At 36.9% G+C, this 59,921-nt stretch overlaps 8 protein-coding genes across 17 annotated transcripts; 2 read left to right on the forward strand and 6 right to left on the reverse strand.

The window, feature by feature from the left end:
- The first annotated feature begins 290 nt into the window (after positions 1–290).
- Positions 291–3,939, forward strand: Rbpn-5 (Rab GTPase-binding effector protein rabaptin-5). 2 transcript variants are annotated; one of them, XM_070297681.1, is made up of 9 exons: positions 291–770; positions 1,039–1,146; positions 1,231–1,676; positions 1,849–2,345; positions 2,512–2,793; positions 2,891–3,110; positions 3,284–3,394; positions 3,467–3,691; positions 3,781–3,939. In XM_070297681.1, exons 1-8 carry the CDS (start codon positions 725–727, stop codon positions 3,632–3,634), a joined length of 1,878 nt encoding a protein of 625 aa, XP_070153782.1. In that variant the 5' UTR covers positions 291–724; the 3' UTR covers positions 3,635–3,691; positions 3,781–3,939. The 2 variants fall into 2 exon arrangements, with proteins under 2 accessions (XP_070153782.1, XP_070153783.1); XM_070297682.1 differs by having other exon boundaries at positions 1,231–1,664.
- Positions 3,940–5,217: 1,278 nt separating this feature from the next.
- Positions 5,218–10,587, reverse strand: Pat1 (Protein interacting with APP tail-1). Its single transcript, XM_070297700.1, has 9 exons — positions 10,414–10,587; positions 9,918–10,031; positions 9,536–9,786; positions 9,264–9,443; positions 8,923–9,178; positions 8,718–8,842; positions 8,355–8,634; positions 8,098–8,263; positions 5,218–7,997 (listed from the first exon to the last, which is right to left on the reverse strand). Exons 1-9 carry the CDS (start codon positions 10,555–10,557, stop codon positions 7,768–7,770), a joined length of 1,746 nt encoding a protein of 581 aa, XP_070153801.1. The 5' UTR covers positions 10,558–10,587; the 3' UTR covers positions 5,218–7,767.
- A 278-nt stretch (positions 10,588–10,865) lies between these two features.
- Positions 10,866–12,965, reverse strand: LOC138933934 (U5 small nuclear ribonucleoprotein 40 kDa protein). Of its 2 annotated transcripts, XR_011447060.1 has the most exons (7): positions 12,764–12,965; positions 12,513–12,642; positions 12,118–12,431; positions 11,747–12,019; positions 11,475–11,640; positions 11,003–11,332; positions 10,892–10,931 (listed from the first exon to the last, which is right to left on the reverse strand). XR_011447060.1 is itself a non-coding variant. In XM_070297199.1 (6 exons), the coding sequence occupies exons 1-6, from the start codon at positions 12,875–12,877 to the stop codon at positions 11,280–11,282; spliced, it is 1,050 nt and encodes a 349-aa protein (XP_070153300.1). In that variant the 5' UTR covers positions 12,878–12,965; the 3' UTR covers positions 10,866–11,279. The 2 variants fall into 2 exon arrangements, 1 of the variants encoding a protein (XP_070153300.1); XM_070297199.1 differs by having other exon boundaries at positions 10,866–11,332.
- A 712-nt stretch (positions 12,966–13,677) lies between these two features.
- On the forward strand, positions 13,678–17,186 carry Pig-a (phosphatidylinositol glycan anchor biosynthesis class A). 2 transcript variants are annotated; one of them, XM_070298030.1, is made up of 7 exons: positions 13,678–14,107; positions 14,253–14,409; positions 14,489–14,668; positions 14,732–14,966; positions 15,101–15,371; positions 15,530–15,890; positions 16,085–17,186. In XM_070298030.1, exons 1-7 carry the CDS (start codon positions 14,070–14,072, stop codon positions 16,154–16,156), a joined length of 1,314 nt encoding a protein of 437 aa, XP_070154131.1. In that variant the 5' UTR covers positions 13,678–14,069; the 3' UTR covers positions 16,157–17,186. The 2 variants fall into 2 exon arrangements, with proteins under 2 accessions (XP_070154131.1, XP_070154130.1); XM_070298029.1 differs by having other exon boundaries at positions 15,074–15,371; positions 16,085–17,184.
- On the reverse strand, positions 16,339–26,400 carry LOC138934368 (GRB10-interacting GYF protein 2). Of its 4 annotated transcripts, none has more exons than XM_070298025.1 (16): positions 26,344–26,400; positions 25,420–25,464; positions 25,114–25,330; positions 24,233–24,406; positions 23,798–23,999; positions 23,482–23,695; positions 22,418–23,405; positions 21,700–22,062; positions 21,315–21,626; positions 21,114–21,206; positions 20,614–21,047; positions 20,324–20,522; positions 20,046–20,246; positions 19,520–19,940; positions 19,226–19,455; positions 16,339–18,998 (listed from the first exon to the last, which is right to left on the reverse strand). In XM_070298025.1, the coding sequence occupies exons 2-16, from the start codon at positions 25,449–25,451 to the stop codon at positions 18,873–18,875; spliced, it is 4,206 nt and encodes a 1,401-aa protein (XP_070154126.1). In that variant the 5' UTR covers positions 25,452–25,464; positions 26,344–26,400; the 3' UTR covers positions 16,339–18,872. The 4 variants fall into 4 exon arrangements, with proteins under 4 accessions (XP_070154126.1, XP_070154125.1, XP_070154122.1 ...); XM_070298024.1 differs by having other exon boundaries at positions 16,340–18,998; positions 19,520–19,946; XM_070298021.1 differs by having other exon boundaries at positions 16,340–18,998; positions 19,520–19,946; positions 20,040–20,246.
- A 780-nt stretch (positions 26,401–27,180) lies between these two features.
- Positions 27,181–30,572, reverse strand: Skp2 (S-phase kinase-associated protein 2). Of its 3 annotated transcripts, XM_070298028.1 has the most exons (7): positions 29,902–30,169; positions 29,413–29,462; positions 29,025–29,330; positions 28,669–28,954; positions 28,150–28,586; positions 27,882–28,009; positions 27,181–27,796 (listed from the first exon to the last, which is right to left on the reverse strand). In XM_070298028.1, exons 2-7 carry the CDS (start codon positions 29,451–29,453, stop codon positions 27,447–27,449), a joined length of 1,548 nt encoding a protein of 515 aa, XP_070154129.1. In that variant the 5' UTR covers positions 29,454–29,462; positions 29,902–30,169; the 3' UTR covers positions 27,181–27,446. The 3 variants fall into 3 exon arrangements, with proteins under 3 accessions (XP_070154129.1, XP_070154127.1, XP_070154128.1); XM_070298026.1 differs by lacking the exons at positions 29,413–29,462; positions 29,902–30,169 and adding an exon at positions 30,389–30,572; XM_070298027.1 differs by lacking the exon at positions 29,902–30,169 and having other exon boundaries at positions 29,413–29,538.
- A 1,070-nt stretch (positions 30,573–31,642) lies between these two features.
- LOC138934090 (uncharacterized) lies at positions 31,643–39,151 on the reverse strand. The gene is made up of 3 exons (XM_070297525.1): positions 32,956–39,151; positions 31,940–32,084; positions 31,643–31,858 (listed from the first exon to the last, which is right to left on the reverse strand). Exons 1-3 carry the CDS (start codon positions 33,089–33,091, stop codon positions 31,723–31,725), a joined length of 417 nt encoding a protein of 138 aa, XP_070153626.1. The 5' UTR covers positions 33,092–39,151; the 3' UTR covers positions 31,643–31,722.
- On the reverse strand, positions 39,145–54,165 carry LOC138934089 (MAP kinase-interacting serine/threonine-protein kinase 1). 2 transcript variants are annotated; one of them, XM_070297524.1, is made up of 6 exons: positions 53,123–54,165; positions 45,998–46,132; positions 42,975–43,331; positions 42,302–42,872; positions 41,971–42,209; positions 39,145–41,889 (listed from the first exon to the last, which is right to left on the reverse strand). In XM_070297524.1, the coding sequence occupies exons 1-6, from the start codon at positions 53,175–53,177 to the stop codon at positions 41,753–41,755; spliced, it is 1,494 nt and encodes a 497-aa protein (XP_070153625.1). In that variant the 5' UTR covers positions 53,178–54,165; the 3' UTR covers positions 39,145–41,752. The 2 variants fall into 2 exon arrangements, with proteins under 2 accessions (XP_070153625.1, XP_070153624.1); XM_070297523.1 differs by having other exon boundaries at positions 39,145–42,209; positions 53,123–54,164.
- Positions 54,166–59,921: the final 5,756 nt, after the last annotated feature.

Below are 59,921 nucleotides of genomic sequence, written 5' to 3' on the forward strand. Positions count from 1 at the left end.
ACTGTGATTGGTTGATTTGCTTACGGGCTTACGATTACGACAAAAATTTTTTCACGCGCAATAGCCTTTAGGGTGAGAGGGAATCGACGAGCGAGTGACATGGAGTAATATCGTGATCCATTCTGCACTTTCTCGCGTTTCTGATGTCTAAAGCCTGTATCAGACTATGCATTGAGATTGAAATTTGACCAATCAGGACAAGGAAATTTTAGTTCCTTTTATCCTGATTGGTCAAATTTCAATCTTTAATATGTAGTCTGATACGGGCTTAAAGGAAGATGAGTGTACTGTATTCGCGCCTCGAAGAAAAGAAGACGGAGGATCGCGAATAGCGAAAGTGTAACTTGAAAGTTGAAAGGAACAAGTCTACAAGATTATAAGCGATACAATCACTTTATGTGATACATCGCTAGAACGAATTGTGAAATCGGGCGAGGTTGGATTTTGCTTCGCAATTTTTTCGCACGCGTAAATTCGACGAAACGTAATTGCCAAATTTCGTTACGTCTTGGCATTAGGCTCGTGTGCTCGGTAACGTGACAAGTGTCGTTGATGAGCCAGTAGAGATCTCGACGAGGAATCCGATTCCTCAGCGGCATGTCGGCGCCGTCGTTGAAGGATCATCAGTCATCCCGGCGGAATTTCGAGATATGCTTCCCGACGAATTCACGGCAGTGACCTATCCTAACAAGATTGCGTCTACCCGGTGCTGAGTGATCGAACGATGGAGCACCAGGACCAAAATCAAATGGTCAAATCGAACGGAGACGGTAGGTCACGCGATTGCTTTTATTTGGATTTGTTTGTCCCCTATGCCCTTCTTTAGATTTTGTTGTCTCAATCAACGGTACATCTCGCTCATGTGGAAAAAAAGTGTAGAGACAAAAAATTTAAACGCGCTACATTACGTTTGGTATGCGAGAAGAAGGAATCGCATTAGTTTGATGAAGATTTCGCGATATTACTATTCATTTGTTAATAATCAGATCTTTTAAGACAAGATTAATATCATTAAGAGAATTAACTGTTATGATTTAGAGGATCTACAGGCGAAGATTCATAGATTGGAGTCGGAAAATATTAAAATGCGAGAGGAATTTAATGTACAAAGAGCCAAAATGAAGGAATTGTTCCTTCAAAAAGAAGGTATGTAGCGCGCATATAACTTAAGTACTGGATAAACAATTTTGCAATAATTATGCTGAAAATTGCAATCGATAAATTTTGTAGAGGACTTAAAACGAAGATTGGAAGAGAACATGGGCCTGCAAAAGGAGAATCTAAGACTAAAAAATGAACTGGACGAAACTAAAAGTCAACTAGTCGTTGCAGATCTCAAGATACAAAATGATATACTGGTGGAGAAAAGGAAAGCTGAAGAAGAGATAGCATCTTTACAACAGGTTATTCATGAAACAGTGGAAGAATCTTCTTGTTCAAGGAAGCAGCTTGTCAGTGAAGTATCCAAGTTACAGTTAGCTCTTTCCAAGCTTCAAGAAGAAAATGCGCTATTGAAAACGCAATTGCCGCGCGATCCACCAACGGATGGACCACAAATCTCATTGTCTACAGTAACTAAAACATTAGCTAGAAAAGTGGCTTCGCAGTTAGGTGCGGATTCTTTATCTCTAGGACCTGATAATTTAGAAGAAAGCATGCGGAAGGTAAAAAAATATGTACGTAAATCTAAAACAGCATGAAACATTAAATCCTTTTCATATAATAAAATTTACATATATTATACAAAGAAATATACTATATTATGTACCAAGATTATCACCTACATTTTTAGGAATAATAATGATTGTGTCATATATTAAGATAAATAAAAATTATGTAATTTTGTAGGCACAAGAAGATGCAGAGGTTTTACGTTCGTTGGTTGTACCGCTTGAAGAAGAAATAAAAGCTTTAAAAGAAAAATTAAGATCAACCGACGATGAATTACAAAAATCTAAAGACATTTTATTAAAAAGACGGCAGCAGGAGCCTGGTTCCTTTGAGCCATCATGTGATATGTGCGCAAACTATGAAGCACAATTAGTCAAAGTAGAAGCGATTGCCAAGGATTTGGAGAAGCAGTTGTTGGATTCTCAACGTATGCTACAAGCTCAAAGGGAGGACTTAGCTAAAGAAGTTGAATTTCGAAAAGAAATGGAAGGAAAGTGGAATGAGAAGAAGGAGGAACACAAAATCAAAGTTGCAGAGCTCACGGTTACCTCGCAGACGACGCAACAAAATTTATTAGAGTTAAAGAAAACTTTTGAACAAATTCAGAGAAGTGTAACAGAGGAGCTTTGTAAATTGACACGAGGTAGAGAAGAAGTACAGAGACATCTCACTGCGTAAGATAATTTCTTTGTGATCAATTTAATTTTATATATAGCAATATTTTATAACTAAATTAAGATCTATCTATAAAAATAAATATCTATCTATAAAAATAAATATATACTATTGATAAAGCTATATATACTATTGATTATCCGAAATCTAATTGCATATTTGCAGACTTCAAACAGAAAATGAGAATCTGGTGGGTAAACAAAGCAAACATTCGCAACAGCTTCAAAGTGAAAGTATCAACATGCCAAATACTGTTGAGGAATTGCAATTTAGCCTTTTAAGAATGCGCGAAGATTTAATTACAGCCAAAGTAGCTCAAGAAGTGGCACAAGAGAAGGAAGAAACACTGCGATACGAAGTCACTCTTCTGAGAGAACAAATGGAGCAGGAGAATAGAGTTAAAGAACAAGATAATTCTATGTTAAAGAATGAAATAAGTGGATTAAGGTGAGATTCTCTATTGAACGATGATAAAAGTATTGATTACAATTACTTAATATTACAATCATCAGTATAAAACTTTATCACGGCGAATGATTTGTAGAGTGCAATTAGATAAATACATAAGAGATCATCATATACTTGCTGATAGAGAAAAGAAACTTGATCAGTTAGAAAAACAGCTACAGGAAACCGAGAAAGAGAAGAAAGATGCAGAATCGACTGTAACTGAACTACAACAGAGAGTTAAGAGTTTGCAGCAAGAACTGGATACTAGTGAGGCAGTGCAAAAAGACTTTGTGAGATTATCACAGTCATTGCAGGTAAAAAAAATAATGTAAACAGAGAAATAAGAGGCATTCAAAATTGACGAAGAAGAATTTGTAATAAGCTATTTTTGAGTTGTAAACTCTGTTATATATGTAAAATAGAGAAAGAGAGACTTCAATTACAATGTATTATTTATAATACATGTATTATTTTGACACACACACAGGTACAACTGGAAAGGATTAGACAGGCAGGTAGTGAAGTAAGATGGCAACATGAAGAGGATGTTGAAGAATGTCCTACTTGTCATACAACATTTTCAGTCACAAGGAAAAAGGTACATTATAGAAATTAGATAGCATCGCTTAATATCCTGTATAATGGAATTGAGATTTTACGTCATTCGCAGATGCATTGTCGTCACTGTGGCCATATATTTTGCCAATCTTGCCTCTCGCATGTCGTGAATAGCGGACCGCAACAAAGACCATCCAGAGTCTGTGATGTTTGTCATACTTTATTAGTGCAAGATACTGCACCATACTTTAGTCAAGAAGCTCCGCATACACCTGACTAAATGTTCTGAAACTACAGGATTTTAACGTCGTTCCATGAGATGTGCAATATCAGTCTGGTAATTTAGTATTCACTGAAATTGATATGTCTCAAGAATGTATCGATTATTAAATACCGCCTAACAATAACTCTCTTCTGTTTTTATAGAGAGTTAGAAAGGTTCATAGTGTAAAAATATGGGGTTTAGATAAGAAATTCCTATTACCTGAGAACCGAAGTGATACAGCAAATATCGTGTAAATATAAAAAGTTATGTACTATCTAAATAGTTACTGTAATTTAAACAAATTAAAGCTTTTGAATGTATATGAGTTATCCAGAAAAATATCGTGAGTATTTATATATTATATTAGTTTGTATTTATTTTAATTCTAGATATCTCAGACATTTATATAATCGACAAGTCTTTCCTTGGAATAGATAACTATTTTATTTTACAGAATTTTCTCTTTTTCTGACATAGAAAATTGTTCTGATTTTACTAATTTTATTATACTTAATTTTATGTACACATTTATTTTTTTTCCTCTAATATAACAAATCAAATTTATAAATATATAATATAAAACGAAATAATTCATTGAATTTAATAATTGATGAAATAATAATTGCAAAATAGTATTTACAAATAATTATTTAATTTGTTACTTTATGATTGTTAACTAATTAAATAATTTCATTAACGACAATATAGGTCCTGTGAGAACTTAAGGTGCATTTGCACATCTAATTAGATGCTCGTAGATCAATCTAGATTTGACTACAATGTTGTTAAATAAATTACATGATATCAAATGCATTTTAAATTCTTACTAATCGTATTATTTGTATTATATTGTTGTTACCCATTGAACATCGGAAAACTTTTATCATTTTTGTTTAATTATATATTTACAATGGATGAACGGTATCGTCTCATCACTTGATATGTACCAAATGTGCCTGAAGATTTTCAAGATTGACATAATTCAAGTTTGGAAAAAGTACTTGTAGATAATTTTCTGTGCAAACTCGAAGAATTCTTGTTTTCGAGATATTCAATTAATTCGAGGATACGCGCGTGTCCATATAATTTTTAATTAATAATATTTATTATATTTATAATAAGAACATAATATTTGATATATAAAGAAATATAAGATGTTATATAGGATATTTTTAAATTTTAGATATAAAGAAAGAATTTTTGACAAAATGGGAAAGTAACATTTCAAATGACAAAAAATATTTGCTCACCAAATTGTTCATCGAGAGTTTCAAGAGCTTTAATATATCTATCTTTTTAATTATATTGTCATTAACACATAGGTGCATGTATATATTTATTATTTCAAGATATGCATGAAAATCTACAAATATTGTAATCTTTCAAACTAAACAATGAATTGAAAAAATTATATATGCATTCGATAAACAAGTATAAATGAAAGATGTTTTATATGAGAAACCTAAGCAACTCTTTTTAAAATAGAAACTTATCTACAAATAGCGAATCGCATAAAATATAAAATATATATATAAATATAAGAGATTAACAGATTGAAAATCTTTATTAAAATAATATGTGCAGAATTATTTATAACAATCGCCACGATTTTAGAATCATTTCCAATAGTTTGACAAAAAAAATTATAAGGAAAGAATTATATATAATAAGCATCAAGTGTGGTATTAATAATGAAAGTTAAAAGTACTTAACAAATTTTTTTAAATATAAAATCTCAATTGTGTTTCTTCACCTCTTGAAATAATATTGTATAACTTTCTTTCTCTCTCTCTCTCTCTCTCTCTCTCATAATTATGCAAAAAGCATCAAAATATAAATCTAATGCATATGCATAATGCTATTTGATAAAATTCTGTCTATTCTTTTACAAAGAAAATTTATTTATGTCAAATATTAAACTACTAATCAATACAGAATCCGAGAAATGTATTACGCGAAGAAACTTTTATTAATACAGTAAACAGTATCGGTAAGTAATATAATTTATATCATGTACGTGATGTATGTACGATGAAAATTTTTACTCTATTTTTGTGCATTTTATAGAGAATTATCTTTTTTAATTATTTGTAGAGAAAATTTTTCTAGTATATTTGATTTTATTCATATATTTGTTTCTCTTTAATGCATGAAATAATCAAGTCATTGCTAACTCTAATTATAATTACTGACAACATATAAGTAGAAGCCTGAGGCTTATATAATGCTGAGAAAATAATCTGAATTTGTATAGTACTAATCAAGTCACGCAACTACGCCTCTTATACTCTTATATGTATATTCTATATTGTATCACTGAATATTTCAGAGCATCTTTATACTATGCTCTATCTAATTATGTAAGAGTTTACACAAATATTCAAAACTTATCTAAAATATCTCAATGAATTTTCAACATAATATAAATCTGCAAAAATACTTGTAGACTTTAATTGACGTAAATTCGAAGAGAATTCTTTATCTCAAGATATCTTTATATAATTCGAATAACGTGCGCGTCCAATTTTTATTTATATTATGATATTTAGGAACGAAATATATTTGATACAAAAATTATAGGATATATATATATAGGATGTGTATATTTTTAAATTCATATATCAAATTCTACAAAGAAAGTAACATTTCAAACAACAAAACATTCGTTCACCAAATTGTTTATCAAGAATTTTAAGAACTTTAATACCTATCTTTTTAATTACATTGTTACAATTAACACAAGCGCATGTATGTGTTGATTATCATTGTTATTTAAGATTTATGCAATGTATGAAAATTTACAATTATTGTAATCTTGAAATAAGCAATGAGTTGAACAAATTATAAATGCGTTCTGTAAGCGAGCGTAACAAAAAAATATTTTATATGAAAAACCTGAGTAAAAAGAACTTGAAAAATAGAATTATCAAACAAAATAGCAAATTTAAAGTGTAATACACACACACACATACACATATATATACATCAATCTAATATAAATGTTTCAATCAAATTAACATAAATGACTTATTATCATACTTTAAACATCTTATTCTTATATTTATATTTTTTTTATTACATCATTAATTTGCTATTCAGTAATTTCTTAGAGCAACTCTGCTGGATTTTATTTAAAAAATTAAGTTTATTACCAAGAATTTTCTCTAAATAAATTGAAACAAAGGATCCAAGCATATCAACAGGTTTCCAGTAAAATGCTTAAAAGTTTGATAGATTGCTTAGAGATCGAGTAAATTTTTGTATCCAGATTAAAGAATGGTATTTTGAACATCAATCTTTAGAAGATAAACATTGCATTAATAGAACTATTTTGCAACATTAAAATTAAAATAATTTCTAAATTAATTTCCGGCAGAAATATCCCAATATTTTTTTATAAAGAACGAAAACCTGTGTCAAATATGTTTAAAAAACATGGAGTTCCATTTTAAAAAAATGGTATAATTGCACTTTGTAGTTACATGCACATAAATGCATAAAAATAATGCACAAAGTTAGAACAACTAAAAACTTTAATTGTGCCTTATATATCTTTTTTTCCTTATATTTCAAATCTTTTTGCTATGTCAGATTTCCGTGGGACTTTCTGTATATATACATAAAGACATATGAATAAGATTATAATAGATTGAAAAATTTATATTAAAATGATATATATATATATATGTGTGTATATATATATATATAAAATATCTAAAAAGGATGTACATATTTTGATGTACAAGAATCTCCAATACATTGAAATAAACATAGATAAACTGAATCTAATTTGAAGCCAGAGATAATTAAACTCATAATAAAATAAAACCCATATCGTCATTAATACAAATAATTTACACAAACAAATTTACATAAATTAACAATTTTTTCAACATTGTATTAATTAAGTTTAATATCATGTTGATAATAACTGTTCTTAATGCGATATTGACTATATGCATGTGTATTATAAAATATCGACACGAGACAGACAGTTAATTTAATCATACGACCAGATCAGTGATAAATCTCCCTAATGTAAGTAATTTCTACTTTGGCCCAATGTTTTATAAACGCAACAAAGACCAACAATTCGCTCGATGACATACAATGACATAAGATTTGAATTAGACACACTTATTGATATATCACATAGAAAAGAACACATTGATTATGTTTGCGATCGGTTGTGGACGTTTCTGTACATCGATTGGTGGATCTTCAGATTGAGCATGTTTGTCTCTAAGTTCCTTCCAATGATTTAACGTATCTGTGTATTCCAATATTTTCTCGTATTCATCTAATTTATTGTACACATGTAAGAGTCCTCGATAATCGTATTCTAAGCCACTGTAACTTTTCCCGAATAACTTTAAACCTGTGGATCAAAACATGATTCATCACATAAAATATCATGCATAGTATTTTGCATTCCAATCATTTAAAAGTAGTTTCAAATTACATATAGTTATACTTACTGATTGCAATGCTACGATAATAAAGCTTCTCGGCGTCTCTGTACCGGTTCATGTGGAAATTATACAATGAAGCTAAATGCCCTATGCTTAAACCTACTTCATAGTCTTCAGGACCTAATAACTCTTCTTTGATACGAATCGCTTTTAGATGCATTGCTTCCGCTTCCTATAGCATGTTGAATATGTAATAACAAAATAATTAAATATCTATACACATGTGCATCTTCATATTTTATAAAAATATATTATCACAATACCTCAAATTTTCTCATACTCTGATACAAGCGTCCCAAGTTTCCATAATGCTTCGCCGTTTGTACATTTCTCTCGCCAAATGCAGTTTTGGCTAAATGTAAAGCGGATAAATGAAGACATTCTGATTTGAGTAACAAGTTTTGTTCGGACAACGGTGTAGATGCATTATCTATAGCGATCTCTTCGAGGATAAGTGCCTTCACTCGTTTAGCACTCGCGAGCATCAAATGATAGGGAGGTAAGAGTTTCTCCATAATATCTATAGCTATTCCAGCATGATCACTGTGAAATAAAATTGAATAGAAATAAATATTGCATTATCAAATGTAATATATAAATTAAACGTAATTCCAATTAAGTACTACCTTGCTTCATCAAACTTGCCAGAACTATATTCGTATACATAGAGAGCATAAGCTAAGTCTTCATGCGCCAAAGCAACATGGAGATTAGTCTTGCCGAAAATCGCTCTTCTAATATCTAACGCAGTCTGAAAAAAGATGGGAATGTTTTTTTTCCGAAAAATTTCCGATTATGAAGATTCATGAAAGATTATTCAGAAATAAATACCTTATAGACGGATACACTATTGATGATGCTATCATAGTTTAGTAAGTAGAATCCATAATCGATGAGAACGTCGCTATATTTTGGATGATCCGTATCAAAAATCTCTCTAGCGAGATAAACAGCTTCTCTAATCAGTAAACCAGCCTTCTGGAACTCGCGTTTAACTACGCAAGATTTCGCCGCTTGTCTTAGAACATCGATAATGACCCGTGCGGGAAGCGACGGTTTTAAATGCTTTAAGGCTTCTATGCTCCACCTAACAAAATAATAGGCATCAATATAAAATGTGTCAAAAAGATAAAAGTTACACAAGACAAGAATACTGTTAATTAAGAGTATACCTGTAAGCTTGATCATATTCACTGCGTATGAAAAATAATACACTGAATTCTGCAAAGAGTGCAGCATGATTACTGTTATTGTACTGCGCATTTTTTAATTGTTCTATCATTTCTATGGCAAGTTGATGAGTCTCTGCAGCCCCATCAAAAGCACAGTATGCCGCTTGTGCATGTAACAGCCTAAAGATATAATTATTTTAATAATTGTAAATATTATTTAAAGTATATTCTTTCTATATATATAAAATATAAAAAGAAAATCGTTCTCTTACTTGTGACAGCAATCTAATGTTCTACACCAATCTTCAGGAGTTTGATTGTTAGCAATACACAGTTCCTTGCATGCCAATAGTACTTCTTCGCTTTCCGAATACCAGCCAGCATCACTAAGAAATCCACCAAGTCTCAACCCCAGATTTATAGTCTTATCTTGTGCAGCAGGATTCTCCCTTACTTGAAAACAGTGCACGTTGTAACTGATGGCTAAATTCTTTCCCACTCTTATTCCGTGATACATCGGAGCCTTCAAAACCGGAAAAAAATGTAAACAAATAAAATAAAATATTAAATATCCTTTAGAGAAAAAATATTAAAAAATACATGACAGATAGCGATTAGTCTTGAAAATCGGTAGTCTGATACGATCAAAATCACCTGAAAAATTTGTAGAAGGTGTATTCGACGATTGGTGACCTTGAGCATCTTGGAGAAAGTCTCCAGATCGCTCAATTCCGCTCCCAATATGCATAATCTCCTCTCTCTATACAGCTGAAACACAGATTGAACCCATCAGAAACAAGGGACAACAAACGGCGATAAGTCGATCGATTATGAGATGAAACGGAATTCTCCTTAATTTTTAGAAATCGCGTTCCTCGCAAACACGTCTTGCACGCGTCGCAAACGTCAAATCAAAGTCAACAGCTGAGCTCGAGGATGATTCGTAACGCAAACGGTAAGTGATCGCGCGTCGCGAATCTATCACCAGTGTAAACACACGTGACTTCGAGGTGAAAAATCGTCATTCCCTCGGAGAGAACGAGGCACGTAAAAACAAACCACATCGTGCACACGATGACAATTGTATGTACATACTGGATGTACGATAGGTCGGTGGCCGCTACTGTCCCGCTGACAGCTTGATGTTTACCTGATAGTAAAGATCGAACCGCACGTTCTTGGGCAGATCGGCGAGATGCGGCTTGTAACTCCGAAACCTGTCCGCTACTGCGGACACGCACAATTCGTACAGGCTCTTGGAGGAAAACAACCGTGACTCGCTTCCATCGGCCATTTTCGCGAACGGCCTTTGATTGATTACCAACACAATCTCGCTATGTGCATGCGTGCATGTGACAGGATGTATGTGTGATCTTACAGGACGTCTTTGCCTACCGAGCGCACTCGTACGTGTCTCGCGTGGTTAGAGATGTCGCACCGCTGCTTTCGAACCAGCGCAATGTTTGATACTTTTAAAGCACATACATGAAATTTTAATATATTTTTTTCCCATTTAACGATATATATGATAAAAAGAAAATATCTGTTATGTTAATTTTGTTTATTATACACGTTTAAACTATAATTTTATATTTGTGTTAAAAAACACTAATCAGATTTTCCTGCCTTATCTTTACAACAAATATTGATGTTTATATAATAAACCACCTGCAAACGCAAAATATTAATAAATTTTGTTACTGTTACCTGTGAATTATATTATCCAATTAATGATTTACATTTTCTATTCCTTTCCAAATTTATGATGAACATCGCTTATTGTTATATGACCTTTATATTACTGCATTACTGCACATGTACTGAAATGTTCAATTGATATCACTGCTTCAGATATGAACCTGGTCGCGTATACAGCATTCGTTTATGTATTTATATTAAAGCAAATTCTCTTCATTTCAGATGAAATAGGACATATATACTAAGGGGGAAAGAAAATCAAACTGAGCGAGAAAAGAATTGCAATTCAGTGTCCACTTAAAAACAATTCTAATATTATTAGGTCTCGATTTCGCCCAAGTAAATTTGTTTGTCGCTAGATCCCGAGCACACTGAAAAAGTATGATTGTGATGTTATATGCATGTGCAAATTAATTAATAAAAAAAAATATATATATATTTTATACATTTTCCTATGATAAATGTTCTCTATATATGAAAATAAGAGAATGTTTATTATAAATTATTCCATACCTATAGGTTCCTTTGGATGGAAATCAATGTCGTTTACAGATCCGTTGTGTCCTGGCAATTTGTACAATATTCTACGACTCGTAGTATCCCAGATATAGTGAAATCGGTCTGACGATCCAGCCGAGACCTTGCTGCCATCCGGCGACCAGGCGCATCTCAAAAGATTCTAAAAATGATATTTTCAACTTATTGACTTTTATAGTATAAATGTTTTTCTTCTTTAAATATTTATTGCATAATGTTTTCTTCTTTGTATTAGGAAAAGAACATACCTTTTCAAAGTTATGTTGATGCCCGGACAATATTTTTACGCAGCGTTCATAGGGCGCGAATGGTCGTACATCCCAAATCTTTAGCATGTTATCCATAGCATTGGAGAGTATATATGATCCATCAGGACTGAGACTCAATCCGGTAATTGTGTCGGTGTGCCCCTTTAATTTGTAAAGCACTGCATTCTTTCGAAGGTCCCATACTTTTACATCATTATCGATACCACCACTGATTACTTGCTCCGCCGTATCGTTGAACGTTACCGCAGTAACCTACAATTGTATCGATAAAATTTTGAGTATATATATATATATATACATATAATAATTATCTAAATACTAAATGCATTATTAAGGTATAAGTAGGACACCTGATACGTGTTGTTCAATGTATGGCATTGACCCCGCTTCCTGGGATCCCAGATACGTATCGTGCTATCGTCGCTACCCGAGCAGAGTAGCGTGGGTCCTCTTCTCGCGCCTGAGACAGAATTTACAAACGAAGTGTGGCCCTTCAACTTTTTGATTCGTGATCCAGCCACTATGTCCCACAAACCTAGTGTCATGTCGGTGCTAGCTGTGTACAAATGGTTGCCATCTGGACTAAAGTGTAATTCCATCACTGCTCCACTGTGTCCGGTCATAATGCCGATATTCTCACATTCTCCATAAACATTCCAGATAACTGCAAGTTACAAACGATTATTTTATTAAACGAGGCATGCAGAATTTATAGAGTTAATGAACGACTTGACTAAAGACGTACAGATTTGTCGATCAAATCCCGTGGATGCCAGATACTGTCCTTCCGGATGAAATTCCAGGGAAAAGATGTCTCCTTGGTGTCCCTCGAGCAACATTATCATCGACATCAAGGAGGACGTTCGCGGTGGACCCTTGAAAATTTTATCATATAAATTTTATATTTTCTAAAAAGAAAACAATAACACAACATCCTGCTTTCTCGAACTAATGCTAAAACTCTGTCGAAAATAACGATGCAAGGTTATAACTTACGCTTTGCACGACCGCCTTTTCTCTGCTACTAAAGACAACTTCATTCTTAGTACGTTTCGAGGCGGGGACCAACGCCAGAATATCATCACCCTTTCTTTTATCCAGAATCGGCATTATTAAAATATCAATTCAATTTCATAAACACAACACCTACGCGTTTATTTACCTGACGCTATATAAGTATGTAATGTAGACAAATGTTCTCAAAGACCATAGATATATAGATATATAGACATATAAATTATATACTATGTCCAGGACGCTTTTATTGCGCATGCGCAAACAATGAAATCCAAAATATATTTTTTATATCGATACAACATTACATTTCGAAATTGCAAATCTAAAGAAAATATTTACAGAAAAGTATCTAAAGAAAACATTACAGTTATTTAATATATATATATCTCGATTTTTTAAATTGATTTTCACAACATTTTCAGATTATTTCTAGGAATAAAAGATCTAAAGCCCGTATCAGACTACGCATTGAAGATTGAGATTCAAGATTCAAGATTGAAATTTGACCAATCAGAATAAGGAAATTTTAGTCCGTTTTGTTCTGATTAGTCAAATTCTAATCTTTAATCTTCAATCTTCAATTTTTAATGCATAATTTGATACGGGCTTAAGAATGGTCTTTTTCTTATACATTACTAAAAAGATGTTTCTAATGATACGGTCCGTTTGACACTACGAAAGTTCCGAATTCTTTGATTGTCCAATCAGAACGAGAAGAATAAAAATCTCTTTGCTTTAATTGGTCAGGCGATTGGTCAGGCGGTTCGAAACTTTCGTCAAAAGTGCCAAATGGAACGCGATTTGAGAAAACGATACTGATAGGGAAAATTGTATACTTAAAAGGCACATGTGCAATTAATTTAAATATTCTCAATTTTGCAATTGTCATTGTCAAGTTCCACGTACATACATACATCTGATGAATTTACAATAAAGATACATAATATTGAAGACGATCCTTATTATTTTCATAAAAATACTCTAAAGAACCGGGGAAGAATTCGGTGATTGGATTATTCCATTTCACCTGACGCATCAAATCTCGCGCGAATTAAATTCGAGTGTTCCTTGTGTTGGGAGTTGGGAGGGTTAATGCTTCTCATTAAAAGAATGCATTTCTTATTATTATCAGTAAATCTAATCATAAACTAAATAAAAATGTATGATATGATTAACATGATACACGAAGATAAACCGACTGTAATTAGATAATATGAAATAGAGAAAGGGCGAGCTGTCAAACTGGGAATTTGCTATCGTCGGATTAAATCAGCATGAATCATGTATGGGTATGAAGATGAGCGGTGTAAAACATAAGATATGGTTCGTATATGATTTATATGTTATCTCTTTATTATATATAATAATAAAATACACATGCTACCACTATAGTTCTGTCGTATGTTATTTATAAAAATACATCTCTGAATTAGTATATAGTATCAAACATTCATTAATTTTTTTCCAGCATGGTCTCGGATTTCTTTTATCCAAATATGGGCGGCGTCGAGGAGCACATCTTCAATTTGTCCCAATGTCTGCTGGAGCATGGACACAAAGTGGTGATACTCACACACTCCTATGGGGACAGAGTAGGCGTGCGATACATGACAAATGGACTGAAAGTACGTCTTGTAATTTTCTCATTCTATTAGCTGTTCTTGTTTTAATCAATTGTATCTTTAATGTTTGCTTTTATTTAAGGTATATTATATCCCAGTCAAGGTTTTCTACAATCAATGCGTTCTTCCGACGATGATATGCTCTCTCCCGCTTATTAGATACATCTTTGTAAGAGAAGAGATACAAATAATACATGGACATTCTGCGTTCTCTGCTCTAGCACATGAGGGAATGTTGATTGGCAGATTAATGGGACTGAAAGTAAGTTTCGGTGACTATACTAGCAGTGGCTTTCAGAGATAGCTACTAACGCTATGTTTGCAGACAGTTTTCACAGATCATTCACTTTTCGGTTTTGCGGACGCGTCGGCTATTCTAACAAACAAATTTCTCGAGATATCGTTAGTTGATTGTGATCATTGCATATGTGTGTCCCATATCGGAAAGGAAAATACAGTATTACGTGCCAAAGTGAAGAAGGAGAAAGTATCGGTTATCCCAAATGCCGTTGACACCGCGCTGTTTACGCCTGACGTCAGTAAACGAAACAACGATTTTAGTAAGCTTAATAATTCGAGATCCTGTTTTACACATTACATTATATTACATTTATTATGTTAGAAACGCATTATTTTTTAATTACCATAATGTAACTGTCAATTTCAGTTACCATAGTAATAGTATCGCGATTAGTGTATAGGAAGGGCGTCGATCTTCTAGCCTATATAATACCCAAGATTTGTTTACGTCATAAAAATGTACAATTTTTAATTGGCGGGGATGGGCCAAAGAGGTGGCTCATAGAGGAAGTAAGGGAGAGAAATCTACTGCAGCACCGAGTCACCTTGCTGGGCAGTTTGGAGCACTCTCAAGTCAAACATGTTTTAAATAAGGGTCACATCTTTCTCAATACGAGTCTGACAGAGGCTTATTGCATGGCTATCGTAGAAGCAGCTTCTTGCGGGTAAACATTCCATTTTCCTTTCTTGTTACGTGGTCTGTAAAATTATTCATCTTACATTTTTTTTAACTTCAGAATTTTTCCAATAAATAGTTTTTTCATCCTTCTCTATGCTAATAGAATTTTGCTAAGCGACGAATGTGATTAATATTGTTTTATAGTTTGCAAGTAGTGTCGACGAAGGTCGGAGGGATTCCGGAAGTTTTGCCACCGGATCTGATTTATCTCGTCGAACCGACTGTACCATCGTTAATCGAAGGTTTGGAGATGGCTATAGCAGACTATAAAAGAGGCAATGTCAGATGTCCCTTGGAGATGCACAAGAGAATAGGCTTATATTACAATTGGTTCAACATCACGAAACGTACAGAGATAGTGTATAATTTGGTGAAACGCGAAGCTAAAAGAAATCTAGGACAGCAATTGGCGAGTCAGCTGCAAAGTGGTGTATTAGCCTATCTGCTTGTGGTGTCCTTGTGCTTTATAATACTACAAGTTCTAGAATTTTTTGTTCCTAGAAAGGTAAAATATTCGAGATTATACGCCTAACTTATGCGATATTTTCATATTTTGCTAATTTATATACATTTTTCGCTTTATTACTGGCTTATATATTTCATTTTTGCTCTTTGTATCGTCTTGTATATGTGCAATATATATCTAAGATATTTAAAGTTCCTCTTCATATTTATAATTATAAATAATTAAATTTTTAGTATATCGATATTGCGCGGGACTATAACGAGATTCACGTTATGCCATCCAACGGGAAAGGAAAAAATGATTAACAGTCATAAAAACGTGAAATGTAAACGTCTCAATGTGTTCAAGTATTTTATATAGTCTTTATATAACTTTGGAAACATTCCAAAACTCACATTTCCTGCAGAAATTATTGTTATATCGTGTGAAGAACAACAATCGAGTATTGCATTTATCGAGAAATTTAAAAAAAAATACAAATATATTTATGTAAATTGTAAAGATATGTGCAAAATAATGATATGCAAAACAAGGAGAAAGTACAAATATCGTGATTTACTTGTATGTAAAATTATTACAACTGACAGGACTGTTTATAACAATTTTATTTATTATATTTCCTGCCGTTTTTTGTAATTTCTGTGTATCACTCCAAAACAAATATAATAGCGCATGATGTTCAACATCCGATGTCAGTTTGTTTATGAAAATAATACTTTATCCGTTAAATGTGTGAATTTCTTTTTTTATTATGATATATGTGACATCTCGTATGAATCAATGCATAACACGTATAACAATTTGTAACGATATCCAACGCCGCTCGCACTCCACATACACATATAGTTACATATGCTTAAGAAAGATATTTATTGCGTCATTAGCATTACAAAATATCGTCGTGTATGTAATATGGATAGTTCGTGCTTACGTTTTAAAACAATTCGCGCTAATCTTTAAGCAGTTATTTGTAGCAATATGTGTGGAGTAGAAAGGTTAATTCGTGTTCGTGTTAATTCACCGACTGCGCGTTAATACAATTGATAGTTTTCGCGAATATTTTTTTCTCCTTCCATAAGAAGCGATAAAGAAACTTTATCTCTTTCTTGAATTAGAAATCTGCCGTACTTTCGTTCAGCTAACAGCCATCCTCTGCGCATACAAAGTATACAAGTATATGAAATGTATATATATCGACTTGTAAGAAAAAAGAAAGAATTACATTCATACTTTTAAATAAAATTTCGATACGTTTTATCATATATTCGAATATTTTATGAAGTCCGCGATTCATAACAAATTAAAATTTATGTAAAACAATAAGAAAATCAAATTAAAAATATTTATTTTAATTACGTTGTACGTTAAATACAATAATAGAATATTGATACAATACTATTTTTAATTATTGTTTTCGTCTGTTTGTTTAATTATCACCGCGCGTATACTCTGTACATTAATCTATTTATACATAAATCTTTCATATGCAAGGATCTATGATCTTCTCCCATTTTGTATGATCTTAGATAAGAGAAGATCAATGAACCTTAGTTAACAAGCATCATAATATTACGAATGGTCAGATTTGTGTCACATTACACGCTTATCCAATATCGCATCTATCGATGCATATTAGATACAATGAAACGAATATCCTTAAAAAGTGCTAAAAAGGTTCCCCTTTATGGATCTTTAACTACGACACTTACAACAGAGCTATAAAATAAAACTTTACAAAAAAGTACTCCGTCTCTCTGATCATATGTTGTTTTATCATTTAAGTCTTCCCGTGTAAGTTTTTCGAGTCTTTTCAAATTTTTACTATTAGATCGATTACAAGAAGACTACAAAGAAAGAGTAAGATCCACACATGCAATTATCAATGATGTTACATTTCATCTACACTGTCGAGATTGTGTGGAATTAATAATACAAATATCGACTTTAAATCGCTATTGCTCTGTTTCTACTGCGGAACCAAAAGTTTCTAATCAAGAATGCTATGTTGAATTGCTAGTTTTATTTCATAATAGTACCCCTAATATCAAGAAAGAGTATGTTGAATCTCTCTTTCTTTCTCCTTCGCTGCTCATTCGTTGTTGCAAAGAGTAACGCGAATCTCCGTTCTATTATTAATATCTGCGTATGCAACTACTGTTGTATGTACATGAAATTCTGCTTAGAGTATCGTTATTATGATTGCGATATATTATAACAGCGAAAAAAGTATTATTAAAAAAGTGAAGGAAGATATTTTTCCGTGCTCGAGATGCATGGATTAAATCATTCGTAAAATCTATTGTATAAATAATACGAAGCGCGCGAATCTTTTTTTTTCTCCACGAATATATTTGCGATAAAGCGAGAAATCCATAGGATTCAATGAGAACAAATACTGACGCACCGCATTTATATTCAGTACTTAAGATGATGGTTTTGCGATCTCATATACGAGCACATTCTAATACATGTATGTGTATCTGTGTGCTGTGTGTATATATATATATATATATATATATATATATTCTTTCTCCTGTCGAATACCTTTACATACACATATTGCTATTGACTGCCACAGAGCTTGTTATATCTTTTCTTTCCCGTTTTCTTTTCTTATCTTGGTTTAGGGATTTAAATGATGATGATGTGATGATGATGAAATGTTATAAAAGTTTCCAACTTTAATTGTCGCGCATACATACATAGGAAAAAGTAAGTCCGTCCTCTTTCTTTCTGAAATATTCATCTTTGAGTAATATGTACAATGGAGCTTTTTCCGTTTAATATAATAAGAAAATAATGCCACGCTCAGCCACGATCCTAAAACTATCGTCGACGATTGAAAGACGATCGAGTTCCTCCTTGGATCGTAAAATGTTTGTATGCTTCAAGAAGTTACCCGTAGCGGGATTCTTCTTAGCAGCACCAGTTTGGCATATACAATAAATAAATAACGAATCGTTTGTAATATGTAAAGCGAGAGCGTCACATCATTTTCACGAGGTAAATTGGCGAAACAGTTCAGACTCCTTCACCGTAATCGCGATCACCTACGTTGATACGATCAGGGGCCGCGGTCACGCTGAAGCCAAGGATCCTGTTGTCCACCTTGAACATCTTTCCCTTCTTTGGTTTCTTGGATTTTCCCTGAATGAAGAAAAAAACATATATCTAACAAGTTTTGCACGATGTGATTCCATCCTTATATTTGAGATATTAACTTTTTCTTATGACATAAATAATATGAAGATAATCTGTGAAAAAAATATCTACTCTAATAGATATCGAAATTAAATGATTTAAGTCAATAATATCTTAATATCATTGTATATGGAGAAATATGGTTGTCCAACATTAACGAAAATAACGCGTACCTTAACTTCTTGAAATTCTGCAGAGGCATTCGGATTAACGGCCGGTGCTGGCTTGCACAGATCGTCCGCTTGGGCCTGAGGACGCTGCGCTGATCGCCATTTACTTCGCTTCTCTAAGAATTGCTTGGCAAATTCTGTGCTCTGCTTAGTGTCGCCAAGATAAACGCGGACGTATTCTTTCACCTCATAAGCCGATTCTATGTCCCGCAGGAATCCAACGAATGTAGGGACTGCAAATGCATGTGGTATAGTAGAAAATCAATATGAGTGATGAACTTGACGCATTATACTTACTGTCCACAGATGCCTGTATACCGCTCAACGCTTTATTACACCATTGCGTAAACTCATCGGTCTTGGCAGTGTTCTGTTCAAATAGTTTCTTCACTAATTCCTCCTCCCTCTTATTTTTGCTCTTGGACGCCTTATTGTTATTATTTTGTTGTAGTTGTTGCTGCTGCTGTTGCTGATTAGGAGTGCTGGATTTTGCCGTCGCAGTTTGTTTAACAGCTGATTGCTTCACAGTCGCGGACGACTTGATGGGTGCAGGATCGTCCCAGAAGCCACTATTACCAGTATTAATGGACCACGCTTGACTATTCGACGAGCTCGAATTGGCCCAATTCAAGCATTGCGATGCCGTACCCCATATTCCGGCATTCTGCAGCATACTCGTTGATTCCTTTTGACCGGCCTTTTCCTGCCGTTCCCTTTCCTGTTGCTGGGAAAGGAATATTCCGATTTCTTATCGCATGATCTCTTTTACCGGGACAATATTTCATTGTCGCTGGTGTACTCAGGAAGCAATAAGTACCTTTACCTTAGCGATGCGTTCTTGCTCCTCCTGCTGGATTTGCGCGAGACTTTTCACTTGAAGCGGTTTATTGGAAGCAGTAGCTTTTTCCGCCCATTTAAATTGTAATCGTTTGGACGAATCGGTTGCCGATGCCTCTTGCGCCGCTTCTATTGCCTTTTGCTGCGCCAATTGTTGTTGCATCAGTTGTTGAAGCCGTTGCTCTTCCTGTAAGATAATAAAACAATAAAGATATCAGTAGATGTGTATACATTATCCGCGTAATAAATGTAAAATGTGTTTACCGCTTTTTTCTCTCTTTCGAATCTTTGAATCTCAGCGAGCGAGGTAGTGTGAGCAGCAGGAGCCATCGCACGCGGTGTCTGAGCCCACGGAGCTTTATTTCGCTCTTGAAGCTTGCGCAGCGCCTCAGCTTCTCTTCGCCGTTGTTCCGAGCGACGTTGTTCCTCCGCTTCCATTTGCCGTCGCAATTCCGCTTCTTTCCTGTAAAATTTACAAACGTAAGTTTCATTCAAATGTGTTCGATTGTTGTTCATTTTGTTTGTTAGCTTTGCATAATTTCACATCGACACACCTAAGTCTTTCTTCTTCCTTCTTTTGCTCTTCCTCCACCAACATCTTTCTTTTCTCTTCCTCTTTCTTCAGTCTTTCTTCCTGTTTTTTAAGCTCTTCTCGCTTTCTTCTCTCCTCTTCCTGTTTTCTCTTCAAATTCTCCTCTTCCTGCTTTCTCTTCTCTTCGCGCTTTTTCTCCTCTTCTTTACGTTTTTTTTCCTCCCTTTTCTTCTGCTCTTCCTCTTGCTTGCGTTTTTCTTCCTCTTTTCGTTTTTTCTCCTCTTCCTTTTTCTTTCTCTCCTCCTCTTTACGCTTCGCCTCTTCGACTTGTCTAGCTTGTTCCTCTTCCTTTTGCTTCCTCTTGGCGTTCTCCTTCTCTGCTTGACGCTGTAATTCTTCTTGTTTCTTTAACTCTTCCTTTTTCTTGTCTTCTTGTAACTTAAGATTCTGTTCTTCCTAAAAAGAGAAAATAATACAGATTAAATTTTCTATATCAATCAAAATCGGACAAAATCAAGTTACCAGTATTTGCTGCTCGGTTTTCATATCTTTAGCATGTAGATCCCATAGAGAACCAGGTAATTGTCCAGGTGGCATTGCGGGGATGGGCCCAACCTAGAAGATGGTATGATATTGATGAATAAACAAGATTGAATCGAATTTTAAGAGAAAAGAAAATCGATTTTTGTATCCCTGTACAAACTTGAATAAGATGCAACGCACCTGCGCTAACCAATTCTGCGCATTAAATTGGGGAGTTATTTGCGGCGGAGGTTGTGGCCAGACAGTATCCATATGAGGCGCCTGTGGATGGCCATTCGTGTTGACGTTGAGTTGACGTAGCAGAGATTTTATTGGGTTGTCCTCTTGTGTTGGCGTGGGAGTCGGAGCGATATTTGGTTGCTGCATGGCAGGCATATTTTGTATACCGCCCATCTGTTGGATCAGTTGTTGTAGTGGATCTATTGCAGCTGGATGGGACGATGCAGCTGCATGCGGATTTGTCGCTAGATGTGTTTCGGGTTGCGTCTTTGCCTGCGCGAAGAATAATATCGTACTTGTGTATCATGTCTGTGTAAAACTGATCGAATTAACCTAGATGTATTACCTGCTGCATCTGAGTGAAAAGTTGCATGACAGGATTAGCCGTTTGAGACGCAAGATGAGGCACAAACGGGTTCGTTGCTATCGGAACTTCCGGGATCTCTTGCATTCCGTCCTGTATAACATATTGTAGAATCAGTTGATTCTGTTCCACTGGACTCAGCGTCGTCCAATGCTCCGATTGAGACAATTTCGCTATCGCCGATGTTCTCATCTGCCTGAGCAGCATTTGCTGATTGTGCATCATCTGCATTTGCTGATATGTCATCAACAATAACGGATCTTCTATTCCTGTTTTTGGTATAGCACCGGCGCCCAGCCCTGCTGGTATAGTAGTAGGAACTGGGGGGATCACTTGTTCCGACAACTATGAGTATAAATTTATTTGATATTATCAAAGAATATATATCTAACAATAACTACGAAAGAAATTGCAGAAAGAAATGCAAGATAAAAACGATATAGATAAAAAGATAAAAAAGATATAATTTTATTTTCGAGATCTTTGGATATTCCTTTATATCGCAACTTTGAATATTATAGATAATTACAAATAATATTTATTTTCCTTTTACTTCTTTTTCTCAAATTATTCAATTCAAAGCTATTTATACTACACATCCAAGTTCTTGATTAATAAAATAATTAAATAAAAGTCTAATATAAAAATTTAAAAAGAATGCATAAAGTATTGTATAAATAAAATAAATATGATAACCTACCTTCAAAGGGGGTATTGGTAGACCAGGCGTGAAAGGTACTCTTCCGCACAATTTAATCAAATCACCAAGCGTGGTGTACCTTTCATCACAGGTTCTTCTCACCAACAATCCCGTAGTGAAGTAACCGGCTTTGCACCACTCGGCCATTTCGCTAGCTAAAAACGGTCCCTGAACTTCACCCTGCGGATCACGGTAAAACCATTTTTCCTGATTACCCGTGGCGGAAACCGCGGAAGGTTGATTACTGCCGATTGCCGACGGGACACCGGTAGCGATCGTTTTTTCTTTGTGGCTCTCCTCATCCGCCATTAATTTGGCTACCAATGCATCGGCCTCTTCTTTCATTCTATCCAAGTCATCCTCCGGTCTCTGTCTGATGTTAGCAGTTCCCGGATTATGTACGAGCTTCGATTGCTCCAAAATTGTCTGAACCTGTCGATTGGTTGCGGTAGCAGTTATTTGTGGCTCTTTTTTAACTTCCTGTGTCTGCGTGTTCTCTTTATCATGAACTCCACTCGAAGGTTCGCCAGATTTCTCGCTGGTCTCGACTTTATTCATATTCGCGGATCCGATGACAGTTTTCTTCTGCAAAAGATCCGAAGATGTCGTTAAAGTCTTCGCGGGAATGCTCTCGATCGTCGATGCAACCGAAGGTTTGGCGGAAGGCGAGTTGCATCTCTTCTCTTTCTCTGTAGAATTATCTTTATCCTCGACTGAATCCAATGGTTTCGATCGTTCCTTACTTAGTGTGGTACCGACTGTATTACGCGTATGGCGATTCAACGATTGGACAGAACCCGTTCCGAAAGTCAATGTCTTGTTATTAGATTTCACTATGTTAGAAGTATTGCCTTCCGAGACGCGTCGAGTTCTGCCTTGTTGGGAAGCACCCGCCACACCATCTTCATCATCGTCCGAATACATTCCACCATGGAATGCGCCGGAAGCATCGAAACTGCCGCCGCTTTCGCTCGGATTTTCCGTTGCCCTGAAATATCAAATTTAAAATAAAAATAAAAAGAGATCTGTACACAAATACCATGATAATAAAAGTTAATATTAACCATTCGGGTAGATTGTCATGATTATCATGATGATTCGATTCCCAAGCGCGAGCGGTACGAGGTGGTGGATGATGACCCGAATCGTGGGAAGGTCTGTGGTTTCCCCGATGTTCCCATCTTCCTGGGCCACTACCTCTGCTCTCTTCCCCATCAGCGTCGTTTCGATCCAGTCTATCCCGATCTATACTGCCACCCTCGCGCCAACTACTTCTTCCTAAAATAAATATCTCGTTTTATTACATAAACATATATATATATATATAACAATAATACAAAATCTCTTCTTAAATATATGAAGCGATGCATGCGTATTTACCCCACTTGCGCCAACCATCATCGTCCTCTCCCCCTCCGCGATGACGCCTCCAATTACTTTCCATAAGCGAGCTACCGCTAGTCCCACGACTTAGCTCTTTTCTCGGACTAGTCGAGCCGTTCCATTCTCCTGGATCTGAAGCACCGTTTCTCTCTGGCCAACCGCGTTCGCTTTGGGACCTATCAAATGGCCTATTTCTTCCCTATAAATAAGATCTTTGAGCTTTTTCCATCCTATGTTAACTTATTGATTTTTTATACCTAATTATGATTTTCTAATCAACAAGTACGTATATTATCTTTTATTTTTGTAAAATTTAAAACATTGGAAAAAAGCAATAGATACAAAAATAATATTAAGTAAAGAAAAAAAAATATATATCGATACATATCGAAGAAAAAAAATCATCTAATAAGAAAAAGAGAAATTATGTACCTGGAATGATTGGCCCTCGATTCGTATCCCATCACCGGAATCGTCCCCGAAACCAACCCCGCGTGAATAATGAGACGAATATAAACCTCCTCTTCCAATCCTACCACGTCCACGATCCACACTGCTGCCTCTCCCACGGTTACCAATATTAGTTATCCCTCCATTCCACATACGCTAAAAAATGCATTTATATTTGAACGTTACATTATAAATAACAAAAAGAAAGAGAATTTTCTTTCAAACAAATATTCTTATTTTCATTTTTTATAATTTTAAGATAGTAACACAAAAAAAGATAGCCCTGGATATAACAAACATTATGTAAAAATAAAGGCCAAAACTATTTATTTCTTCCCAATAATATTGATAAAAGCAGCAAGAAACATATTTATGCAAAAAAACATGAAAAACAGAATAAATATCTATTGAAAAAAATCTGTATTCTACTTCTCATTGATACTTTTACTACATTTTTTGTGAACTTATACATTAATATTATTAATGTTAATGTACTTATTAATATTATTTAATATTAATGTACTTATATCTATATATATGTATAATGAAAAAAAAAAAAAAAAAAATTTAATCAAATAACTATTGTCAAAACACAAACAAGCAAATTGTTTAATGGAAAGAAGAATTAAGATAAGAGAGCTCCAATATTATATTTTTAAATAGTTCATAATATAGAATGGAGTAAAGGGAAGGGAAATGAGAAATAAAAATATATAATAATAGAATAACATAATTTGACAGCTTCCTTCTTTCTATTATTACCAAGAATAAATCAAACTTAGCTGTTACCTTGCACGATAAAAATATAAATCATATAATATAGAATGTATTGTAATATTAATATACAATATGTGTCTAATTACCGTTTCATCCTCTGTCATCTGTACAAGAGCCAATGGAAGTTGAGTCTTCTCTACATACAGCGCTGCAAAAGTTGTCAACAGCTCTGGAGGTTTATTATTGCGATCAAAAAGGGCCAACATCTCCTCCCGACCATATCTATGCTCTGCCAATTGATACCGAGGTGTACTCAATGATGTGGTTCCTCCACCACCTCCACTACTTCCACCAGAGCGCAACCTATATATGAGATATAAATATAATCACATTATTATAAACACAAATACAAACAACGAATTAACTTTTCACTAGTAATATGAGTTACGTACCATTCTGGACCAAATTTCATGGAATCCGTCATGATGTACTATTTTCTATAAAAAGTATCAAATATATAAGACCATTAAAATGTAATAAAGCATATCTAGCCATAAATATATTGTTCTACAAAGCTAAGTATTATAAAAGGTATCTTACAAAAATATCGAATATGCAAGGTTCTGTTGCATAACATAAGACTTCAAGATGTTTTTTTTTTTCACCGAATATCCGATATCCGATATCACGAATTTATATAAATCTTTGTAGGGCCAGATTGATTCTAACAGAACACGCGGAAAATAAGATCGGAGTAATGCGATTTTCTTCGATGGATCAAAGGTGGATAAAGAAGATTCGTCGTCCATCGCGGAGGAAAACTTTGTCATCTGTTACATCCAAGTACACGCGATACAGGATGACATAAAGAAACAGCTGTAGCGATCTCGCGTAATCAAGGCGTACCGATCAACCCGTACATGTTGCTCGACGGGATATTGCGATCGGCGATCGTGAACTTTGATAGAAAAACAGATAAAGGAGCGACAGAATTTCAGAGAACGAGGAAAGTTCTGTAGAGTGACACAAAGTACAGCAGCGCGCGGAGCTCGTCAATTATGCGCGGCTTCGGAAGATCCTCGAAGATTCTCGCGACGATGGTATGCGTCTCGAGGAAAGCTTGTCGCGAGACAATACGCGATCTCCTCATAATCGCGATACGTTTTTCGCAGGTGCGAGCGAGCGAGAGCGATTTCCACGATCCAAGGTGGCAACATTAACCCAACTTTTTTTGGCTGTGCGAACATTGGGGAAGATCGATGTGCGCGATGAACCGCGATCGAGACAAAATCACGGGAAAAAAACGATCGCTGATCAGGGTGTCCGACAGCCGCGGATGGGCACGATAGCGACGTTTGGGTCTTCGGGAGAGATACCTTAGCTGAGCTTCGAAATCACTGAGAACAGCGATACAACACACCAATATGGCTGAAGTTTTTTTTTTTTTTTTTTTTTATGGAGCGCATGCGAGAGTTTCGCGTGGTGTTAGTGATAGTGATGACACGTTTGCAAGAGAGGCACGAAAAATCACTAGACCGATGACATAAAAACATAGGTGGTTGGGCGCGTTCCACTCAACAACCGCAATGCTCGTAGTATCATTTCATCCTTGTTCACCGAAAGTTAAACAAAGACAGACGATGCTCGCGAGCATTGCGGTCGTTAAGTGGAATGCGCCTGTTGTATACGCATAACTAATCAACTTTTGGTTGATCGCTGCCTCCTCCTAATTGGTTCACCCAGTAAAAAAAAAAAAAAAGCATTAATCGCCGTGATAATAATTGCAACGTATGCAAACGGCACACTTCTAGAAGAAATAACTGATATATAAACTAGTATTTTAGATACAAGGATATACATAAATGAAAAGAACAAAACTATGAGAGATCGATTATGCCATGTTATGATAATCTCTTTGAACAAAGAGCAATGTGTAACCCAATGTGTATAATTTTTTACTTAATAGGTATTAGATTAGGTATATGTAAATTAGAAACGTTTCTTATAACATATTTATCCAGCCACACTTAATAATTTTCTAAGATCTTTACTTGTAAAAATCAATATATAGCAAAACAATAATTGTTGACAAAATTCAATAAATCACGATCAGAAGCTTTCTGTAAATAAGACGGTCTCGCACAGCCGTGATTCTATATCTTAAATATCAAAAGTACACACACAAAATGTTATGCTAAGAATATTATATATATACATAAAGCTTCTAAGAATACCTGAGCAACAGTTCAATATTAAACTTTTAGAAAGGAACACATTATTAACCTTAAATGTTTATATATATCTTACTCAAAAAAAGAAAAAAAAAGGATTGAAAATACCTCTCAAAATTAAATTAATTTTATCAATACAGTATTCAGTCTGTTTGCAAAAAGATACAGTATTATAGATCGATTTTCCTTTGGTAAAATCTGTTTCTTGATTTATTATGAATTGATGAAAATATTGTCTATATTTGAATTTAATCTCTAACTCGGAGACCCCAAATACTGGTTCTTCGAATACCGACCGTTGGTCGTGCGACAGAACTGTAGAGGTATTTGTTGATTTCCGGCACTTCACGGCAATTGGCTTGTAATGACTTGAGCACAGAGTCCGACATCAAGCCGAAAACGTCTAAATATAATAAGTACGGCAGATGAGCTAATCTTATATATGCAGACTGCGGAATGCTGTAACAACGGCTCAATGATAAGTGTTCCAGTCTTGAAAAATTTAATAAATTATGAACAGTGTGGATTGTAAGCATGGCACAATCACTCAAGTCTAATTCTATAATATCTGGACATCTTCTTGACAAATTTTTCACATCTGAAATTAAAAAGAAAAAAAATATTTTTTTAAATATATGTTTGTGTGTGAAAGGAGATAAATGATACGATTCATTCATACTTACTATCATCAGTCATTGTTTTTCTACAGCCCGCTAGATTCAAGCGTATAATGGATGACGGCAGTGTTTTACAAAGTAAAGTCATACATTCGCTATCCAAGGAACACCATGCCATATTAAGGACAATTAAGCTGAAATATAATTTATCAATCATGTATATATTGATTGAAAAACAATGTGTACATATATATATATATATATATATATATATATATATATATATATAGAGAGAGAGAGAGAGAGAGAGAGAGAGAGAAATAAGTAATCTTACTTTTTGAGCTTCGTTAAATCCATGATACATCCAATGTTCATATTCTTGCACATTGTAAGATTCAAAACTTCTAATTCAATGTTTTGACTAATGGCTTTACAACAGTCTCTGTTCACTATACAATTTTCCAGTGATAACTTTTTCAGATATTTACATTTAGATAATAATGCAGCTAAACCAATTGGCGAGATAACTGCCATGGATAAATCCAAATATTGTAATTTACTAATGTAAGAGTTGTTGAAAACTTCACTGCCCTCACAAAAGATAGGATCCGCGATCTCTGCTTGCGCCAATCTTAGAATTTGTACCCCTCGAGGCAATATATGACCTAATGTGCCCTTACTTAAAACCTTACTACTTAGATCTAATCTAGTCCATAATGCTTCGTCGCGAGCTATTTGACACCAACGTTTGCATACAAACATAGAACGTACCTGCATGGAAGAAATAAATAATATGTACAATTATGGGTTAAATATGTATGTACAATATTCCAGATTATAAATACTTTTTTACCAAACATTTTTTAGGTAACCATTTTAATATCATCAAAATTATTTCATCCGATAACTTGTTAAACTTGTCTTCTCCTTCGATGGAAGGTTTCCTTTTTTTCCTAAATAGACAAAAATTATCTAAACAAGTTTGCTCATTCTTATCGGCAGAAGCATTCATTTTTTCTTTAGTTAAGTTTGCTTTTAAATCCCCAAAATAATCAGCTTCCATTCTCGAAGAATAGCCAGATTCATTTTCTACGCCACCAAAAATAGCTAACTCATCCAAATCACATAAATCTTGCATCCTGTAAGAATAATTCAAGTGAAAAATAAATAAAAAGACACGAGTTAAGATAGTTTCCTTTTCTTACACACCTTTCTGCATTAACAGTTTCTGAACTAGAAATTGTATAAACTTCTTCTTGATATTCAAAGCCGTCAGTTTCATCTATCGGTGATTTTTTGTTATTAACTAAATTCGCTGGTAAAATTATACAGTCTCCAGATGTTTTTTCACAGTTCACTATACCATCTTCCAACATACTAACTCCCATATCTTCTAGGATTTCAGGTTCTATGAGACTGGCATTTCCAGAGTATGACCATCTTGTATTTTGAGACTCGCTGTTGACAGTACTGTTTAAATTGTTATTGCACCCGTCGTCCAAGCGTAATCGCTTGCTGCAAACATAGAAGATTCATTTCAGTGTAACATATACACATTGCCTTATTTATAAGTTGATTACAAATAAATTATATGAACCTGCTCCACCAGGGTGATGATAAAGAAGAATCTTTATTCATGACTATTTTCTACAAATATATATATGTATATATATGAATTCTTATATTTGCCAAATTTTAATATTAAATTCTCACAGCAAACTTTTAAAAAACTGGACAGGTACTGTGAATAAAAAAAGGAGATATCCTTGGGTCTTGCAAGCTATATTAGATATTAATCATAGAGATCGCAACGTGATATATTCATCGCATAAAAAAAATCGCCTGTACTTCTTACAGATTTATATAATTCAATTGTATTTTCTTTTATGAAAGACATCTTTTCACTAAAAATAATAACATCTATACATAACAGCAAATATATAAATTTCATGAACATATCATAATTCACACAATCACAAACAAAGGAGGAACAAACAACAAAAAAATGATATTCTATGTAGATTAATCTTTGCTCCAAGTTCACGTCTACCGAATACGCGTGATGTGTCGTTATTTATTTTCGTACAGAACTTGTTTGAGATATTCAATTTCACACCAGCATGTAAATTTCTTCAAATAATTAAAACTAATCACTAATGAAAACACAAGAGAAAACTCTGAAGTAACAACTGCAAGCGTGGCAATTTCTCGATAGCGTCAATTCTCAGCCATAATATCGTTATATCGAGTTATATTACGCTCGAAAACACAACAAAGCAGCAACGATCGATCGTGCTTTCGATGCTATTTGTGGCGTCCCTTATGGTGTAAGGGTCAGATCAGGTCAGAAAAATAAAAATGTATTTCTGGGAGAGGAAGGAAGAGAGAGAGAGAGAGAGAGAGAGAGAGAGAAAGAGAAAGAGCTCTGATGCTTTCAATTTAACCTGTGGCAACTAGCGAACACGCGCGGGTGGGCACCTGTCTGAGATTTCCCCTTCCTCCCCCTACCCTCCTCTTCCTCACGAAAAGCAACAGGATGAGAGAAGTTTTCGCAGAATGAAAATTTCCCTCACCTCTCAGGCGGCGAGAATTCCTCCGATTTCGACAAGCTGGCCTCTGCGTGGAGTCGCGTGTGCCCAACCACAGCGGAGTTCATCGTCTTTTTCTCTACAAATCGTTTCCCGCGGACCACTGGCGATACGATCGTTCACTAACGGCTGCCGGTAGCGCACAACAGCGGGCGGACGGATCCGAGAATACCGGGATATGCCGCGATCGCTCCGGCCCGCGGCCTCTGGTGACGACTGGCAGGTTAACGAGCCGGCGCGGCGAATTGCGGCCGCCGATTGGTCGGCCGCGAAACGGCGGGAACGCCGCGATATATCGAAGCGATAAAAACGCGCGCTCGCGCCTGCGCGATGCGTGACAGGGCGCCCTCTTTGGCGCGAAACGGCCGTGGTTACGCGCGCTTTCCTTTGTCGCGACTTCACACTCGACGACTCCAGATAAATTTCATATCATTTATTATTACTATTATCAGATATTAATATATATCTTATCACGTACGCGACGTTTTGCCAACTTGTCAATGTGCGCTTATTTGAAGGAAGAGGTACCTGTTTTAACTATAATTTAGATCTTTTTTTCCTTTGTGTTTTCTAACCATATTTCGAGCGTGTGTTAATTTGATACTTTAACAATATTTTCTTGTTGTCCTTTCTTCAATGATTCACGAGATACGACTTGGAAAGAAAGATGATGAACTCCAACGAAAAGGCCAACTTGCCGAAATCGGATTCTCACCGCCGAAAGATGAGAGAAATTTTCATCCCGCGGTTATTGTATATATTCGATCGTAATTTTCCTTTCTCTTTTATTATTAGCTTTTATACAAATATTTGAGGCTTTTATTTTATAAATTATTTGTTAAGAAATATATAACATATTTGACGTATGTACTATATAAAGAGACATTTTTCCTTTAATAAATAAATGAATAAAAGATCGGTTCTTTCTCGATATTATTCATATTATTCTTGAAAAAAACGTTCGTATTATTATCTTAAATTGATCAGATAACGATATTTTCATTATATATGTGTATAATAATCACGTGAAATGTGAAATATTGTAGTAAGAGAAAACAGCGCGCAAGAATTGAAATGGGTAAAGATAGACAAAATATGGAGATCCATCTGTAAAATCGAATATTCTTTTTCTAAAATATGCAGAATTAAAATGTCTATCCTGATGTAATAAACTTGTTGAGAGAAAGAAAGATCCTAAAAGTACAAAGATTATTATAATAATCAGTATATATTCCGATTTAGACTATTATCACTGAAATACAATTATTATACGTCAATACCATGATGAATATTTTATAATATCGATTTATACCCTGCGTTCATTGTTTACGACTTTTCAAATTTCGATCCTCGGCGTAAATTTTCATCTGGAAACTCACCAGGTCTGACGTTCTCTTATGAAAATTAAATCGCGTTTCCTTCGGTTGTATCCCTTTATCGTGCCACCAACCGTAACTGGAAATTGTCGAAATTAATCGTTAGAGCGATGAATGACTAAAAAATAGATGGGATAAATTGTCGAAAAATAAAAATTACGTGTGACTGGTTAACAATGGTGATTGGTAAAGATTCCTCGGATTTCTATCCTGTTCAGCAGCGATTCTCTCAATCGTATCGCTTACGTCTGCATTCCGAGTGTCCTCGAGTTCCCTCGAGTAGAATTTCGGCGTCACAAAGTCCGCTGTAATTTATTTGTACCTCGCGTGCGCATTTATTCAGGTTGTATTATAAATATTTGTATGCTCGATTCACGGGAATCGAAATCAAAATGCGACTTTATTATAAACAAATGTTATTAGAGAGAGAGAGAGAGAGAGAGAGAGAGAGAGAGAGAGAGTTGTGTGACGGATAAATATATTTATAATTTACATGTAAACGAGGAAATTCCTCTTTCAATTTCTCTATCATCTTTTTTGTATATAATATATCATGATTTATAATATTATATATATCAGCAGACGAATTAAAAATATAGAGATTTAATATCGTTTTGTACGTATAATAAAGGAAAGTTATTAATTAAAAGGGAGAAAAAAAAGTTGATTTACTAAGAAGACAATAAATTAATTTACGCCTCTTTTTAACCGTACAAAAAATTATTAAATTAAAAAACTTATTCGCAAATATGCATAACCGATTTATGAGTTTAAATCTTCCATATACATGTAATACGATATAATTTCTTCTTCGTGAAATATGCTCGTATGCTCTTTTTAAGAGTATATTTTGAACCTTCTTTCTTATTTGACAAGTCGATTAAAATCACGTAATCTCATACCTACGAAGACTCGTTGTAAATTAACTTCGTAATGAGAACTTCTTTATGTGGGAGTTTCATTAATTTTCAATAAGCAGCTCTGTGTGTGTTAGATTTAATATGAAAGCTTCATAAATTTCTATTACTGACATATGTCATTTGAAATCAGTACATCACAAAAAATCACCGGATCTTTCTAATCGCGGATTCTTCGACCGAATTACAATTCGTTTTTTTGTTTTTTTTTCCCCTCTCCATATTCATAGGACGTATCTTTAACGATTTTGTGACATACCGTTTGTTTTCGATATGCAAGTGTTGGATCTTCCGGTTTGCTGATTTTTCGAGAAACACAGTTTAAACGGTGGCCTCTCCAATTTCCTTGACGTTACCGGTCTCGAGTCGTACGAATTTGTTTGCCGTTCGGACATATTTTTTGGAAATACGATGACGAACTTCCGTCCCGATTGTCCGCCCTAACAATACACCACTGAGTGTCTCCGCCTAGGAGTTAAGGCTATCGAGGACGTGCGTGCTGCGACGTATGGGAGTCCCCTATTTGATCGATATTGCCTGCGAAATAACATTGTTGGAAATAAGAAAACGCGGGTGACAAAGCGTCTTCGTCTCGAGAAGAAACACGAGAATCGTGTTGCGCGCTTATAATTTTATATCAAGCTAACGTTTTCGCGCTATATTTCTGACAGCTGTAAATAAAATCCTCTATAAAGAGTGAAGAATAATACGCTACGAGAAAATGAACGAATATTATAGATTTCTCTATTATAGATTAGGAAAATTTCAAGAAATATAACGATTTTTCATATTTGCCTCTCTCTTTATTTTTTTCGGTTTTTCCCATTAATAATTCATATATTCCAGTAAAGTATATGGCTAATAATGGTTAAATCTGACGCACCAATGTTACAAATATCTCGACTCTTTCGTTTTCCTCTTATCGATCTTAATACCTGTCCTCACCTCTTATCGTCGTTAACATCCGCGCGCTATCTCTGTTCACGCCTCTATTTGCCGATTTTAAACGTCTACGTTTCAATGAATAAAATTTTTGAGAAGAGAAGAGGCGGCTGTTCTCTATGTTTCTTTTTTTTCTTTCGCACGGGAAAACGAAAATCTCTCTCTCTCTCTCTCTCTCTTTCTCGATAAAATTTTGGTCTTGCTCACGTGCTCTCTCTGTCTCACACACATACTCTCAGTCTCTCTTGTACTTGTCGTTCGTTTTCTCGTATAATACAAAAGAAATATTTCTCTCAGCATCCTCGTATTGACTCGCAATTATCGTAGGACGTTACAGTCGTTACGTTTCTTTACGTACAATCTGTACGCGGTAATCACGTCTAATCAAACTCGCTTCGCAACTTCGTAACGCTCCATAAATTCTCGGAAATCGGCCATTGATATAACGTTAATTCACGTACATCGCCAAGTACCATGATCACCTCTCTCTCAAGTCCCTCGTACTTTGTTTAGTATCGAAGAATTAAGATCGATTACATCACTACTTCGGTAGCGGTGAGAGATGGTACAGTGATACGAGAAAGCTCGCGATATGACGTACATTACATGATGATGTCTTACTACGGACATGCTACTGATACATGACGATAACTCCGTTGTTGCGTAATCGAAGAGTATATGTAGCAATTGGAGGATCACACCGTGCGATTCTCTCACTCTTTCTCTTTTTCATAGAATAGTTTCAAGATTTATTAACAACAAATCTCGTTAATCTCGAAACCATGTAACTGCAATTAAACATCGGAAAAGGTCAACAAGGTAGATTCTTACGCGATCGCTGGTTGTTAATTGATATAGAGGACGAATTTCCTTACGATTTTATCACGGAGAGCATCTCGAGTCCTTATAGAAAAATATTTGAAATCTCGTCAAGGATACCGGAGAAGGATTTTAAGGTTCGCTTCCTGATCATTTTGTCATATAATGGAAAGCGTGTTGCGCGATCGGCAGTGTTTCTTCCGGAGAAGGATTATGTATCTTCCCTCACCGATTTTTTTTTTTTTTTTTTGTTCCTTATGATTAGCCGTATTTAAATTGTATATCCAATTAGTATCCCCAAAGCTATAATATTTTTCTATAGGATGTAACTGATCTGAAAATATCCTTCAGCTTTCAATGGCTCTTTTCGTTGTCGACTGAGGCTAGTGAAATGCGACTCTTTATTTAGTCCAAGAAGAGGATAAATCGGCATCGTTTCCGAGGAACAACAAAAGGATGGATCAATAACTAGAAATCCGTCGGATATATAATAATCGAATCTTCGTATCTTTAATAAATCGGCGAACTCTGGGGCAATATATCTCTCTATTCTTTCTAATGATTGGCCTAAAATCAAGCAATCAATTTAAAGTATAAGAACCGAGTTTACGGAATTTCGACTAATTAAAAATAGGAAAATGCCCTAAGAATAAAGAGCTCAGGATACGTCGATTCGACTCTATATATCCGTCCAGTCACTTTCGCCGATGTACAGAGTGTTCTATAAAAAGTGTAAAAAGTATTGATATAATTTCTCGGGATAATTATAGTCGTACCTCTGTATTTTTGGCCCATCGGATCTCAAAGACTTTTTCTCTATTACTCTTAACATTCTATCTCACTTTACTCTTATTCCCTCCCTATTTTTGTTCCAATGCACGTGCGCACAAAATGAAAATGTCATCTCTTTTTTAAATTACGCACATAACATTTTTATTCTACGTAGCCTGAAGATGGCAAAAAATAAAGGAAAACAGCGCAGGAGAAGGTATTTAAACGAAAGCTAAGAGTTAAGAATATAGAGGTTCGACTGTATCTCGGGGAAAAAATATCACGACTATTTAGAATAGGAATACATTTCACTTATGACTTGTTTCTTTTGCTCGAAATGACCATCCCGACGAAAATTTTCGGCGCTCGTTAGGAGATACCTCCACGTATCTAGATGTTAACACGAAAGTTAAAGGATTTGTACTCGTATATACGCTTGTGGCCGACTTAAATGTCGACGCGCAAGGACGGCGTGTACGTACGAAATTAATTATGATCTCTCGGCGATCTCTCACGTCAATGTGCTCTGGAACCGCGACCATGTCGAATACATTGTCCCTGCCGAAATAGCGTCAGAAATCATTTTCAAATCGATCTGCCCCGATATATCCTATTTAATCGAGTTATAAATTTCTCAATTTTATCCCTACATTCTACTTTTAACAAATTCTTTCGACATGGACACGATTTTACACAAATCTATCTATGTCTTGAGCTAAGACCTTTCCTCTAAGTTATCGTACATCTTTATTAAAGAGATCGTGAAACGTTAATCCTCGGAGCCTCAAGAGCAAAATTTAAGTTTTCAGATTCCGATGAAATATATTTTTTGGTTAATATAACTCGTTTCGTATTCCGTTTATCAATAAAATTGGCCTTCCGAGAATTAATCGCGGAAGAAATTCAACATTCTTTCTTATATGCTCGCTTATGTATCGTATGTTGTATCTATTGTATATATATAATCGTGATCTCTCTGAGATTACGATGGAACGAGATTAATCTGACTGAGCGTCTCGATTCAACGATCACAAAACAATGGCGCGGACTTTATCGTATGATAAATAAATTGAGAAAATAAAAATAAGTGTGATCGAGGGATGCGTGTATATGTGTATGTGTCAAGGAGAAAGTACGTAATAAAGTAAATTTTTTAATATTTCACTTAAAAAATATACATTTTAATGATCAATCATGAAGGATTAATGACAAAGATTTTCTCTTTCTTCGAATCACGCCATTGCCTGGTTGTTTGCAATCAGATTTATGGATAATTCGAGTCGTAGGAATTGTTGCTCGGGAATCGAAACTAACTCGCCTTATGTCGAGTATATTTTTTTTTGTTTTTTTTTTCCTTTTTGTTTTTATAGACGCGACGATTATGAATCGTGGAGCAATCAACATATTTTACATAGTTTAGATATAATAAAGGTTCTTTTGTACGTTCGTAATATCCAGTCTCAACATTTACATGTTTCGCTAGGCTAAAACGCGCGCCACTTAAATACGAATAAAAGTACGTCAAAAAATTAGCGCCTCCTGCTCACTGCTCCTATGACTTGCGATGTAACATTTAGAATCCGACAATCGCTCCCGTTTACATACGTGAAAAAGATACCGATGACGCGTAAATTTAATTTTATCGATCAAATCTTACAATAAAATTGAAAAGAATTTCAATTCGTTACATTTTCTTTACAAGAAAAAAAAAAAAAAAAATGCGCGTGCTGAATATTTTTCTATAACAGAATGGAAAATCGTAGTGGGCTCGTTATCAAGTGGATTTTAGCCTTTGTTTTCAAACGTTTTCTCTCTCTCTCTCTCTCTCTCCCCCCCTTTGGCTGAACTGAAGAGCGATTCCGGTTTACAAAAACGTCTAATACTAAGCAGTAAGATATCGCACCAAACGCAAGAAATGAAAGAAAAGCTATCGCATCCCCCGATATCTCTCTCGGGACAATTTCAAACGAGAGAGCGATCAAGAATGCGATACGACCGCTTTCCTTTCTCCGCAATCTCCATGTCTTCTCAACCGTGTCAAAAAAATATATCGTTATATATTCTACATACAAGTGGGTATGAAAAATAAAAAATATTTTTTGGCCATTTTCCGTTTTATAACAATTTTTTTTCTTGGGACGCGTGGAAGAAGGGATCGTGTGACATGGGAAAAAGAGATTCGGCGGTGATCGGTTTGGAGGATGAGGAATGTTTCGATTATGAGGATACGGGGAAGGGAGAATTGATTTTAGAGAAGGTTGTGAATAGGGGACGTCTTGTGTTTGAAGGATGAAGGGACAATGTGGAAAGATGCGGAAGGGAGATGAAGGGAGTAGGATAAAATTCAGGGAGCGTTATCGATCTACTCTTTTTAGGATATAGGCACTATAGCTACTAGATAAATCTTATTTACATTCTGTTTTTTTTTTCTCTTACTATCCCACTCTTCGATCGATATATCGACTACGATTACAAGAATATGAAAAGTGCAATCAAAATCTGTTCGTGTCGAGTTGCCGCACACTCCTTTTTTTTTTTTTTAATTTTCCGACAGACTGAATACTCATCTGAAATTAAAGATCATCGGGCGATGATCTTTTACACACAAGTGCTTGATAATATCTCTATTTTTTTCTTCTTTCATAAAGAGAAAGATGCGCTCTCCTCTTCATAAAGATATGCGAATTTCGCGGCAGAAAAATGGCTCGACAAAGAGTGTGCGGGCAGAAAACGAGAGGAACGAGATACGATGCATATCATTCAAGATATATGATGTGATCATTTTTCTCGTTCCTTTTCTCAGAAAAAAAGTGTACGAAATCTTTACTCGCTCCCCTCGCATCGTGACTCTGTTCTTTCTCGCTCTAGGATCTTCCGTACTATATGGACGCGATGGGTACGACGTGAACACGACACGAACCAACGTCTTTCACGGATTACATCCTCCTTCGTTATAACTTCCGCTCTGCAAACGACTTATATAAAGATGGGTATACACTTAGCGAACGAACACCGAATGAACAGCGAATGCGAACGTCTTGTGAAACGTTTTGAACGTTTATCTCGCACGAATGGTCTTTGATGTACCGCCTTATGAGGGAATCGAGCCGAATGCGAATCGAACGTTCTGTTTGCATTCGCTTTGGCGTATATATCTGCTGAATGATAACAACGAACGTTCGCATTCGCTAAGTGTATACCCACCTTAACACTCACTCTGCATAATACAGAGAAGAAAATGAGAATGATAGCGTTCGCATTTCGCATGTATGTAGCTGACCGACCGCTGTGCTATACCGAGTACTCAAACATTATATGGTCCAACCACGGCGCGCGAAAAGCATTATCACAATATTTCAATCTTCAAAATGATTATATTATTTTTATTAAGCTCTCATGATGCATGTATGTGTATATGAGCGAACAAAAATCTATTAAAAATTGATTCGCTCGTATCGAGAGATATATGTGTGAAAATGTAAAAGGATTAAAGTAAACAACAATCTGATACTCTGGTCGGTATGACTCAGCGGTACCTTTATGCTATATAAACTTACAACAAAGTGCTTTTTTCCTCTTAAAGGCTAGTAATTAGTTTCATTTTTCACACGCTTCTCCTTTATTCGTTCGCAATCTTACACACATCCGCGCATACATACACACACATCTAATATACTCTCGCGCTTTATTATATAATCTTAAATTCGTTACGCTTACAGATCTGCGTATTATGGCCATTTGTATATTTTTTTCTTTTCCTTTTATATTTTTTTCTTTACGTTCTGCACACTTCAACATTTGCACAATTTATACTCCATACACTTTTATATACTCTCTTATATTTATATATATTACTTCTCTCCTCTTTCGTTTCTTTCTTTTGAAGAGTATTCACTTATACATTCGAGCTTATATCGATACTTCATACGCACGCTCGATACAAAAAAAATCTCTCTCTCTCTCTCTCTCTTTTCGCGATCCGATAAAAAAACGATAATGAACAATTTTGAAGCTTTTCGAGCGTACGCTTAATTGCTTGACATGAGTTGTATATCGTATGGAACTTTGCGCAAAACAAAGGAAAAAGACAAGGGAGAAATTAATTTTTACGATTGATAAATTCTGACATGCTAAGGCTGATTAAGAAACAAAGTATTTTTTTTAGCTTTGCGCAAAGAGGCCGACAAATATATTATAATCTTTCAACATTTTCTCTTATATAAGAGAACTCGCATTGTATATTGCTTTCCATACCTCTATATCGTAGCTCTTCTATTTACACGGAGATTTTCATATATATATACACATAAACATACACATACATATATGTGCATACATATATATAAAATCTTATCTCCACCCGCGCGAGCGCTATAAACACTAATTTTTATCTTATTGGTACTTACAAAGTACAAAGAAGACAGAAGTTGACAAAAGCCATATCTGCTTACAGCAAGCGAATGACTTTCTAAGAAAGTTTCCAATGATGCAATTTTAATATACAAACGCATATTATATTACATTCGCAGTCCTCCTAATCTTCTCTCTCTTCTTTGTCAAAATTACAAGATCCCGAAATCCTGAAGCGAATGCTGACGCAATCGCTGATATTAACATTGTGGAAGGCCTGCGCTCTGTAAATCTTACACATACAAATAGCTTTTTATATTTTCTCCCAGTTTTCCAACTGTACGAGCATATATTTATGTAGAATAACGTACGCAGCGGTCTCCCAGCTGTCCTGAGTAAAATCGGTCCATCGCATCAGCAAGAAGTGAATGAGAGAAATTCTTTGCATATGTATTTTTTTCTCTTTAAAACACGTAATAAAGCAACAGAGAAATAATAATAGCGGAACGAAGAAAAATTTAGAATGCAAATAATTTGTAGAAAAAAAGATATAAAGCATTATCGTGACTTGGGTTAGCATTATATATAAAACAATTTTAAGGTCAATAAAGCTCTACGAAAATATGTAACATTATTATCGATAAACGTTATCTCGTGATTTAAGCATAAAAATGCGAAATTGTAAACGAAACTAGAGCGACCATTCTTTCTTTTCATCCACTTTCGCGCTTCCACTCTTTGAATGTCGTTTTGAAATCTTGCATTGACTTACGATCTATCGCATTTCTATTAATCTATATATGAGCAAACTATAATCTGCACCTGTGGGCTGAGACACATTCACTCGTTTATTCCGTTCGAAGATATACATATACCTACATACATACATACATACATATATACATACATACATACATACATATATATATATGTATACACATATATATGTATATTATGGCTCGAATATACTTGAAACAATATCAAAAAAGCAGTAAAAGGAACATCTTTTTGCCTTGCGTCAGTTGTCTCGATTTTTTTGTTTTTTTATTTTTTTAAATTCTTTTTAACTGAAGGGAATTCGCGAAAAAAAAAAAAATAATTTACGTAATAAAGCATTCGTGCGTTAGAGTAGCACACGAACTATCACGATCACGAGGATCTTCACTCTTTCTTCTTTTCTTTTTTGTTAATAATCTGTGTACACACGTGAATGCGCGTATGTCTCAACGTACGTGTCTGGTATGTAGCGAAGGGATAAGATTGCGTCAGAATCGACGCTCAATGTACTCCCGAATCATCCTCGGGATGTTTTGCAATGTTGACTCGTTTGCATACAAATGCTGACATGTGGATGAGTAAAATATTTGAACGTCGATTTTCTGCGGATGATGGTGATATAATGTTAGATGCGCGTGTCGTGTAAATAGCTCTGTACAATATGTAACAATATATGACTGCGTGAATAATGAGCAACACGCAGCGAAGATTACGCGATGTTTGATGAAATCAGATTTGCTTTTAATTCCAAGATCTATTCGCGCGTAATGTCAAAGTCAAACTGCGATATAATTATCTTAATTTGTTTTGCACCGATTATGTAAAATGTTTCTCTTACATACCACAATGTGCATTTTATGTACGTGCACGTTTCAATGTACACTTACAAATGCATATATTATGTTGCAATCAAGATTTACATTCTAAACAAATATCTCTTATTTTACATTTTTTATATATTACTTTAATAGGTATGCTATGTAATATTACAACTGTAATGTCACGTTATTAATAAATTTGCAATTAATAGGCGACAACTGGAATTTTATCTTGGAAAAAAGATAATCTGGTTGTCATCAAACTGTCTGCTAAAAAACCGAAAGTTTAAAACAAAGGAAGCTTACAGCTACTGAAAAGAAAAAGAAAAGATAACTGTGAGATATTATTTTCGAACAATTTTCGCGGCGAAAATACTTTTTATTCGATTATTATCGCTATCGTCACTACCGTAAATGGATTGAGCCTATTCGTTATATTCGCGCAGAATCAGAATCGACTTACGCTACACGTTAGCTTCCTAAGCCATTGGAAAAAAGTATTGTACATCGTTTGCGTCCTCGTAACTACAAAGAGATACTATAATGAGAAAGAGCGATCGGCGGTACTACTGCGACCTCTCAGCCACTCGGAGACGCAATTACCGCTTTACCAGTCTGACGTTCGAGTAGATCGGAGCGTGCCTTCAAACGGCGTTGCATCAAACGACTCTCGGTCGGCGGTGACAGCCCAAACAAATTCTGCAGCGAGTCCTTGCCTATGACGCGATTTTTACCAATGATCTTAGAATCGTTCAGGTCGACGCTAGAGCGCACAGAGCATGACTTTTGTCGCGTACCATCAAATTCGCTAGAGGAATGCGTCGTCAAGTGCTTGCTGTTCTCGGACAATTCGCTGCTCGAATCGGATATGTGACCGTACGGATGATTGTCGTCGTCAGTCGACGATGTAGACAGTCTGGGTTCCCGGTTCTCCGCCAGCTCCTCGAGGTTTAGAGAGAAATGCTGAAGTACCACACGATTCACAGCCATTGCGGACTCAGCGAATGCTGAGAGTTCTCTTGCGGAGTTGTTCCTCCTAAAGATAAATTGCAGATGCGTTACATTTAAGAATAAAACGACTGACGGAGATGGAGAATGAGAGATAAACTCGACTTTGGGAAAACTTACCTTATGATATGGGGTGTGGTAAGTGATCGATCGCCAGTTTCGACGGAAGTCGGTCCGGGATTAATCCAAGGATGTTTCAAAATACTATCGGCGCTGAACCTCTGGTGTGCCTCTTTGACGAGTAAGCCCCTGATTAAATCTTTCGCATCCTCGGAGATGCATCTCCACTCTTTATCGGGAAACTCGTATCTACCCTCCTGAATACTGGTGAACAGCAATTCTTGACAGGCCTGACAATTCTCCCCCCTGCCCCAGCCGCAATCAGTGCCGCAGTTGCCGTAGAAGGGCGGATAGCCGCAGAGCAGAATGTACATGATGACACCGAGGCTCCAGAGATCGCAACGTTTGTCGTAGTAATTGGCCTCGCCGATGAAGGCCTCTACTACTTCCGGCGCCATAAACTCGGCGCTACCCACCGGTGTCAAAAGTTGCGGCGTTGCCACAGGACTAGACAGCGAGTTGTTGAACTTGATACCTGATCCAAGATCAAAGTCGCATACCTTGATCGGCGTCAATTTGTCCGGATACACGCACAAGAGGTTCTCGGGCTTGAGATCCCTATGAGCGATCCCTGAACACACATACAGAAGAGCGTTAATCAATATTTTGTTCGACAATTCCTATTTTACTCATAGCTCGTTAAATTCGCTTCATGTTTATTATTCAAAATTACCTTTCTTATGAAGAAAGTCTAGCGCGCTCGCAATCTCTTTGACGATTTGACTCGCTTCTCTCTCGGTGAAGTGAACCCGTTCCTGAATTCTATTCAACAATTGGCCACCGTTGATCTTCTCAAATACGAGGTAGAACTTCTCTTCGTCCTCGAAGAACTCGATTAGCTGTATAATATTTGGATGGCCCTGGCAATGGTGGAACGTCTCGACTTCCTTGAACACCCTGGCACGCGCGTGTCCGGGGATCTTGTCGATGATCTTCACAGCGTACTCGAGATCCGTGTAGAGGGACGTACAGGTCTGGACCGAGGCGTAAGCACCCTCCCCGAGAACTTCTCCGGTCAGCTTGTATAATTCTATAACAACAATACGAGTTTTACATGCTCATCTTTCGAACCAAATAAGTTTTATTAAGAGAAGGAAAAAGGAGAAAATAAAAAAAAACGGTCTGGATGATTTCATTTTGACGAGTTTCGCAAATCGCTCAAATTTCTCAAAAATTATTGGAATGAGAAATATTGCACCCTTTTCATTCCGCGAATGGACCAATATACAATGGATTCACCGCGATGAATCGATGTGATATTCATTTGTCGTGGAATTGCGCGTCGTTCCATGAGCATGCGATCGACGGCAATTATGTCGCATCGCGTCGTATTGTCACTTGATAAAAGAGAGAATCCAACATCGAATCGATCGGAGACGCTTTTCTTTCACGGCTCTTTTTTTATAACGATTCTTCGACATCTACGCATCTTTGACATCTAACGAGAGAACATCTGTTTTCCCGGAGATGCGCAAGAATCTCCTTCGCCAGTCAGAACAAATTCCAGGAATATTAGAAGAAGAAAAAAAATCAATTTTTTTTTCGACTACGCGTTCCCATCATGATTGTTACGCCCAATTATCCCTGGATTCAGATAGGCTGCGTCTCTCTTGAACGCTCAATGCGCGTGACAGCGCGATGTTGTCCTGTTCTGACGGGCAGTCAATGTCAAGGTCGAGAGGGGGTGGCCGAGATCGGAGCGTGGAACGTGGAACTACGACGCACATACACCGAATTTTCCCTCTCTCTCGGAAGTCCGCGACCGGAGCTATCGCGCGGCTCCTTTCCTTCTCTTCCTCTTGGAGGACCCTCCGTGCGTCTCATACCATCCGTGGGTCCATCCCTACCCCCGTTCGAGCCTACGTTGCCGCGTCTCCGCGTTGCCCGCGCGCATCCCGCTCTTCTCTCTTCACCCCCTCTTTCAACCACTTCTCGCTCCGATTATACGGATACAGGCGAATGGCAGCGTCGCTAGCGCCTAGCAACCAGAAGCCGATAATATGCCTCCGCGAGTCTTTACCTCTCGCGTTCTCTGTAACATCAATTTTAACAACGAAACGAATATAGCGTCCAGTGCGAAAATTGCGCGTTCGTCGACCCACGTATGTGCGCAATAATAGCTTTCTGCGATTTACCTAGGGAAAATGATGTTACGACGAAAAATCGATCGCTCGGTTTAATGACGTGATCATTGCTGCTAATGGCATGATGTTTGAGAAACATTGTCTTTGATAATTTAACGATCAATGATCCGCAGATATAGAGTATATAAATTTCGACAAACCTCTCTTTCTATCGACCTTAGGAATAGTATATATATGCTGTATAGTTCCAAGAGGGATTGGAAGTTTCTCGAGCCGAGCCGGGGCTCTCGAATCGATCACATGAAATGACGCATCAGCCGAGAAAATGTAAATTTGATCTGGATGACGTTCGACTTGAAAATTAATATTTTTTAATAATTTAATATATATAATTAGAAGTCTCTCTCTTGTCATTTTAATTTCATCAAACGACTGAGATGTATCGATTCTTCAAATCGAACAATAGATTTACACTTACGTTTTTAATAAAAATAGAATTAATTTTGATAACTTGAATTGTTTAAATTCTTTTATCCCTCAAATAATGTCCAAGAATATGCGCGATTTCAACTTTAATATTTCCTTAATTACAATTATTTAGTTTTAACATACTTATCGAAAGTTTTTGTAAGATATTATTTTTATCCCCGCTAATATAATTGAGCGAAATCGAAAACAATAATGATTATCTTTTTGGAATTTTTTGACTCTTTTACAAGATTCAATTATTTTAATAAACTGATTAAAAAATATTAAGTGTGTGTATTATAAAATACATTAATTAATTACAATCGGTACGTTACGACTTGCAAATCATCCTCGTCGCGCTCTGGAATCGAATAAATTGTGACAACATTCGTAAGAGCGAAAACTCGTGCGGAGAGCGAATTCGTGGCTCTCCGTGGGCCGTGTATCGATCGTGCGAGCGACTCCGTGGCCGAATAACCGTATTTGCCAGCTGCGCACAACTCGGATTAAATTCCGATCGCCCGTTCTTCTAGAGACATACAACACCAGTTTAGAGGCGTAGAATATTAACCGATCTCGCGTATAAATTGATATTTCTTTTTTCGGATTACGTTAAAAATTCTGCGGATAAAAAAAGACAGAGCTGATCTTCGCCGTTCTATCTCGGGAAAAAATTTTCTGGCATTATTATAATTGTCACTTTGTGAGATAACATTCTTGCGCAGGGAACGCTTCGAATCCCTCTTGATGGGAGAGGGGCGAAGGAGAGATGTAAATTTCCGGTGTTTATAACCAAGCGACGGGTCGCGTAAAATTCCAGGCCGCTTGCGCGATCGATTATCGCCGTTCCGCGCGAGTTTCTCGAACGTTCCAAACACTTGTCCAAGGTCACACATACCTACGGAGGAGACTACTGCAAAGTCACCGTAGCGAGAGAGGTGTGCTACGTACGAGGGGTGAGTGCGTATTAGTTATCGGAAGATAAGTACGGCCATTCTATACGTAATTCCCGGTCTCTTTCTCTCTCTCTTTCTCTATCTTACGATAGGATTCGGAAGATTGCGCAAATTTCTATAGATAAAGAAGCGCTAGAACTCTCTCTTCTTTTCTTTTTGCTCGACGCCGATCTGTGCCTCCAATTTACCTTGGAAGCAGGAGGATACTACGGATGAGCCGGAACGTCTCTTCCTGCGTCTCTTGCGTCTCGCCTCTTCCTGACGAGCTTGCACCGCGCTCATGGACTCCCCCGTCGAAGCTACATCCCGGCAGGTGCCATCGCCTAAAATACACAAAGACTTATCGTTAGTTTAAAGTTCGGTATATAATCTTTCTCGAGTACTATAATGTTATAAATATACAATAATTAATCTTCCTTATACACATTGCCATTAATAATAATAATAAATTAATTAATAATATAAATTTCTTCCTTTTTTATCCAATCAACCGATTATTATTTTGCATTGTTCTTTATCAACTTCCTTTGTTAGATATATAAAATTATAGTTTTATTTATTATTATTGGGATTAAATTTTATCTAAATTCTTCATTTTCTATATTTCTCATTATTATATATTTATATTGTTTAAATAAAAATATTTAATAAAGAAAAATATACAAAAATTAAAAAATAGAAATATATGTAATAGCGAGAAGAAAAAAAAAATATATAATATATATATATATAATTTTATTTTTATTTTTCAAATATTTGATAAACTTGAAGGAAAGCTCAAGGAGAGATCGTAAAAATCAAAATTTTCCATCAACACTTCCTTGCTATGTAACTAATATAAATAGAAATTCTCCACACGGTCTCTCGAAATAAATCTAATTTAAGATTAACGGTTAAGAAAACCGTACCTTTCCCAACGCAAATGTGCATCGTAACGATGCGTGTTTGAAGACATCATGGTTGCGCAATGTGGGTATGTTTATTTTTGTGAGCAAAGTAATTTGCGGTTCGCCACACGTGACGAGGGCTCGCATTATCGTTTATTATTGCAAAATTATCGACGTCGCGTTATCATCGCGCGGCTCTTATTGTTAGTCACATTCCCCTCATCCCCGCCCCATCTTGCGATAACTCTCCGCTGTCAGATACAGGCCGTTTAAAAGCCAACATCCGTTCGCATCTCGCGGAAAAGCAGACGCGTAATAAAAATCAATTAGTCCATTGATAAGAGAGGCAAAAAGAAGAGATACTATTCTCGAACTATAACGAAAGAAAGGATTATCGCGCGCGCGCGTCGCATAAGGGGAGGGAACCTTGCATTCATCGGGACGACGCTGTCTTTATGAATAACCATACTCTCATTAGTCTCGAGGAGAGGTTTAAAATAATGCCCCCATGCGCCGTTATAATTATATCGCCCCAATAGACTATAACGTGTCTCCGGCTATTTGCAACGCTTATCGTAGAATAATGCGCTCGACATGTGTCGATTATATAATTCATGCGAAGACTAAAGGTCCAAAAATCGCGCCGGAATAAATATTGTAAAAGTATAACTATTAAAAGCGAAAGAAATAATATTTACATCGCGTTGATTGTCGTTTTTTTATTTGTCTCTGATGGCGAATATTTCGGGGCTCTGACAAATATTTTACGGAGACAGTATAAGCTTCCCCGTGTGTAACGAAACGGAAGGGCGGAAGGGACAAGGCCCGGGGGAGATTGTGGAAGGGGGTGCTGCCTCGATTATATAGAGGAGGCCGTACTTTTGTGCTCCGGTTGGAAAGCGCGTAATCGATTCAGCCGAGGTAAATGAAGATGGGGAACAATTCCCTCCGTAGCCGCTCTGGCATAACAATGCTGGCTTCTAGAAACCTCTGGAGCGTTTCTCCGTTATCCGTTGCGAGATAGATACCGTTCCGATAATCATGGAATCCAAATAAATCGTACGACGAAGATCTTTTAATTTTTCTCGACAACGTTTTTTAAACGCGACGGTTTGTCCCTTTAACGTTCAACAATTCGATCGAAAGCGAGCTCGAATAATTAAAATTAATTCCGAAAAATTCATCCTTGAAATCGTCAAATTTGACGAAAACTATTTCGCACGATTGTCGTTCGTTACAAACGCCGTGTATAAATAGATGCTGGTCTCTTCGCGCTTTCTAATTCAGCTAAAAATGGACGACTGTCGGTCGCTGATACGAGCTCGTGCGGAGAGTTCGGCGTTTCCCTCTCTCGCGCTGGCAAAGTTTACTCGCGCGAAGGCGAGACCTCGGTAACCGGGTACACGTTATTCACGACCCTCGCGTTAACCGGATGAGATGTACAGCGGACATTTACGCGAGATGCGTATCGCTACAATCTACGAAATAAATATCTACGGCGTTTCCGCGACCGTTCTATCACCGGGTGTCTGCGTGTGCGGTGTTAAACAGATTTGTGCCAATCATATAAAGATCTTTTTATGATTAAATTATATACGATCGCGGGAATATTAACAGTATTATGTAAAATCTTATCTAAGGCCAAAATTTTTCATTTCCGTTAAAAGACTTTCATCAGATTGATCCTTGGTGATTACGACTACGAAGGAGAAACGAAATTTAATTATACATTTCGATGAAAAATTCTATCGAAATCCCGGGGAATAAAACTCTTTTATATAGATACATGATAATAAGGCGAGGTTCGAGAGCAGTTTCGTCGAGATAACGCAGTAGCTAATTGCAGCACGCGTATTAATAACTCGCGGTGTCTCTCCGCGGGCGATGCGGAAAGGATGCGTGCTGATTGTGTGGGCGGAGACCCCCCCCCCCTCCCCCCCCCCGATGCACCCTGATACAAACGGCGATGAATAATAAAGTAACATCGCCGAGACTCTCTGTGCTCTCTGCCACTCACTCCTACGAGAGCTGACACACTCGGGAACTCGGATCGCTCGCTCGCGTGGGTCGAGGAGAAATCAGATCCGAATCGAGAACGAGCCCTCCTCGACGCGTAACTGTAAGCCGCTCTCGAGACCCCTCTCTTATTGTCCGTGATAATCGCAACGATCGATCACCGGGGAGGGGGGGAGGAGGAGGAGGAGGGGAGGGGGGGGCCTCTGTCAAAGTATTTACGTCAGCAAATAAAGAGAGAAAGAGAAAATAAAAAACGTGAAATTTGACCCAAAAAAAAAAAAAAATGTCAATTTGATTTCAAAGTTAATATTTAATTTGCACGATAAATGTTTAGCTCGAGTAATTCACGATCAGACAAAAAGTCATTCAATAATCAATTCTCATCGAATATTCATTGATCGTCACGTGGAGAACGTTCGGATCGTTTTATTGTAATTGTCATTCGACGCGCGTTCGCACTTTGTGAGACAATAGCCAACGGCTCGAAAGAGGGACTCGGATTTCACACGGATCCAAAAATAAGCATAACGACGACGATGATAGCACGAACCGTGTCCTCCCCCCCTCACCCCCCACACCCCGTCTCTGTCTCGGAAAATCCCTCCGAAGAGGGGGCGCCCCGTCACTTCTTTCTCTTTCTCTCCGGAAATATCCGTGTTTTTCGAGACGAGGGAACTTCCTCTTCGACCGAATCTCGAATCTCTTTGAAATCATCAATTATCGGGGAGCTGCTTCTCCACCTCGCCGCCCCGTTCATCCCGACCATTTTTCACGCGTCATCATATAATTTCGACGAATGTATTTTCGTACGTCTCGTTAACGCGACGTTGTCGTCGACGCCGACTTGCAGCACACACACACACACACACACACACACATCGAATTCATGAGAGTTCAATGACTGACACAGAAAAGGAACGCCGCCATCTTAAGCGTGATATACGCACACGATAATATTTCATCCGCGCGCGCGCTGGTGATTACGTGAAAATCGTCATCGTAGGGTTTCCTTTATATAAAAGATGCAATCGACGTGTAAATGAGATCTTCGCAATTGGAAAAAAAAAAAAAAAAAATTAATCTCCTAAATCGCGAAGATAAGAATGTTGTCCTCGTCGGAAAATATTATTGAAATATGTTAATTTCAATTTTATGATTTATTATACTTCAATTCTCTAGTTTGTATTTTTATTTTGTTAATGTAATGTTTTTTTCTCCTCTTATCGATGTAACGGACTCTCCCATATATTTTGCTAGCTAGATCAATGAATAAATAGATTAGCAAATGTCAATAATAAAAAAATAATAGATCGCATATTCCAGATCGCGAGATCACAGAAGTCTTACAATGACCCGAAACATCGAGCGTGCATGTAACGAGTTGTCTTACAATTAGCCTCGATCCAGGACCTACGGGAAGGTGGTACACGACTGCCACGTAATAATGTATCATTAATAATCGTACATAAATTAAGCGAACAAAGCGCGACGCTACACGAACGTCGTCATCCCAATTATAGAGGGGGTCAGGCGGAAAAGGGAGCATGTAGTACAATCACGCGACGTGCCGGAGCGTGACTTTTAAATTTTTTTCTTTTTTTTTTTTAGCCGTTATGGTTACGTGAGGCTGCGCATACGTGATGCGGAAATTCACGCGATGAGAGTCCCGGACTTTTTCCATTCCTTCGAATAAACATCGGCGCCCGCTTATTCGGCGAGCGTTTATCATTTTCCACCCGGTAGATTCGTCCGATCCAAGAGTATATAAAGATAATTGCGTTCCTGTTTACAGTGTCATCGATCGTGTATATTTGCATCGTCATACTGTCATTTTATATCGTCCTTATTATCCCTTTTTTTATTCTTTTATAGATATCGTCTGTTTTTTTTTTATTCGATAATTTCTTTCTTTTTATTCAGACGAATATCTCGATCAATTTATTTCTTTTATCGATAAAGCGCTAAAAGCTTAAGAGAGCCCAATCTATTCTATCAGTATGAAAAATTGATATTTAGCAATTTTTTGAAGATTATTAAAAATTAATCTTTTTTGACATTTTACACATGTTTTTACTGACGTTTAAACAGCATTGACAGTACTTAACGTATTGTTTAAACGTCAATAAAAACATATGTGTAAAACGTCAAAAAGATAAATTTCCAATATCCTTGAAAAACTTTCTAAGAATCATTATTTTTCATATCGCTAAAGTGGATTAGGTCCTTAATCTAACTTCAATTTTGATCGACGCGGGCCCTCGCGCGAGACGCTCTTTGTTCCATCGTGTGCGTTTCCCTTTAAAAGCACGCCGAACTGACATGCGCGCGCCGGGACCCTTTCTCTCCCTACGTTCTTTGTTGGATCGCCCTACAACCGATCCCCCATGTCTCTCCCCCTAAACGAGTCGTGGATCCACGTCGTGGCGCCGAAACTCCCGAACCGCACCCCGCTCGTGTATACCGACTACTAACCCACTTCGTTCTCCTTCTTCCCTTCGCCCCGCCCTCTCCCCCCCCCCCTTCCCTATCCCGAAAAAATAATCCACCGTGCCAACGACGCGTCGCTCGGAAACGACGTTGCAAAACCTAAAAGGCGCGTTTCTCCCGTCCCGAAAATATATCCCTAGTTTGCATCAAGGCGCATAATCTTCCATCAGCGAGATTTGATCCAAAGGCGAAATAATTTCGCTGACAAAAAAAAAAATGGAAAAAAATTCAATAGAAATATTCTCATATTTATATCCTATTTCCTCGTGGTATTTTTTTTTTTTTTTCCTCAAGTAAGGAGAATTTACTGATCATGTATCCGGACGGACTTTCGATAGACAATCAGGAGGTAAATGTTGTCGAATTACAGTGCAATTATGCATGCGGAACGCGCATAATTTTTTTTCGTTTCGTCATTTTATTATAAGTAATAATGCGGATAAAATATCGCATAATTTAGACGCAGGGATTTTTTTCCCTGATAGGGGAGAGGTGGCGGGGTGGGGGGGGGGAGGGGAGGGGAATTTCCGCTTTTAGAAATAATAAAGACGGTGCGCGGTATAATAATTAGCGGTCGGCTCGGCTCGATTGACAAGCGATTAAAGGGAGAGAGCTCTCGACAGGATACGAAAGTGTTTATGTAAACACAGGCGAGAAGCCCGTGTATTATTAGAACGACGTTGCGGAATACTTGATTGTCATTATTTGTCGTTCACGCGAACAGGATCTTCAATTACAATATTTTCTCGAAACGTCGAATTCCCGTTTATAAATCGGACATCCAGTATATCGCATCGAAAAATCTCGAGGCGCGAATATTATCTCATTCGCACGGTGGCAATAAAAAATCGATATACTATAATAAAACAGTAATCGACACACAAATGGGAGATTTGTTTGCCACGTCACGATTATTAGACGCATGACGAAATCTGTTTTTGCATGTTCCGTCAAACGGAATTGACGAAAGGATCAACGAACGTGGCTTGTCCCGGATTATTAACGAATACTTTGCTTATATATATATAATTTCCATTACTTTTCGAAGTGAGGGGTAAAGGGGAGGGAAAGGAAAGAAAGGAATAACTCGTCGTTTAATAGCCGGTCGACACGCGAGTGTCATTCGCCGATTTTGAGAAAGCTCTCTCTCTCTCTCTCTCTCTCTCTCTCTCTCTCTCTCGTCGATTCGACGCGTACTTCGTATTCACGACGCGATTTCCGCGACGAGAGGCGAATCGTTAAGCAACGCGAACACTTGTCTAAGGTATTCTCGTCGCGCCTCTTTTTTTCCATCAAAGATTCTCGAGCGCGAAACTTTTGATCCTCCTCCTTTCTCTTTCTCTCTCTCTCGAAAACGCAAATCGCGAAGCACATCACACACGATATTCGTTCTCCTCCTCTCCCCCCCCCCCCCCCCGTTATATCGGGTCGTTACACATCGACCGGTGAAAATGGCCGCCGCCGACTCCTTTTAGTTTAGCCGGTTCGCAAAACAAACATGCAATATACAACGAGATGTTTCGTAACTCATCACCATAAATTTGGCGACGAATTCTTTGGGGCGGGTTCAAGATCTTCTTCTTTTTCTTCTTCTTTTTTTTTTTCACCGCAAAGAATCGACAAGATTAGATTGAAGAAGAGCAAAAAAGACTTGTCATTCAAACGAACAAGTATAGATGAGAAGATCGTACGATCTTTAAATTGTCAGACAAATTTTTCGTAATTTAATCGTACGGATTAAAAGGGAGTTTAATTGTAAAAATATATATAATGTGAGAAATGATGGAAAATTGTCGCTAACGAATGCTGTGTGAGAGAAGCCTCGGAGAAATGAGAATTGCATTCGGAAGAAAATCGAAGGTCCGGCGTTAAGAGGTCGCGAGTTGTACGTGGAATACTTGAAGGAAAAAAAATTATTCTCACCTCGTCCGGCCTCCTGACTGCCGTCCTCTCTCTCCTCTAGGATCTTCTCCACCATGTTTCCCTCCTCTTTACGTACTCTTCGCTCTCGTCGAACGATTCCCGTCCGGGAAAGAGATCGTAGAATATTCTGGTGGGTTTCTCACTGTCGAGAAATCTGTCGGAGCGTACGTTGTCCGTGCTCTCGTTATTCACACCGATGTGGCAATAATTATAAAAAAGAGTCAGTAGTATATATACAAAAAAGCCTATCCACTAAGATACTGATATAATCTCCTTTCGGAGCGCTCTCTCTCTCTCTTTCTCTCTCTCTCTCACACACACACTCGTCTCCGCCTCTCTTTCTTCTCCCGAAGAAAGTCGATGTATATCAGTGTCGATATCACAGATATAAATAAATATATAAAGCCTATCTCTCTATATATGTCCGCGCGGGTTGTTCGTCCTCCTTTTATCGCGAAAGACGATGACACGTCCACAGGTGCTGATGTTGTCGTTTTTTTCTTCTTCTTTTTTTATAAATACTATCACAGACTTTGACACTGCACTTTCTCTCGGTCGGTCATCCTCCTCCGCGCGCTGATTTTTTTCCCTTCTCTCTCTCTCTCTCTTTCTCTCTCTCTGCTGGTGTATCTCTCTCTCGCCTTCTTACTTATAGCCAAGAAGCGACCAAGCCTTTTCACCGATGAGAAGCTAAGCTCGTCGTCAGCCTCTCGCCAGAACCTTCTCCGCGATCTGCTCTCCGCTGCTATCTTCTCTTTCTTCTTCTTCTTCTTCTTCTTCTCCTCCGCCTCCTCCGCAGCTTCCCCTCTGCTAAAGGTTTTTAATCGAATATATCGGGCCTTTTCGCACGCGAAAGTCCCGCGATGGTCGTCGTGGCTCCGTCGTCGCTATCGCACAACTTCTCGCACGTAGCGGCAATCGGGCTCGGAAGCGCATTAAAAACCCTTCGTCTAACACCTAACACATCTGGCCTCTCTTCCACATCCGTCCCTCGCTGCTCGGCAGTTGGTTCCCGACTGAGCTCTACAAGATGGCCGCTCCGCTTACTAACACTCCGCGACAACCTACTCCCCCCCCCCGCCCCGCGCTCCCTCTCTCCTCACTCTCGTACCCTCTGCCCGTCTCGCTTCGGCCACCCATCCCCAAAACCCAACCGCGTTCGCGAAAGCGCGCTTTAGCTTCTCTCTCGCCACCGTCTGTCCGCGAATCACGAGGCTTCGACGACGCCCTGCGAGTCACGTAGGCAACGTGGTTCTCAGATCGCAGCTCCGGCCGAGGAATGATGCAACGACGACGATTATTGTAGCTCGGCGACGCGACCGTAAATTGAAGATGGTGATTTTTTTTTTTCGCGATGAACATAGATGACGCGTTACTCGATATACGCGCGCGATATCCTTAATCTATATTCTTACGATGTCGCAGGAAATCGTCTCCTTCGTCACTCTGTAATAATTTTTATTTATTTATTTTCTTTTAATAAACTCGTTTCTCTCTCCGCAACGATGAGTTTGCCGAACATTGTTATTGTTTCTTTCGATGCGCGTAATAGCGATAACGACGCGTCGATTATAAAATTCGCGTAGCAGATATACATGACGAGAGTAGGGGAAACTGCTCCCTCTCCCCCCCCCCCCCGACCCTTTCGTCCGAGAGATACGTTGCGCGAATTCCAACCAATGTTACAGTACAATTGTTTCACGTCCATCGATAAATTTCTAGAACGATATAACTCTAGTTTCGTCTTCGCGCGTCATAGATTTGACGGTTTTTAATCTTTATTTCGTCTTACAACGCTCGATCGAGAGCGATATTCGCGAAGATGGATGCGAGTGAGAGTCGCTGATTCTCCGCGCTCGCCGGCTTCCACAGCGCCATTTTGCGCGTAATAATACGGAGAAACAGCGTTTTCTACGCCGTATATACATACGCATATATTCACCGTCTGAAAAGGGAAAGAGGATCGCCTTCGTTTTCGCATCGGTGACCTTCTCGTCGCTTATATTTTCGCCCTTGTTTTTTATCGATAATGTTTTGGGCCACCGAATCGAGATAAGGACGGCGAATATACGATGCCGGTTGCGTCGCATGTTTTCGACGGCGCGGATGCGCGCGCATGGCGCTCTCCGGTCACGTACGCCGTGATCGACACGTATCACGCTATCGTAGTGGGGGGAAGGAACGCGCGCGCCATGGTGGGAGAGGCGCGTAGAACAACCGAGAACATCGAGTGTGACGTTGACGTCGCAAATAGAGGGAGACAGCCGGCCGACTAATGTCGCGCCCGAATCTGAAATAATATAACTCTAGGAGGAAATATAAAACTCTAGGAGCTAATCTTTACTTCATTTAAAATCCATGTATATATATATATATATATATATATATATATATATATACATGGATTTTAAATGAAGTAAAGATTAGCTCCTAGAGTTTTCTTTATAGAATCTAAGCAACGATATGCAAGACAGGTAAATATACGAACGAACCGAAAAGCGCAAATGTTCGTGCGATACACACAGTATATGTATATATTGCGTACATGTTCGTATCGTTCGCAGTATTCGCGTGATTTAAAATTTACAATTTCGATATCAGAGTGTAATATATTTTATCTACAATTACGTGTACAAATATAGAAGTGTCAGAGTGTCTACTCCCTGGAAAAACATGCAAAACCTGAAATTGTCAGGGAATTTTTTTTCTATCTAGAGAAATCAGGAAATTCTCATGCAATTTTATTGGAACTCGGGAGATTTTTTAGAAAAATTCTCTCTGAGACAATTTTGCTCTTGCAATCTTACTATAGGGCCGTGGGTAATTCGCCAATAAACCAAATTATGAATTATATGTTTAGAATATATTCTAAATATATATCTATCTTTGTTTATATTTTAAATGTCTTAACAAAATATTGAATATGTAGTTCATATTCTTTATTTTAATTTTTAGTAATAAAAAATGAAAATGTTATGCAAATTATTTTTATCTTATCGAAAGCTATTCGGCGTTTTTTTTTTTCCATTACATTTGTAAATCTAGCACTTGAAACTTAAGTGGCTTCGTGTTTTTCCTTTGTATGAATGAAAAGCATTAGAAAACGGGTGCAATAAAAAAAACTTATTTTAGGAAATTACATGCCAAAAATTTTTTTAAATATTCTCTTTATCTGAAATTTTGAACAAAAATACCCGGAAAAGGTTAGGGAATTTTTTTTACAAAATTTAAATAGACACCCTGCGTAATGTTCGAAATTTGCACCGTTAATTCTGAATTCCGACATTTTTGTACGATGTTTTCGGATAGTTTAATATCCCCTTTCGTCGCGTAATGTGAAGTCAGCTAGCGAATTCGAAAAGTACGGTTGCGTTCTCGTCCGCCATTCGTATCTACGCGGTCGCGGATACGCTACATACACGGAATAGCATCTACGCCTCGTATTTCGAACGATTTGTTTACAAGGTACGCGAGCGTTATATATACAGGGTGTCCTAGACCATTCATACACACCTTTTCTTTCAAAAACTAAGCATTTTCGAGAAAAACGTTTTGAACAAAAATTGTATGGTTTTGAAGGGAACATAAGATGGTGTCAGACGGTTTGACCTTGGATGGCATCGTTAAGGTCAAGTCAGACACTTTTAATTTCTTAAACGGAACCCTTTATTTTTCATTACATATTCTTGTAGCTTATCTCGAGAGCTTTCCAAAATATTATAATAAAGTATTTTTTCATTGAGTACTTTTTGTGAGTTATTTTATATTTTGATATAAAAAATAAAATATTTCGTAAAATATTCAATTTTCGATAATCTTACCGTAATACTTTTATGTACAGAATAATGAGACAAATCAATTAGTGCCAAAAAAAAACCAAATAATTATTTAAAAAAATACATTGTAAATAATTTTCTTAAAAACGATTATTATTATTATTTTGTTTTTTTATACTAATTGATTTGTCTCGTTATTCTGTACATAAAAGTATTACGGTAAGATTATCGAAAACTGAATATTTTACGAAATATTTAATTTTTTATATCAAAATATGTCAGATTAAAATAAAAAATAACTCAAAAAGTACTTTATGAAAAAATACTTTATTATAGTGTTTTGGAAAGCTCTCGAGATAAGCTACAAGAATATGTAATGAAAAATAGGGGGTTCCGTTTAAGAAATTAAAAGTGTCTGACTTGACCTTAACGATGCCATCCAAGGTCAAACCGTCTGACACCATCTTATGTTCCCCTCAAAACCATACAATTTTTGTCCAAAACGTTTTTCTCTAAAATGCTTAGTTTTTCAAAGAAAAGGGGTGTACGGGTAGTCTAGGACACCCTATGTGTATATATATATATTCCATTGCACAATAGCTATTAGCGATTCAATAACCCAGGCTCTTTTTCCTCTTCTCTCTCCCCTCCCCTTCCTTCCCTTTCTTTTCTCATTGTTACGCCGCGATTCTGCCACCGCTTCTGGGTTTCGTTTCCGGAAGAAAACTACCGGTAAAAATATTCGCTACTCTCTCGCATTTTCTATGAATAATTCCCTAAATCGCAATGCGTCGTTGGGTAATTGTTGCGTTGTGGACAACGACAGCGATCATAACACAACGATGCGCTGTTATTGCCAATTCACCGAATTTTGCTTATCGTTTCGAGGCACGCGACGCGAGCACTTTGTCACGTAAACACACGTCAGTGCCAACACATGGCAGATCTAATACGTCTCGCGAGCGAGATAAATCATTCGAGCGATGTGTCCATTCGATTTATTTGTCTTCGCGTACGCGAATAAAAATAGGTGCTATCGCGTTAAGCGCCACACACAAATATCGCGCATTCACGCAACGAGAGATTAGCGTTTGCGTCATGTATCGCGTTATCTAGACGAAAATACTGAACGATTGATTAATTTATTGTGTGGAAAAAAAGAAAGAGAGAGAGAGAGAGAGAGAGAAATGAAAATGCGTATAATAGTTTTAATCGCGGTTCTCGCTGATGTTTCAGGCATTTCAAGGTCAAGGACGAGAGAAGAAATGACGCCGGCTCTTAATCTCTCCTATTTCGTCTTTGGAATATTTACCATCGAGAATATTCGTCGGTCGCCAGTGAAATTACGTAACCGTTTGCATTCACATGGAAAACGATCGGCTGACAATAGACAAGTTTTTTGATAGTAAAAAAACGTACTAAGAAAACTTATCTTCTAGATTGGAGTGAGTGCTATTATTTCTCTCTATAGTTTTTTATTTTTAAATTCGACATTTCTGTCGTTTTTCCTCCACAATTATATCTTTATTACAATTTTTATTATATATTTAATTAATAAATATTACATACACATATATAAATTATGCGATCTCGTTGCTCTTTGATGCGCGATATTTTTTATAACCTTGTGCAAAATTTGGCTTGTCTCGTTTATTGTTGGTGAATAAATAATTAAATTAATAATTAACAAATAAAAATAAATAAATAATGACAACTACATAAATAAATAAATAAATAAATTTCCTATATATAGCGACATCGTCGCGACAGTATTGAACAAATTCGATATATATATATATATTTTTTACGTTTTGCTAGAGATGCAAATTTGTGATCACTTTGTGCGTAGAGAAGTGTTTACGCGCGTTGAAAGGGCCGTGAAATCAATTCGATGACTCTGTTTCTACGAGAGATAACATCTCGCTTGGAGAAGTTTAGACGTGAGAAAATTCCTTTCTCGCGCGCGTATACTAATATTTAAAAGAGTGCCTCTCTCGGATCGACGGTTCTCTCGGATCGTCCTTAATAATCGCGCGAACCGGTTTCTGCACGTGGCGCGAGTCCACTCGTCAATGTGCCCGGTAAAAACCAGCGGCGGATCCAGCATGGGACCAAACTCTCTCACGTGACTTTCTTTTTCTCCAACATTTCGAACTCGCGCGAATGAATCTGCTTTCTCGCTGCTCCTCTCGTTCGATTCGACCAGAAATTACGCTTATCGAAATTATATCCGTCGATCGATTTTTTTTTTTTTTTTTTTTTTTTTTAAGGGGGAGGGGAGTAGAGGAAATAGGGTAAAGAGTACGTGTATCAAATAAAATATTCCAAATTAACGGATGGAAATTTAGAAAAATGACGTTAAATACAATAATTTAAATACAAAAATCGTTAAATACAATATATTCGTTGAAAAATTAATTATTCCAAAGAGATAGAATACAAGGTCTATGTAATTTATTATAATCGTTCATTCTTTTCGCGATAACGATATTTTCAATTATATAAGCGACGCTTAAGCAAACTTGAGAGAGATTTAATGCGAATTTAATTAATGTGAATTGTAATCGGCGTGATTTCATTTCGAACTGCCGAGCATTGCGAAACAAGCATTCGCTATTTCATAAGGCATCAGGTTTTATCTCGGTTTTATCCGCTCGCGTCTCATCGCATTCCAAAGTACTTGAATAAGACACATTTGCCGCGATAAAGGTATATCGCTCTCGCGATAAAGGCATCAGCCTGTAAATGATCGATGTATCTCGTAAATTCGAACGAGTGCGATTTCTTTAAAAAATGCGACGTAAAATATAATTCCGATTGAAATAATCGCGGCTATAGATTGGCGCTGGTTGCGCCGAAAACGGCGCTAAATAATAAATAATCGCGTTCGTATCACGCACGATAGTTAAAGAGCTAAAATCCCGTTCAATTTAACGAGGAAGCGCGTTTATCGCACTGTTTCTATGACTCACAAATGTTGCGATGATTATACAGTTCAGTACTCTGCGTTGATACCACTGCTT

This window comes from Polyergus mexicanus, unplaced genomic scaffold, assembly GCF_030449975.1.
Source record: "Polyergus mexicanus isolate NDT 795.1 unplaced genomic scaffold, iyPolMexi1.0 SCAF_6, whole genome shotgun sequence".
Taxonomy (NCBI): Eukaryota; Metazoa; Arthropoda; class Insecta; order Hymenoptera; family Formicidae; genus Polyergus; species Polyergus mexicanus.

What these genes read in the sequence shown, in the direction of transcription:
- LOC138934089 (XM_070297523.1), bottom strand. Translation starts at nt 53,177, where the DNA reads ATGGTGGAGAAGATCCTAGAGGAGAGAGAGGACGGCAGTCAGGAGGCC. An exon ending in CAGTCAGGAGGCCGGACGAG is followed by an intron (nt 46,133 to 53,122) that starts GTGAGAATAATT and finishes TGTGTATTTTAG; the next exon opens with GCGATGGCACCTGCCGGGAT. An exon ending in AGTATCCTCCTGCTTCCAAG is followed by an intron (nt 43,332 to 45,997) that starts GTAAATTGGAGG and finishes TTGTTGTTATAG; the next exon opens with AATTATACAAGCTGACCGGA.
- Pat1 (XM_070297700.1), bottom strand. Translation starts at nt 10,557, where the DNA reads ATGGCCGATGGAAGCGAGTCACGGTTGTTTTCCTCCAAGAGCCTGTAC. An exon ending in ACATTAGATTGCTGTCACAA is followed by an intron (nt 9,444 to 9,535) that starts GTAAGAGAACGA and finishes TTATATCTTTAG; the next exon opens with GCTGTTACATGCACAAGCGG. An exon ending in TTATCGTAGCATTGCAATCA is followed by an intron (nt 7,998 to 8,097) that starts GTAAGTATAACT and finishes TTTGATCCACAG; the next exon opens with GTTTAAAGTTATTCGGGAAA.
- LOC138934090 (XM_070297525.1), bottom strand. Translation starts at nt 33,091, where the DNA reads ATGTCCGAACGGCAAACAAATTCGTACGACTCGAGACCGGTAACGTCA. An exon ending in TTGCATATCGAAAACAAACG is followed by an intron (nt 32,085 to 32,955) that starts GTATGTCACAAA and finishes AATAAATTACAG; the next exon opens with CGGACTTTGTGACGCCGAAA. An exon ending in CCATTGTTAACCAGTCACAC is followed by an intron (nt 31,859 to 31,939) that starts GTAATTTTTATT and finishes GACAATTTCCAG; the next exon opens with TTACGGTTGGTGGCACGATA.
- Rbpn-5 (XM_070297681.1), top strand. Translation starts at nt 725, where the DNA reads ATGGAGCACCAGGACCAAAATCAAATGGTCAAATCGAACGGAGACG. An exon ending in ATTGTTCCTTCAAAAAGAAG is followed by an intron (nt 1,147 to 1,230) that starts GTATGTAGCGCG and finishes TAAATTTTGTAG; the next exon opens with AGGACTTAAAACGAAGATTG. An exon ending in GTACAGAGACATCTCACTGC is followed by an intron (nt 2,346 to 2,511) that starts GTAAGATAATTT and finishes GCATATTTGCAG; the next exon opens with ACTTCAAACAGAAAATGAGA.
- LOC138934368 (XM_070298021.1), bottom strand. Translation starts at nt 25,451, where the DNA reads ATGACGGATTCCATGAAATTTGGTCCAGAATG. An exon ending in TCGAGGGCCAATCATTCCAG is followed by an intron (nt 24,000 to 24,232) that starts GTACATAATTTC and finishes TCTTATTTATAG; the next exon opens with GGAAGAAATAGGCCATTTGA. An exon ending in AACGCATCGCTAAGGTAAAG is followed by an intron (nt 19,947 to 20,039) that starts GTACTTATTGCT and finishes TTCCTTTCCCAG; the next exon opens with CAACAGGAAAGGGAACGGCA.
- Pig-a (XM_070298029.1), top strand. Translation starts at nt 14,070, where the DNA reads ATGGGTATGAAGATGAGCGGTGTAAAACATAAGATATG. An exon ending in TAAACGAAACAACGATTTTA is followed by an intron (nt 14,967 to 15,073) that starts GTAAGCTTAATA and finishes TGTCAATTTCAG; the next exon opens with TTACCATAGTAATAGTATCG. An exon ending in AATTTTTTGTTCCTAGAAAG is followed by an intron (nt 15,891 to 16,084) that starts GTAAAATATTCG and finishes TTAAATTTTTAG; the next exon opens with TATATCGATATTGCGCGGGA.
- Skp2 (XM_070298026.1), bottom strand. Translation starts at nt 30,471, where the DNA reads ATGAACTCCGCTGTGGTTGGGCACACGCGACTCCACGCAGAGGCCAGC. An exon ending in GAATTCTCGCCGCCTGAGAG is followed by an intron (nt 29,331 to 30,388) that starts GTGAGGGAAATT and finishes CTATGTTTGCAG; the next exon opens with CAAGCGATTACGCTTGGACG. An exon ending in AAAAACAATGACTGATGATA is followed by an intron (nt 27,797 to 27,881) that starts GTAAGTATGAAT and finishes TTTTAATTTCAG; the next exon opens with ATGTGAAAAATTTGTCAAGA.
- LOC138933934 (XM_070297199.1), bottom strand. Translation starts at nt 12,877, where the DNA reads ATGCCGATTCTGGATAAAAGAAAGGGTGATGATATTCTGGCGTTGGTC. An exon ending in AAAAGGCGGTCGTGCAAAGC is followed by an intron (nt 12,643 to 12,763) that starts GTAAGTTATAAC and finishes AAAATTTTCAAG; the next exon opens with GGTCCACCGCGAACGTCCTC. An exon ending in CCATCCAAAGGAACCTATAG is followed by an intron (nt 11,333 to 11,474) that starts GTATGGAATAAT and finishes ATACTTTTTCAG; the next exon opens with TGTGCTCGGGATCTAGCGAC.